The sequence below is a fragment of the Cibotium barometz genome, chromosome 7 (assembly GCF_041138505.1).
Source record: "Cibotium barometz isolate CiBa-2024 chromosome 7, ASM4113850v1, whole genome shotgun sequence".
Taxonomy (NCBI): domain Eukaryota; kingdom Viridiplantae; phylum Streptophyta; class Polypodiopsida; order Cyatheales; family Cibotiaceae; genus Cibotium; species Cibotium barometz.
This window is the reverse complement of record NC_141052.1, coordinates 28,436,321-28,508,409: the sequence shown is the minus strand read 5'-3', so window position 1 is coordinate 28,508,409 and position 72,089 is coordinate 28,436,321. Positions and strand designations below refer to the sequence as shown.

Here is a 72,089-nt window from a genome sequence, read left to right as displayed (position 1 = left end):
GCGCACACAATGCAATCATGGAACCAGGTCTTCTCTGTTCGGGATGAGGAATAGGGAACACAGGGAGAGGTAAGGAACTAATGTTAGGGACTACCTTATCAAATAGAGATCCAGAAGGGCATTCACACATGTCCTCAACCATAATAAGCCTCTAGACCTCAACTCTAGGATGATGGAGAACAATTTCCATTGAAAATTACACAACCTAACCCCATAGGCAAGAGATTCCAACCCCTAAAATGAAGGGTTTCATGCAACCACTTCCTTATACTTCACTATAACATGATTATGTCGAAGGAAATGCTTAGGATGGTGTTTGAAATGGGAAGGGGTTGTGACCAACATAGCACCTATAAGCTCAGAGTTGGGAAAAACCAAGCCATTCCATATCTCAAGGATGATGATCAAATTTGATAAAACTAGAGACCTAGAGAAGTTTGATCAAATTTACAAGGCAATGGAATGAATTGATGATTCCACCAAGATGTGTCCAGGACTTTGCCTTGAAAGCAAAGTAGGCCAATGGTTTAGGTGACTAAACCCACTTGAAAAGGTCAGACCTACAAGGTCTTGAGACACACTTTCATAGTGGGATTCTTCCAGTGGAGCCACATAGAGCCCTATTGCACAGAAGTAATGCATGATTACATTTCTAGGACCAAGTATCTCCGTATGAGTGTAGCACCCACTAGAGACTAGATATCCTCTCTCATCAATCATCTATATATGTCTAGGCACTACATCTTTGATGAGTGCAACTGTGAGGCAATAGACCTAGTAGATAATATATACAAGACAAGGATGTAGAAGTTATCCACCCGAACAAAGAGATAGAAGACACATTATCCAAAGCCTCCATGTCGGCCAAGAGTCCCAACAAACACCAGCTAGAGTCCTAGTCAAGGACATGAGCATAGACAAGTTGGCTGAAAATCTACACAACCCTTTAGGCCAGTAGTGGAAAGGCCAACCTCAAGGGCAACCTCGATTAAGCACCTCAAGTAGGACACCAACATCTATTTCCATGGAGAGACATGGTTTGGTGTGCAATTTACCACTAGAATCATATAAGCATGGAGTGTCCAATGTTGAGGTCTAGAGTGTCCAACAACAATATCATGCTCATTGTGAGCACCACAAGAAATATGACACAACCCATTGTTGGTAATAGGGAAACCCGACACCACAACGTATTCTCTCGATGCCAAAGCAACCACTAGCCCTACCACTCATACCAACAATCGGTTCATAATCATGTGCCCAATTATTAAAACCCTGTACTAAGAGGTATGTACAGATCGCCACCAATGCCACACCCCTCCCAGTGTTACCACCCCAAACCAGTTCCTCTTGGAGCTACACCATTACAACAATACTCAGTGACTTTTCTAGTGGACACTGAGAGTCTAGAATAGGAGAGCTATGAGTCATATGAGCAATATGATTCATATGGGTATAAGCATTATCCCAAAAAAGTGATAGTCACCTCTAGTGGTGTCTACAGTATCAACCACTTTGACGAGCCTTAACTTGTTAAGTGTACAAGGTATAAGAAAGGTGCACGTTAAACTAGAGCCAAAACTTGAGCAAGTGGTTAAGTACAAACCACTGACCTTGCCTGAGCTGATCCTTGAACCCATCCCAAAGCCAATCATAAAAGCAATTAGGGAATCTCATGCCAACCAAACGACTTGATCGAGATCATAACCATTCTCAAGAGGTCGCAAAAAGATCCAATTCTGGAACCACTACCTTGTTGGCATCCAATATGATCACACATGGAGCTATGGAGGATGAAATGTCATCATAGTGGAGTGTGTAAGAGAGAGAGAGAGAGAGAGAGAGAGAGAGAGAGAGAGAGAGAGAGAGAGAGAGAGAGAGAGAGAGAGTTCATCAAATAGAGCTCAAGTATGAGGGACAGATTAGATAACCTGAATGGTACTCATATATATGAATAAAGGACCTAAGTACATGCTTGTATAGGAACCAAGGCCTTTGTTTTTTTACCCTAAAAAAGGCTCGTATATAAAAATATGACTTAATTTGAACCTTAATTGAAAAATATTTTGAAGATACGAGTTAGTTACAGATGGAACCATAAAGTAAACCACTTAGAGGATGGTCAATTGGGACCAACATTGGGTCGTTTAACATATCAAAATATTTTAGGAAGTATCAAAATGGATAATGAGCCTCCAAACTCATCCAAGTAATATTAGGGTAATTAAAAAAAGGTTCTCTAAGGGGTTAGTATGGGACAAAACTTCATGGAAACTTTAATATGAGTTGGTTTATAGACTCCCAAACTCATACAATCATCCACATAAATAATTGGAATCTTTAGTTGCCTTAGGGACACATGAACTTTCATGTACGGTCACCCAAGCCCCATGGAAACATGAAGAAAAAGGGATAAAACTCATCTTAGATCCGAGTCAGATGCCAAAGATTATTATTGAGTTATTAAATAACTCATGTGGATTAAATACAACTATAATTCAAAAAGGGTCATTCCACACGTGACTCCTCCCCCCTCCCAACTAGAATTTATATGTAGTGCCAAGAGTAAGTGATTCTCCAAAAATAGGGAAAGAGGTGTGACCTAGTTTAAATGAGAAATCTTTTAAAAAAGTAAGGAAGTGGGGTAGCTAAAGAAACCTTAGTTATTTTCATAAACTAGACAAACCTAGGTTATTATCCCTAAAGGCTTAAATTAAACCTTAGGAAAATATACTTAAATGGTAAGATATATGTTACGAGGCTTAAACCTTAGGGAAAGTATTTTTTTAAGGTTCAAATAACCTTATGATATCTTAGCACATGCATAAATATAAAATAAACCTAAGTAAAAAGGAGAAAGAAATAGTGATTGATGAGAGATAAGGGGCCTAATAAGCTTGCACTGGTTTTCTCCATGTACCTTATATAGAACTTTTAAAGTGATGTATCAAAGAGGCCCGATGAGCTAGGAGCCTCAAAGAGCCTTATGTGTCAAGTATAGTAAATTTCTAAATCATACATGTGATGCATAAAAGAGGTCCTTCTCCATGTGATGCATAAAAGAGGTCCAATGAAAAAGGACCTTATATGTCAACTAAAAAGAATTTATGAATCATACTTTTTCCTTCTCCATGTAATGCATAAAAGAGGCCCAATGAGCTTAAAGCCTCATTTAAGGACCTTAAGTTAGAACTAAAATAATTTATAAAGTTTACATTGTCATTCTTTACATTCTTTATGTGATGCATAAAAGGGGCCCAATGAGCTTGAAGCCTTAAACAAGGACTTTAAATAAGTTTTTAAAGTGATTAGAAAAAAAGGGACCAATGATCTTGAAGACTCAAAGAATCTTATGTATCAATTTAAAAAAATAGAATACATGGGCTTAATCTATGGATTATGTAAATCGTTAACACTAATGAAGCTCTACTTTTTACTGTAAAATAAATCTCACCTCTCCCTTATTTTGGGTGATTTTCATTCTTATTCTTTTTGCTACATGTGTGGGGCTTCCTTCTCCTCCACCCCAATCAAGAAAATCTCTCTCTTACTCAAGGTTTGCCTCCCCCTTCTATTTCGTACCATTGCTAAGTGGCACAAGCTTGTATGTGAAATTATATGCTATGTTTTAGTTGCTTCCACCTCTCCTTCTCTTTTTCTATGAGTTAACTCCTCTTCTTAAGATTTTTGTGTACATACCATCTACCATTTGCTTACCTATCACTTGGATTTGGTTGTCTCATATGGTAGCTTTGTTATCATATGATAGCTTACATTAATTAAATAAGAGTTATGGATTTCTATTAAAACTATTGATGCTTTATCATATGATAACTTGCATTGATTCATCTACTCATAAAAGAGGATAGATGTCACAAAAAGATAAATGATTAACATGATTTTAATTTATAAATATTATGAGAAGATATAATCTTTCTTTAAATAAATGGGATGGTTTATGATAAAGATGATTAAAGTAGACCCATCTAAAGCTTTAATCTCATATCCATGGACCAAGGCTTGAGAATCAAGTAGATTCAATGATGTTCTTGAAAGGACAAACCTCTTTATTAGTTCATAATCATGATAAATATTAGGTTTCTTAGAAGCATAGTCTTGGGTGAAATCTTGAAGATGGTAGGTCTTATGCTTTAGTAGAAGTATGGACCTCTTTTATGCAATCCTGCTATATCTTATACTTTAGCTTGTAAAGGCATGGCTAGGTCTTATAATTGGTAGAATGTTGATAAAGCTCTCTTATGTGGATTTTAATGGTATGAAAAGGTATATTTCTTATTCGTGGTTCTTAAATTTATGGATTTAAATTGAAGCAAGGAAATGAGGCTAAGTCTCTCGTGTAAGAAGAATTCATGTAGGTCTCTTATATTAGTATCCATGTAAGAAGAATTCATGTAGGTCTCTTATATTAGTATCCATGTAAGAAGAATCTCTTTCATAAAAGTAGAAAAGCTTGGTCTTAATAGCTAGGATTCGCCAAAAGCATAATGATGGTTGTTACATTGGTTGATCTTGTTTGTATACTTTAATGGAAGGATTGTTAGATCTTATGTATGTTAGGACTAATAAGAGAGAATTCCCGGTAGTTGATCTTATAAAAGTTTATCTCAAAGTAGATTCTCCTTACATATGCCAAGTAGATTCTCCTTGCATATGAGTGGTTGGTTTATGAATCTCATAAGGGGAATTTTGGTTAAGTAGGCTTGAACTCTTTTATGTTATAAATAAGAGTCAACCCTTTTTCAGAAAGACTCCTTAGTCCAAATGAGATGAATCAAAGGGTCAAGTTCATATATAGAGAAAGGTAAGAATGAAAGAGGATTCTTAATGTTTCTTATTCATAAAATTTAAGCATAATAAGATATGTAGTTTTAGTCACTTATCATAGGCTTGATTATTAAACTTCTATAAAAAATCAATAAGAAGAATCAGAGGAAAGCTCATTGAATAGGCATGGAATCTCCTAACCTATGTAGACTTAGGAAGGGACTTATGGTCTTGCGCTCCTTCATTGGCCCTAAGTCTTTGAAGATGCCTCTTGTTCACCAAGATTTCCAGCCCCAAATCATGTGCACACCATCTGCATTTGGAGCAAGAGAATCTCTCAAGCTTTGCAACTTTATCGTTAACACCTCAATTTCATCTTGCACACCCACAACAAGTTTATGGTGGACACTTGCATTTTCTTGCCACTTTTCTTTTTCCTCATCCAAGGTAAGCTCATTGAATAGGCATGGAATCTCCTAACCTATGTAGACTTAGGAAGGGACTTATGGTCTTGCGCTCCTTCATTGGCCCTAAGTCTTTGAAGATGCCTCTTGTTCACCAAGATTTCCAGCCCCAGATCATGTGCACACCATCTGCATTTGGAGCAAGAGAATCTCTCAAGCTTTGCAACTTTATCGTTAACACCTCAATTTCATCTTGCACACCCACAACAAGTTTATGGACACTTGCATTTTCTTGCCACTTTTCTTTTTCCTCATCCAAGGTAAGCTTTTACCATATCTACTCCTAGTTGGAGGCTCTCCATCCTATCTCTCCAACTTCTCACCATGTCTCCTACTGGGAGAATGTGCTCTACTAGCAGATGTATCTGCATCTTGTGCTCTACTGAAACCTGTGCTATCAAAGATAGGTTGCCACGATGTAAGCACCTAGATGTCTTATGATTTTCTAATCCATGAAGTAACAAGGAGGATATGCCAAAAAGATGTTTCAAAACCATCTCAATGTTGCTCGAGTCCCTTCAAGGAAGAGGTAGATGCCGGGTCTTCAATGATGTTGTAGGGCCCATTATCCTTTCTCCATCAAGGCTTCTTTCTGTCCAAACCCCCCAGGTTTCTTGGCCACAATATAAAACACTCTCTACAAAAACTGCCCATGTAACTTTGTGATGTGCTTTCTTTATTGGACTCTTAGATGCCACAATATATTTCTCAAAAGCGAATCTTCGTGCAAAAGAGAGATTAACCTCATAATTTGTGGCCACTTCCTGATACTACATATATGTGCAAGAGCATAGTCTGCAAAAATAAATCTAGCCGCCGTCGGCGGGGAGACTTCAAGTGAAGTTTACCATCGCTGGAGTGGCTATGTGTTGAGAACAGTGACAGCTGGCATTGCTTCTCAAAAATGTTATTATTTTTCCCTCCCAAACTGAGGCCATACTCTTCATGCAAGTCCTCAATGGTTACACAGTTACCAAGAAACCCCCCTTGCCTAAAGTAGGGAAAAAACAAGGGTATGATGGAGAGGAGCCTTTTATAGAAATAAGGCATTACAAAATAAAAAAGGATCGTCCCAACTGAGTTAGTGTAGTGGTCAAAGCTTGTGACTTGTAACCTCTAGGTTATGAGTTCAAGTCCCACTAGGCTCTCTCATGTTATAAAGGGACACCTATGCTCGCTTGATGTGTTTGGTTGCTCAGGCTCTTGCCCCTTGAACACTCGAGTGACTCCTCCTCCTCGGGTGGTGGATCACCCGAGATAGGAGGATCCATACGAGACCCCTCCGCTGTTCCAGCACTTGACTCATCTCGCGGTGGTCATGGGGGATGCCTAATTCGTGGCTCTTGCCCGATGGTACGTGGCCCTTGCCCAACCATGATAATTGGCTAATTGTTGTAAGGGGAAATCGGCTCCACCCACTTGAGTGGACCCCGGGTGTGTACGAAAAAAAATAAAAAAGGATCCAAAATAAATAACTCATATTTTGGGAGATTACCTGGGCAAAGAACCCTTCACTCATACAAAATAGGAAACTTAGAAGTAGAGGAAGAAACACCCCTTGATGCCGGTGTAGCTCCTTTTTTGACATCGTTTCCAAGATTTCGACACTTGATGGGTAAGTGTGGGACTATTACTTGCAAAGAGCAAATGCTTCATGATTGTTCTTGTAGTGCTGATGTCTAAAATCATTTTTGGCACGAAGAAGACCAGGGAAGAGGACCCAAGGAGAAGAATGAGATCCTCCATGTCTCTTTACCTCAAAAGGATTTGGATATGATCGATGTAAATTGCACGTGCTAAATATGTGCTGGCTTTTGTTGAGAAGCACGACAGAGTACTTAACAAAATACGAGAAGCTTAAGGGCTATGTACCTTCCTTGTGATGATGTCAGGTTGTTGGTGATGACAAGTGGGAGTTGGCAATGGGGCGGGAGCCACCCAAACAAATCGGCGAAGGAGGCTCAGCACGGGCAGCTGGCGAAGCCCTTGACAACAGTGCCGCCCGGTTTCGGTTGCGTAGGTGGAAAAGCTCAGCTCTCGGGCAGCTGAGCGCGGTGCGACAGCTGGCTAGGTGGTGGAGCTCACAAAGAAAAATGTAGCTTTGTAGGCTATCAGTTGAGACGTTCAGAGCCACCAACATGAAACCACATACAATGTCGATGATGGTTGTATCATTGAAACACAACGCTTCACATGTAGAAAATGCACTGCGATGGTGGGCTACCCAAGCTCTGATACCGTGTTGGCATCCACATGATCACACAAGGAGCTATGGAGGATGAAATATCATCATTATAGTGGAGTGTGTGTGTGTGTGTGTGTGTGTGAGAGAGAGAGAGAGAGAGAGAGAGAGAGAGAAGCAATAGAGCTCAAGTATGAGAGAGAGATTACACAACTTGAATGGTACTCATATATACTAATAAAGGACCCAAGTACATGCTTTTATAGTCTCCAAGGCCTTTGTCTTTTGACCCTAAATAAGGGAGTATTCACACCACAAAAGACACTAGACTCCAAACTAACTCCATAATACCCAACATACTTTTGGACCCGATCCAATTAGATTCCACATTTCTAGATGTGTTAGGTCATGTGGGGAGTGAAAGTTGGCCTACCATGGATCATCATAGTCACCGCAGATTTTCTCCGATGTGATAGGTGTGACAACTTCATTTTGCCCCATCCAAGGTACCACCTTCCAGGGAAGGATCAACATACATCATTATGAGGTCCAAGCCCACCTCCGAGTGAGTATGAACTAAGTGAGCATGAATATCTCAATAGCGAGATAGTAGGCCTCACAAACTCCTTATCCTAACAAATCTAATTCTCAATAAGTTCTCTTTTACAAGGGAATTCTCAATAAGTTCTCTTTTACAAGGGAATTCTCAACTTTGGAGAGACTTATCTCACTGGATGAATGGGAATTTAAGAGGCCGTATAGTTGAACTTGAACCCGAAGAGGAGGATGAGTCGTGCCCAACTGAGCACTCTCCTTCCATACCCAAGATAAAAGGACAACCAAAAGTGAGTGCTCTCCTTCCATACCCCAAGATAAAAGGATAAGTTGTGCCATAGTGAGTGCTCTCCTTCCATTCCCAAGATAATAGGACAGCCAAAAGTTCCCATGAATAAGGCAAGACACTACTTTGAAAGTGATGAAATGAATGTCGTGTCACTTGTCGTTTATAAAGAAACACGATGGTATTTGCAATCTTGGATGGTGGTGCTAATTTGAGACTAATCACCAAGGATTATTGGGAGGCTCAGGGAAGCCCACCACTTGTAGAAGGCAGTACGAAGTAGGAACCAGGCACAAGCCTCATGGTCAAGCTTACCACAACGAGAAGAAAACCAAACCCTTAGGCATCTTGCAAGATGGAAAAATTTTAAGACCCTTGAGCTAAGCTTCCACCACACATTTGTGCTGATGGACTTTCAAAGAGAAAGACCATAGACAAGGATCCTCGGAAGGCCTTACATAAGAGACGTAAGGCTAGTTTAGGATTGGGAAAACCAATCACATTTACATACGCAAGGGTAATCAGTCCTTGAAAATAAACTTGTAAATGTGATTGGGAAAACCAATCACATTTACATATGCAAGGGTAATCAATCCTTGAAAATAAACTTGAAAATAGGGAATCCCATGGATCCAGGCATTCTTGCCAATGAGTCTGACATTTGATATTTGTAGAGCATGCAACACATAATCTCACATCACGTCGATTGATATCTGTAGAGTAACAAGATATTGGATGGTGAAGATGAGAATCAAGCATATGAGCCCCTCCCAAATCCTTCTATTTCTAAGAACTGAATTCATGTTGTAGAAACTCGAGGCACGATTAAATGGTGCCAAAATTACATCCCTATTTGTGATTGACATATTTGAGACAGAACTAGTGGTGGAGCCCTTTTGCCTTGAGCTCAAGTTTCCCCCAAAGGACCACCTAGCTATGTGGCCCACATTGGTTGACACTGGGGCTAGCCATATTGTTGTGTCCTGGGAGACATGGACCTCATTAGGCCACCTACCCCTTAAACCTTTAGCAACAACTGTTACTGGCGGCAAATAACTCTTAATCCATGATCGTACGTTATTTTGAAGAAAAGTCTCTTATTGGATCTAAACTTGCATTATGAAAGTTTTATGTGACCCCCATAGGTATATTGAAAGAGAGCATCATCCTTAGGAGTGTATGGATCCCAAACACGGACTGCATTATTTTAGAATGACAAAGAAGATTCACGACACTCAAGCTCCCCTTTGGAATGGTTACTGTACCCTTAGTGGATAAGGACACCACCCTAAACCTATCAACATCCCAATCCTCATCCACTCCACTTACAAACCACCACCTCAGGTAACCTCTGACACTAAATAACCCTCTCGCCTTGTTGCATAGACCAGCCCTCAAACCATTATGGAGATCCTAAATCTCACCCAAAAAGATGAAGACCACCCCCCAAACCTTAACCTCAGTAACCTTTCAAGGAGGTCACCAAGAAAGAACAAGGAATGTACAATGCCCATCTCAAACCACCATTTGGCCCAAAGCCCAGCCATGAGTGGAGACAAGTGGGAGTCCCATGCAACAGTGTTCTACCAAAACCCCGAGCCCCATTGGATACCCATCAAGTTGCTAGAAGCTGAGGGCTTCCACGAAGGGAACTCATCCATTTGGTTCCCAAAAACCTCGCTACCTACACAATCTTGGAAGGAAGAAGATCCAGGTAAGACTACCTAGTACCACCCCAGAATTCTACGCTTTGTTGGATCCCAACAAAACGGCTAAAAGCACAAGCATTCTACAAAGGAAACCCCCATATTTGGGTGCTAAAATCAAAGAAACCCACACGTGTTGGATCTCAACAAAATATCTAAAAGCACAAGCATTCTATGAAGGATACCCCCATATCTGGTGCTAAAATCAAAGAAACCCACACCTTGGATCCTCCTTGGACCCTTGCAAATGCACCCTCAAATGTTGAATCCAAGTGGGTGTGGAGACCCAAATCAATGCCTCGTGATGCCAATTCCAAATCTTAAGTAGGAATGGAGAGTAACCTCGACTCTTGTGCCAACACCACCTTCAGAAAAATTAAAACAACCTGTAGACTTTGAGCACCAAGAGGCAACACCTTGCCCATGTGCAGTGGCCCTACCTGTCCTTGTTCCCATTGAGACGAAGAGCACCCATGGTGCTGAGAATTATGCACATATTTATGTGGCACTGACAAGTAACCTCATGGATCAAAAAGATCACCACCACCCCACAACACATGTATGCCCCGCCACAACACCAACTTTCAACCTAGAAGTAGAAAGATAACTTAATCAAGCGCACCAGCAAAGTCAACCCACATTGGCATCCAAGATTTCGTCATGGATGGGAAAATGATCCTTCATCCTCGGCTGCTTCTGCTGCTAAGTGTATGCCAGTAAGCTCGAACCTGAGCCCATGTGTACATATGTAACGTAGCCCCCCTTGCCTCATGTCATCACCTTCACCAGAAATGATAAAAATACAAAAATCCAAAAAACATATCAAGAATCATCAAAAACCAATTAAAAGCATGCATATTTACCCATTGCACATGCACGTGCATATATATATTAACACATTTGCCCCATGTACACATACACATTCTTCCCATTCACGTTTGCACTCGCACACTTACATTCATGCGCGTGCACCCACTCTTACACGTCACATTTTCACCCACGCATGTGCACACACCATTGTACTCACACATGTTTGTGTGTGCACACACCATTGTACTCACACATGTTTGTGTGTGCACGTGCCCCCACATTTACATCGACACATAAACATGCCCTCACACCCACACAAATGCACATTCACTTATACTCCTCGCACATGCACGTGCGCACATTCTACGCATGCACATTTACATGCATGTACCTGCATACACCTTACTCACCTTTACATGATGGGAATACTATTATTGAAATCCTGAAAACTATTGAGGTTGATTTACGGGATTTGGGAATATTAGAATTGGTTCTAAAATTTGGTCCTTTTTTCGGGAGCATGTTTTAAATGCAAGGATTTTGGACATATAGCCAAAAACTGTGTAGGACAGTCACATGGTAAACTTGAGGAGGAAAAGGAGACAATTGATAATAATGCTAAAAAGACAGATTCAGTTGCTATAGCTAGGGGAAAGAAGTAAAAGGTAAAGATAAATTGCAGGATGGGGGAGGTGGTCAATTTGAAGGGGAGTGGGTTAGAGTAAAAGGGGAGACTAGTGTTAGGCAAGCCTAAGAGGAAGCTAGAAAAAACCATGCTAGTCCGAGGGGAGAAGGAAAAGAAAATAAACCTCAAGGTAGCTTGAGCCCTTTAACGTACTCAAATCCTTATAGTCCTCTGAGAGATGACTATTCCAAGGTTCAACTATTAGGTTGAGGAAGCTTGGAAGAAGATCCAGAAGGTGGAAGTGTCACCAAGGGAAGGTGAGGAAGTTTATATAGTACTTTGTCATGCATAAGTCAGTAGAATTCTCATGCTATACATGGAATGTCAAAGGGATTAAGGATATAAAAAAGAATGCTTCTTTTTGGAGGTTAGTTAAGAATGGAGGTTATCTATTATGGCTATACAAGAACATAATCTTTTTGGTAATATTCTAAGGCGAGATAGATTTAGGGATTAGGTTGTGATGTATGGGGGGGGTGAAAACTGGGTATAGTGGTGTTATGACTATAGTTAGAAATTATCTTAACCCCATTATTATAGCCAATCATCCTAATGGTAGGATTCTTGTGGTAGAAATCCTAGTTAGGGGGGAAAGAGTTTGGTTTATTAACATCTATGGGGCTCATAATCATAAGATTAGGAGTAAGATGTGGAATTGGATCGCCAATTTGAACATCCAGGTTCCTTGCATCATTTTGGGTGATTTTAATATGGTTGAGAGACTATTAAACAGGTGTGGGGGAAGTACAATTCTAATGAGTCAAGAGAAAGGAAAATGGGAGGAGTTGAGAGGTAAACTGGGATTGGTTGATAGTTGAAATCTAGGGGATTGGAGAGATAACCCTAGGCATACTTGTTTTAGCCGACAATACATCACTTCTTCCTTCAGAATTGACAAAATGTTCCTAAGCCAACAAGCATCATGGGTCCCTCATACTCTGAGGGTTTTCATAGATTCTAGCACTGTCATCTCCGACCATATGCTCTTGAAATGGAGCTGGTATGCAACTGATGGGGAGGAAATGGAACTAACTGAGTTTCCAACTAGGAAATTGAGAGTTAATAACCTTCTACTTAGAGATGATCTTTTTGTTGGATACACTGAGGAAGCCATTGGGAGGCTAAAAAGGAGAGGTATGTCGAATGGATCATGGAGGCAGTTTGCTAATGAAATGCAAGGAATCATTAGAGATGTTGGCAAATTGAGAGCTTACAAGAGGAGGCAAGAGGAGGCAAGTAAGGAAGAAGTGGGCAATGCAATTGGAGAGCATGTAAACGAAATAGTAGGGACTTGGTGGGGAGAATTTTAGATGAGAATGGACAACAAATGAAGAATGTTGAGCAAATGGCAAGAAAATGGGTAGAGTTCTTGGGTTCCACCCTTAGCTTGAAGGAGGACTATTCTCAGAGGAGGTTTCAAGCAGAAGATAAATTACTAGGTCTAATTAAGTAGAGTGTGGACCCTGACAAGGCTAGATGGCTAGAGAGAGATGTTGATATTGAGGAATGGTGGGTAGCTCTCTTGAAACAGGGAAGGGACAAAGTTCCTAGATGGGATGGTTTGTCTGTGGAATTCTTTATTGCTTTTGGCCATCCCTAAAGGATATTATTGTGGAAGTATGTAAAAAGGCCTTCAATTTTGGAAATATGGATAAGTATTTCAAATAAGGTTTAGTGAAGTTAATCCCTATGTAAATTGCCTGTATAGCAGTGAATGGTAGAGCTACCAGAAGAGTTATAGCCTAGTTGGCCTGGGACAAGCTGTCTATTCCAAAAGGGGAAGGGGGCATTAGAATTCTGCATTTGCCAACCCAAACCCTTGTAAGGGTTGCCTTACTTCTTCCCAAATGCCTTCATCAAGAGGATACATGGTCTGTGCTGGTGAGAGAGTTAGTAGAATTGTCACTAGTTCAAGCTAAAGGTAATTGGTGAGAGAGTTAGTAGAATTGTCACTAGTTCAAGCTAAAGGTAATTGGCAGGGATTGGGGTGGAAAGACAAACTATTCTCCTATGCTCCTTTGAAGTTGACAGGTTTCCTTTATGCGAGATGCTGAGCACGAGGTGGAAGGAAGGCTTAAGTCTTATGGCTTGGGATGGGGGATGCAGAGCATCAGGCGACTCTTTAGCTTGGGGCTTTGGTAGACCCATAAATTTAACCCTCCTTTAGGCCCACTTGAAACCTACTCAGCAAGGAAGCTGAATAATAAAGGCTTAAAGAGGCTGAATGATTGTTGGGATTAGACAATTGTAGGGTGGAAGGAGTTGGACCACACCTGACACTGGAATTTCAACGGTGTGTAGGGAGAGGGATTTGATGGCTCAGGTGCTTGTTCATATCCAAATTGGGTGGTTTTCCATTGCTACACATGAGTCATGTTGGATTAAGGACTAGGCTTGGTTTAATGGGGCTAAACTGGCAAAAGGTAACACTAGAGACCTGTACACTGAGTTGAGAAAAGGAGAAAGTAATGTGGAATATTGTAATAAGATTTGGAGGGTGAGCTTGAGTTCTAGCTGTTGGAAAAAGAGATGGAAGTTGATGTGGGAAAGCCAGCTACCTGTTAAATTTTAGGTCTTTTTGTGGTGGGCTTTGCCCATTAGATCTAAAGTGATACAAAAGAACTTCACTAGTGGATGTTGTCCCAGGTGTAGAACTGCATTGGAAGATGGTAAACATGCATTCTGGGATTGTCTAGCCATCAGAGGTGCATGGGGAAAAATTGGAAAGTGGGTCGAGCAGTGCTTAGGAATTCAAGCTCATTGGGGTGATTGGATCTTAGGGAAGTGGGCTTTCAATGCTGAAGCTCCAGAAGTACTTTTCAACATTATGAGAGCATGCTATTTTATGGGAAATCTCGATCACTAGGAATACAATTGTATTTCAGAATAATGGATCTCTTGTTGGACTTGATGTGACAGATGTAATGCATAAATGTGTGTGTATGTGATGGTCTATAACTTGTGTGAATAAGCTTGAAAAAGAGGGGATGAGTCAACTAATGCAGAAACTTTAGATGAGCATCACTTGATTTATGTATCTACTTCGGGGAATCTTCAAGCATACTAGGGTAACCTACCCCACAATTCATATCTTATAGGTTAGAATTGCTGAGGGTTTGAAGACCAAGCTGCCAAGATTTGGACCCAAAACCAACAGATGGTACCTTCAAGAGAAACAAGTGGATCATCCTTTTGTTGCTTTCATAGAAAATCCTGTGGGGACCAAACCTACAATAAAAATCTAGTCCAAAAAGGGGGGACATATTGGAAAAACAAACCCCTAGAGGGTGTACCACTGAGGCTATGATGGAGGCTTGTATCAAGCTGGGATATCAGATCTCATGGGAGCAATCCAATTTTCTTTTAGAGGATGATAGATGGACTTTGTTGTTTAATTTACTAAATGAAGTGAAATGTGGTAAGTAGTGGGTCAATTTGTAGTTTTGGGGTAGTAAGTAGTTTTGATGGATGTGAAAGACATAGCTGTGAACTCAGCTTTCAGTTAATATATATACTTATTATTGATTAAAAAAAAAGAAAACTTCTCACCCTCCTACGCTGCTTGCTCCCTCAGCGGGGCTGAGTGCCTCCTTCGTCAAATTCCCTCTTCTTTCCCACCTGCCCAGCATCGAAGATCGCCCCTCTACCCTCGAATTTATAAGCACCAAGAGCTAGGTAATTATAGTATGTTTTTAATTTAGTATGTTAGGTAATTATAGTATGTTTTTAATTTAGTATGTTTTCAAGTTTGGTATCTTTTATTTTCTGAAAATATACTATAATTAAAACATACTATTTAAAATTTTAAACATACTATTTTTTTGAACCTTATAATTTACAAGCTTAAAATAATTATTCTAAGGATTCAAAAGTTTATTTAATTAATAACCATTCCAAATAACGTTTTGGGTGCTTATTGATTATTAGGTGGTGCATATATTCACTCAAACTTATTAATTATTTTTTAAGGTGGTGAACCTTAGAGTAATAAGGTTAATACATACCCTATACCTTAGGGTGTCCCTCTCTCCCTACCTCTCCCCTAGAAGTGAAAAAGAATGAGCCCTCTTGCCTTTTTAAAGAAAATCATGAGCCCAAAAAAAGAAAGATTATGGAGGACATCATGAGCCTAAAAAACGAAACATTATGGAGGACATCAACCTTTAAAAATAGAAAGTAATGGAGACTAACATAGATAGAAAGAAAGCAAAAATAGAAAGCATGTGGACCCAACACCATTTCCATTTTTGACCTTACAAAAAACTTTAATAAACATACCAAATTTTGGTGTGTTGAACCCACCAAGTAATTAATTAATCACAAAAAAACGTTTTGGGTGCATATTTATTTATTTCCATTGTGTTTTTTTTAAAAAAAAAAAGCTAGAAGTACCTGTAAACGAAAGGCGGCACCAAGTAGGAAAAAATTAAGGAAATTTACCAATGGACGAATTGTCGCTTGAGGAGCAGCAGCACTTGCATGAAGCAGCTATGGATCGGCAGCGGGGGATTGACGACACAGTCGCAGAATCTTCTTCTAGTGATGATGAAGAAAGCAGGTATGGTGTGCTAATCTCAATCTCGCACGAATGAATTGATTGCTTGGCATGGACATCTTAGGTTAAAAACTGATCAAAGCTTAGTTGATGTAACCACACCATCCTCTCTGGCTGATGAAGACCACACTTGAAAGAGCTTCACAGCCCATAATCTCATATGTGTATAAATACTCACTAATGGGCTGTGTGTCTGTAGATCATAGATTGAATCTAACGATCAACATCGAAAGGAGAAAAGCTTTGGCTGATTGAGTGGTGCTGTTTTCATACAAACTGTTTAGTTTTTCAGGGCTCATGTGTTTAATAAATATATGTACTATGAAGCATTAAGAAAGATGACATTTTAACATCATAGACACATGCCCTGTAACTGTTTTAAACATCATGGGCACATGCCCTATGACCTTGTAGATCATCTGTTGGCATGTAGGATTGCTGGATTGATAAAGTTAGCAGGCCAGTCACTTTGCTGCATGTTGGGGCAGCGAAGAGTTAATTTGATTATCAGTACTTAAAGGCTGTCGAAAGATAAAGTAGGAGGCAAGAAAAAAAGGGAATCTATGCTACTCAAGATTGCCAAGACGACCCACGATTGGAGAATATCATGGAGATTGGTGGTGTGATGATGTGGAGCTTGGGCAATTAGCCTGAGGTCAGAACTCTCTTGGTCTAGAGGGTATGTGAAGGCTCCTTGCTGGTCCAGAAGGACAAGAAAAAGCTGTGGGCCTGTGGCATGAGAGGGCTAGGCAGTGACCTAGGTGGCACAAACTGCCATGCATTTTCCACTGGACAGCTTAAACATTTGAACTGTATACAGGGTGAAGCATAGGGCCATGGCCCCATGGAGACTCCCGAGGCTCGCCCTTCCAGCAGCTAGCAGAGCAGATGGGCATGAGTCATGGTATAGCCGAGTATGCACGAGGCAAGGACTCAAGATGGATTGCCTCCCGCCAATCCGGTATGACCTGGACTCCCCATTCATTAGGCGATCTCAGGATGACAAGAACTGGGTGATCAGATATGATTTATTGGGACTCTACATACAGGATACCTGGATCACAACACATGAGCCACTCTCACACAAGCCACAGTACTAAATGGATTCTTTCATGAGGCTTACAGAGGATGGTTTCATACTGAGGGCCATATATGTTGACATATACATGTCACATGCCATGCAGATTGCAGTGGGCCAGTTGTGGGTGTCATCGCACTAGAGACAAGGAGAGCCATGCAGATACCTCATGAGGAAGAGGGGATATGCATTATGTGAGAGGGAGGTTGAGTGAGAGGAGCACTTCATATCCAGGTGCACTGTATATTATGAGAGACTACATGTGATTCAAAAGATCTAGCGACCAAGCTAGAGAAGATGAAGTTAGACTCATCCTGGAATTAACAAGACATATCGTCTGTTATCAGCAACATACTTTTGGCCTCAGATGCAACAGGATGTTATTAAGTTTGTTAAAGCTTGTCACTCTTGTCAAATTATGAAAGCTTCACGACAACTTCCTCAAGGATTGCTTCAGCCTTTGCCAGTTCCTCAGGAAAGATGGGAAAGCATAAGCATGGATTTCATCACTACTTTGCCGCGTTCGCAGAAAGGCAATGCTCAAATTTTAGTAGTGGTTGATCGGTTTTCCAAAATGGCACATTTTATTCCTTGCAAGAAGACAGTTTCTGCTCCAGATCTTGTAGCGTTGTTCGTACAGCATATTTTCAGAATCCATGGATTGCCAAGATCTATTGTTTCTGACAGAGATCCGAAGTTTACTGGACATTTCTGGACTTCCTTATTCAAATCCCTTGGTACGAATCTCTTGTTCAGTTCTGCTTACCATCCTCAGACAGATGGACAGATAGAAAGGGTAAATCAAATTTTGGAAGAAATGCTTAGACATTATATTCAGACAAGATTAGCTTCTTGGGAAGAATATTTGCCTCTTGTGGAGTTTGCTTACAACAATTCTCCGCATTCAGTCACTGGAATGACTCCTTTTCAAGCAGCATATGGTCACACTCCGCTTGTGCCCACAAACTTTGTTCTTCAACACAAGGTGGCATTAGCAGATCAGTTGATTCAAGAAATGCAAGATATTCTTGTACAAGTTCGAGACAGACTGATTCATGTTCAGCAGAAGTATCAGAAGTATGCGAATAAGCACAGAAGGCATACTGAGTTTCAAGAAGGTGACTTGGTTTTGCTTTATGTTGCACCGCATCGATATAAGACAGTAAAGTCAGTCTTTCCGAAGTTGCGACCGCGTCTCTATGGTCCATTTAAAGTTATAAAGAAGATTTCAGTTGTCAGTTATAAGTTGGATCTTCCACCATCTTGGGGAAAAATTCATCCGACATTTCACATCTCTTGGATCAAGGAATACATACAAGGAGATTCATCTATTCCGGAGTTATCTTCTTATGTTCCTGAGATTGAAGATGATCATATTATTCTTGTTCCTGAGAAGATTCTTGACGTTCGTCAGAAAGAAACAAGAAAGAAGCTTACTACAGAATTTCTTGTTAAGTGGATGGACTTGGATGAGTCAGATTCTACTTGGCAGACAGATGAAGAAATGCAACAATATCCTCAACTCCTCCAAGAATTCTTTGGCAGACGATCGACTCTCATTTAATCACATGGGTTTTATTTTAAATGGGAGGGAATGTCACGATTGTGACTTAGTTCATTATACAGTCTCCTTATGATTACAGATACTGAAGTGACATGATTACAGAGGACCCCTACACTTGGATGGTCACGACTATTCGCTCTAGAGACATGCCTCTTCATCAAGAGCCACACTCCTTCGACGACTGGTCACACCCCTTCGCTCTAGGGTTGCAACTCTTCACCCAATGGTTGCAGCTATTCATCCAAAGGATGTGTCTCTTCGCCTAGAGTCATGACTATTGGTCATGGGATGTGTCTTTTCATTCGTGTCTCTTGAACTCCTATATAAGGAGCCTATTGTATCACAATTTCAATCAATCAATCAAACATCTGTGTTCAAGTCTACTTTCAGTTTAAGTCTTAATACACAGATAGTGGATGAAATACTAAGTAATAACAGTAATCCTCACACATGGATTATCCAGATCAGCGGTGCCTCTTCCTACTAGAGCTTCATCGCCATAGAGACTCACTGATTAGAGAGTTGAGTTTTGGAAGATGCGTTTTTGCTATTTGCTTTTGGCTTTTTGGAGAAAAGCGAACTGAATCGCATCTTTAAAAAAAGGCGAATGGTGGCAGAATTGGAGGGGTTGTGTCGGGTGGCGTGTAATGTGTGGCGCTTCTTCTCCATGGATGACTGGTCGTTGGCACACGGCAACTGAGGCACAGCAGTGGCAAGGCAAGGCATTGGTTGGGGGTGCACGACATTAGTCAGTCGTATGGGCTGAGGGTAGGCGGTGCAGGGGATGGGAGCATGGCTGCAGCCAGTCGCTAAAAAGCAAGCCAGCGCAGGCATATCATAGCTTTGGCCGGTCACCAAAGAGCTTAGGCAATTTCAGAGTAGTAGCGCAGGTGGGATGGGATGCAGGAAGCATCAGGCTGTACTATTACAGGGTGGCGCAGGGCTACAAAGAAGGCCGATGTTTGACCGCTTCTCTCTCTTCTGATGATCGATCCCTCTCCTTTGCCTTATAGAACATGGAGCTCTCCAGATCGCAACAACAAGCCTCCAACCTGTGCCACATAGTCTTCGAAGGTGAGCGCATCCACTAGGATCTCAGGCTGCGCGTCCATAACAACAGATTTTCCCCAAACCTTTTTGGTGCAGAAGACTAGAGATAGGCTTTTCTCTTTCTCTCTCTCACCGTGGATTGCAAGCCTTGTTGAAGAGATTTGGATACAGAAGCTACATATACATGGGATGATGTTCATGGAAGAGATGTGTTGTTCCTCTTCGTCTTGAACTTATGTGTATTCAGGGGTTGCTTGACACGTCTTCTATCTTTCTCTCTTTGGGTTATGGAAAAATCACAGGGTGGTGTTGTGGAAAACAACCCTGGTTTTGGCACCGTGCTTGGATGGTGTATATGTGGGTTTCTCATGGAAACAGGACATTGGTTTTTCGAGAGGAAACAAGACTTTGGTTTCGAGGAAACAGGCCTATGGTTTATGGAATACAGGTCTTTGGTTTCATGTGGAAAACATGTCTTTGGATTCATGTGAACAGGTTATAGTTTTCTCGAGGTTACATGCAAGTTGTGGCTATAGGGAAGGACATGTGGTTTGGTACAGCCCTACTTCTGTTTGGGAAAAGGTTTGAGAGAGATGGAGAAGACCTTTTCAAGCAAGGAGGTGTTGTACAAGTGTGCCTTCTCTATGGTATACTGTGCTGTGATAACGAGAGTTCTCTTTTGGAAGTCCTGGGTGAAACTATAAGGGATCCTATTGGTGGAGGATTCTACAAGTTGTACTTTGTACTCAAATTTGATCAAGTAAAGAAATACCACAAGGGATGCCACTGCGTTTTGGGGCGAATCGGTGTCCGTGTAATGTTTGCAGGAACACTCTAGCTCCCCCTGTTTGTTTTCCTTTTCCACCAGTGACAAAGTGTCAAAAGCCAGAGCCTTCAACCCATCTCTTGCACCATAACACTTCAATTGCTTCTTGTACATGGCTGACTACTTCCTGTCCTTGGTGTCTTTTCTCCTGAGCTTCATCTTTAGCTTTTGCTCTTCATCTCATACAAGCAAAGATACACAATCCTGCACTGCCTCCTGTACTTCCTTTTCACTTTCCACATGTTGAAGCTTTTGATGCGACTCTCATGAAACAACCACAGGCTCGCCTCCTTGAGAAAGTCGACGATATCCTGGCGATGGAACCATGAAACTGGCCTTCAGAAATTTGACGGGCGGTGAAACAAACACTCGCACACAAAACACTTCAACACTATTAAAGACTTGGTATCTTCACGGAGGCTCCATGGGGTTCGGAAGGCAGCTTCTTTCTATGTTTAGCAGTGGTGATCTACTATGCTTCATCAGGGACTTGTGCTTACCACTTGGGTGTGAAAGAATGTGCACAAGCGGAAGCAAATAAACATGAGAGAGAGAAAGATTGCAAGCAAGAACTGAGCTTTATTAGCTTGAGGTTACAGAGTACAAGAGCCAGCAAATAGGGCAATGAATGATGTGATAGAATGAATAAAGGGAGCAACTCTTATATACTTGTGCATGAAGTAGTTGGCTGTAGGAAACAGGCCGACAGCTCCACGACAGCATAAATAGAAAGATGCAATATTTTAACACCTCCTCTGCATCTTGAAGTGTGCAAAAAAGTCGGAAGAAAACTGATGACGAAGGTGCGACCATTGACACCTCAGCATGGCCAGTACTGAGTACACCTCGGAAAATGCACATGTCAGCTTGTTGTCTTCAGAAAACATAATGCCACTATAAAGAGCAAAAGAAAATTTGCTTGGCTCCAAACTCAAAGTAGAACTGTGAACACATCACATCCAATAACCTCGAACAAATGAACATGGAACACATCCTGTCCATAGTCTCTGCTAACCAATAGTTCTGGAACTCATCCGAACCATGAAGGAAACTTGGTTGATCTTGGAACTCATCCGGACCATCAAGTGAACTTGCCTGTCTTTAGACTTGGAACTCCGACACACGGGTCCCATGCTCCAGATTTAATATAAGAGAGATTTTGAAAGCCCCCTCTCCCGCCCACAAGCCGTTTCTGGAAGACGGCACGCGGGGGGATGCCCTTAGGATCAGAGCAAGATACCAGTCATGTTCACTGCAGACTGTAAGGCCTTGGGAGAGTTGGGGTTATCACTAGACGAGTCAGTGTCAGTGTCATGTGACTTGTCTTTGCCCTTCTTTGAAGACTTGCCCTTGTCCTAGAATTGCCTTTGTCCTTTGACTAACAATCCTTTGACAGGTGGCCTTTCTTCCCACACTTGTAACTATTCTATCCTCACCAACAAGCTTCCCCCCCGGAGTATGATGTGGTTTCTCGGGCTTTGCGGTGCCAGGTCACAACCACTCAATTGGATTTTGATGACCTTAGCTCCCTTCTCTTGGAAGAAGAGTCCTTTCTCGTTTCTCAGGGTAAGATCAAGGTGTCTCTTAATAGTTCAGATCAGGCACTTACTTCAATACAGTTGAAAGGTTGGAGCCGTTGCTTCTCATGTGGGAAGAGAGGACAGCTGTCTAAGGATTGTTTGTCCAAGAAGAAGGACAAGACCAAGGGCAAGTCTTCATCTTAGAAGCAAGGCAAAGACACAACACAAGACAGTGATACAGATACTTCCAGTGACTCATCTAGGGCTTCCAGGGCGCTTTCTCGGCTCGGGAGGACTAAGATGGTGTTCTTCTCTATTATACATGAAGTTTCCCCTATGTGCTTCTAGGCAGAGGAGGCTTGTAGGCGGGAGAGGGGATTGGTAGCAGCTCCATTTTCTTGTGCATGGGAACTGTGAGTTGGAGCTCCAAGCATTAAAAATTTGGTAGGACAAGGTCAGCTTTGGTGTAGGAGAGACTATGGACAGGATCTGTTTCCGAGTTCATTGTTCGAGGTTTTTGGGACGTGATGTGTCACAGTCCACTGTTTGGGAATAATGGGCACGGTGTGTCCAGAAGCTCATCATTCTATATTCTTGGAGCTCATTGCACACTGGTGTGGGAATTCAGAGCCAAGCAAAGTTCTTTGCTATTTGTGGTGGCGTTGTGTTTCGAGCAAACAGGTTGGCGGGTGCTCTCTCCGAGGTGATTCCGCTATCTGCAAGACTGGAGGGTCCATGGTTGGATCTTCATTAGCTTATCTTCTTCGAACTCTTGCATACTATGAGCTGCAGAGGGGGTGTTAGATTATTCTGCATCTTAGTGTATTGAGGTTGTGCCTTTTTATTGGGCTTTATCCATTTTTCTCTCCTTTTAGTGGGTCGTGGAGCAGTCAGCTAGCTCCTAGGGGTAGTCGGCCAGCTCCTTGTATCACTATAAAAGGGGCCTCCCCATAGGCACTTGTTTCATCCAATCCTAGCACAATTGCAACACTCTTGCTGGCTATCGTAACTCGTGGGGCCCGGGGGACTAGGGCCTTTGACACACTTGTTGATACCATCAATGCATATTAAAACATTTAAACATGGCCACAGCCTTAACACATCCATCATCACTTTGCATAAAACATATAAGCTCGACAAAACATCCACAAATGCTGAAAATGGAGAAAATGGAGCTTGCACATGTGACACCACATAGAGGCCGGAATGGGCCGACCCCCCCCCTTGGAGTATTTTATTACCCAAGGAGAATAATATCATGTACAAAGCTTTGAGGGCCTTACTCTCCGCGCGGGAGATGCCGGATTATCCATATACAAATGCCATAACACAGCCCCCAACACGAGTCTACCAAGCCGGAACACAGGCTGTAGAAATGCCGAACCAACAATATAATCCATATACCTCCGTGTGGGTACTGATTCTTCCCCAAAAACCACGGGTCTTCATGCAATAGAGCTGTTTTACAGCAAGTACAACTCTCCATTCAGCCGGTACAACAAGTACAATGGTTGGTACAACTTGTACAGTCGGCAGAGTGGTTGGTACAGCAAGTACAGTGGCTGGTACAGCAAGTACAACAAGTACAAATGTTGGTGCAAGCAGGTACAACAAGTACAAGGATTGGTACAACAAGTACAAGGGTTGGTACAACAAGTACAATGGCTAGAAATCATAATAAATGATTAAATACCCTTGCCTTCAGTATTTCTTCACGATGGAGGCCTCCAAAACAGTCCCCAACAGCTGGTATTCTTCATGGGCAGCCTTCAAGAGAGAGCAGCCATCATTAGGGCAGCTTGTAACGGTGGTAGAGGCTTGTGTGCAGCAAGAGAGCCTCCATTAATGAAGAGAGAGGGCTCCAATTTATAGATTTGGGCCTCCCATGAGCTAAAATGGCAAAAAAAGGCTATAATGACAAGTGGAGAGCCACACAATAGTTGAAGTGACAAGTGTGACGCCACTTGTCTCACTTTGATCCATTTTCTGACAAGTGTGAGGCCACTTGTCTCACTTTGGTCCACTTTCTTGCCACATGTCCCAATTGAAGAGATGGATCCTTCCATAAACTTTATCTCTAAAAATATCTTAATTGGTAGACATTCTGTCATAGGCACTTTGGCAACTCTTGGTATCTGCTCAATTCCAGATGTAGTGACGTGAACAGAATTTCCATTGGAGTTAGGCCAAAAATAGAAACCCTCCTAGATTTTAGGAGTGTGATCCTTTGTATTCCAGGATAATCCCCCATTCCCAAGCTTGTACTTTCCAAATATTTAGACATCGTGGGGTCCACCAGACCCCTTTCATACTCGGAAATGTCTAGGCTGCTGACAACCATTGCCATTATAAAAGCTTCATGCTATAATAAAGGTGCTCTTGTCAACAAGCTCTCTCTCTCTCTCTCTCTCTCTCTCTCTCTTTCCTTGTCTAAGCTTCCGCCTGTGAATACTTCAACAAAAAGTGCATTGGAGAAATTCAATGGCTCCAACATTGAAAGAAAGTGAAGCAAATAGAAAACACAGATGTAGCCCCAAGAACAAGACCTGTAAATGCTGGAAACTGATGTTTATTTGCTGAAAACTGAGCACGAGGGAAGCCCGTAGGTGTTGTACAATGGTAAGAAGCAGTAGCAGCTGCTAATGACCTCAAGTGAATGCTGAAAAATGATATGAACTAGGGGAAAGGGGGGTCAGCCCTTATACACTCCCCCATATGTTGGTAGACTAGCTGTAGCAGGCTGACATCAGCACAGTAGCATAAAATGCTACATAAATGCTGAAAAATACCTAAAAAATGGTAGAAAAATGCTGAATAATATCTACTATGATATGCCAATGCAGGGTCTCATAAATGGCCAATACAAGCATGAAAATGGTGATGTAGACCATCTGGAGATGATATAATCCAACACCTCCTCTTCAGCGCTAGAGAGACGGTTCAATATCAGCATGCTGAAGTAACAGCTCCATAGTAGCTCTTGGAAGTGGTTTGGTGAAGAGATCAGCCACATTGTCCTTGGTAGAATAGTAGGCTAGTCGAAGAAGTACCAACTCAATCCAGTCGCGTACAAAATGATAATGCACTTCAATATGCTTGGATTGTCCCCGTATCACAGGATTCTGTGCTAGAGCAATAGCACTCTGAGAATCCAAGAAAATAATAATTGGGGAAGTGTCGGCACAGCACATGCTCCAGAATTTGATGAATCCAAAGTGCCTCAATGGAGGAGAAAAGGTAGGATTTATACTCGGCCTCGGTGGAAGAAGCAAAAACAGTCCTCTGCTTTTGAGGCAAGAAACCAATCCAGAACCAAGCATGAAGCAATATCCAGATGTAGACCTCCAAGTATCAATACAGCCTGCCCAATTAAAATCTGTGAAGCACTCAACCTCCATAGGTCCTGCAAGATCTGCATGTATAAGCTCCAGTCTTCGGGTTGCTCGATGAGTGGCCTCCTCTGGAAATGCATCTCGATGATGCTTGCCCATCATGTAGGATGAGCAGATGTGTGAGAGAGACCTGAGCTGAGGCAGTCCGTTGACAACCTGCTTAGAATGGAACTTTTGTAAGGCAGCAATGGGTACATGACCGAAGCGAGAATGCCATAGAGAAGTATCTGTCTCAGAAACCAAAGCCATCAAGGGGGAGAAAAGCTGATGAATATGGGAATCAGTGTGAGGGATCTGGGAAGAAAAAATGGTGATCTTGTAGAGACCCCTGTCATGGACTCCATTGGCAACATCCGAGAGAGTCTTCCTTTCAATTACTTCGAAGACCTCATCATCAAAGTACACACCAAGTCCCTTCTGAGAAGCTTTGTATATTGAAAACAGATTTTTGGAAATCCGTGGTACATGTAGAACATCATGTAACGTGGCAAAAGAACCCAAAGAAACATTACCAACACCGGTGACAGGAAGCGAAGGGCTGTCGCCGATACGAACCGAAGAAGAGAGCCTGGTAGTCCTCCAAGATATGGGCCTGATCGGTCGTGTGGGCAGAAGCATCACTATCACCAACCCATTCCACCGCTTCTGGTGTGTCACTAACCTCTTTAGGAGAAGTCATATTTGTGATCACGAGGAATGAATCCTGTGAAGAAGTGGATGAATCTGTGATTGCCATGTATGCAACTTTGGCAGATCCCTTCTTTGAAACTTTGCCTTTATCTTTGGTGTTTTCCTTGTCAGATGCTTTAGAAGCATCATGGGCTTTATACTTGGCTTTGGCTGCTCGAGAATCATCACGATGAGCAAAGCAGCGACCCTCATTATGACCTGACCTGCTACAGTAATCACATTCATTGCCTTTGTCCTTGGATTCCTTAGAATCCTGTTTACCCTTGCCTTTGCCTTTGTTTTTATTGTTGTTGTTGTTGTTGTTGTTGGAGTTCCCTTTTCGGCCTTTGCCTTTGCCCTTGTCAAAGGCAAACAAAGGCAGACTTTGACTTGCCTTTTCCGCCAAGCATGCACTTGTCGTGGAGATAACTCACGACTTCCTCAAAAGGGGGAGAGGATCACGGAAATAAATATTATCCCTGAAAGAGTCAAAGGAAGCATGCAACTTACCAAGAAGTTTATGGATGGGATTGTTGATGGTGCTCGCGTACTCCTCAAGCTGCAGCTTGATACGGGTGAACTCTCCAATCTTCTCAATCAAGTTATCTGACTCATTGATTGTAAGCTTCTCTAGATTTGACTCCAATTTGGCAATCTTCACTGTCGAAATTCTCCCATACCTTGTCCACATCTGATGAGCATTACTCCGGGAAGAGAGAAATTGTGCGTGTATAGCTGGAGTCATGCAATGGATGATGATAAGATGAGCCCGAGCATCCAATATGCTTCTCACAGCAGGGTCCACCAAGTGAGATGTGGAGATAGCCATCCACACACCGGCTCCTTCGACCAGCTGGAGCAGGCCGACAGCAGCATAGTAGCCTAAAATGCTACATAAATGCTGAAAAATACCTAAAAAATGGTAGAAAAATGCTGAATAATATCTGCTAAGATATGCCAATGCAAGGCCTCATAAATGGCTAATACAAGCATGAAAATGGTGATGTAGACCATCTCGAGATGATATAATCCAACAAACTTTTCTACCTAGTAGACAAAGATCAAGCTTCTTCTAATGAGGGATGGAGTGTGGAATGTCGTCAAGGGCATTGAAAAGCAACCTGCAAACAGGTCAAGGTGCCGAGAAGATTCATGTCTGGCAAGATATGAATGACAAAGCCCTTGAACTCATTGGGCTGAGCCTCGTAGACATCCTCATACATCAGGTGGACTTTGACAAATTGGCCAAGAATGTATGGGACAAGCTAGAGAATCTTTTTGGCAACAAGATTAACAATTCAAAGGTACTTCTCAAGCAAATGTTCATTAATATGAAAATGAATGAGAGTAATACCCTAGGAGAACATTTGAGAAGACATGTGCCAAACTTGTACAAGAAGAAGAAGATGAAGATGAAGCAGAAGCATCCACAACAGTAGAAGACAAAGCATTCATAGTAGTGGAAAATCTCTCTCTCAATGAGGAAGTTTATGATTGGGTCTTCCTATGTGTTTGAGTCGAGGGTTCTCTGCACGGGAAGTCCCCCAAAAACTGATTTAAATGATCCTTGTGTGTGTTTTCCACTTTGTAATGCCTTACTGTTATAAAAGGCTCCATAAATTCTTTTTTTTGGGGTAAATTGATGTAGGTTGTCACGAGTGGTCAAGCTCTTATATCAGGCATGACATGAGAGTTCAGGTATTGTGTCTCTTTTGGGCACATAATACATACCAGAGTCCAAATCACCATGGCTATTGAAGGTTTCTCCAACAAGATCTCATTCACTCCCGGGGGAGTTTGCTGGTGTAATAACACTGGTTAGGTGCCAATCTTACTGGGCACCCTCCCATGAACAAGAAGCTTGCCAACACTCAAAATATGAACCAGCAACAACGCAAGCGATAACTGAAAGTACACAACACTGCACAAGATAACACTGCAAAGATAGAGACTGCACAAGATAACACTACAAAGATAGAGACTACACAGTACACCACCACTGGGGCCACGAACAAGCCGACCCCCCCCCCCATGTCTCAATATTGTTGTATATTATTGGAGTATTTAATCTGTGTACAAAGTTCCAAGGGCTTTCCAGCTAGATATTCCATGCAATGCAAATAATGAATACGTGTCGGTGTAGACTGTCGATGCCAGACTCGTTGAAAAAGAGTAAAAGTGGCCTAACCACCAGCCTCATGAACCTTGAGTTGAGTGAACGCGTAACTGTCGTTTCGAGACCACACACAAACAGACGCTCTCATACTAGAGCGTGGTTCACTCAACTCGCAAAGACTGTGGTACAAGTCTTCGGGGTATGGATATAGGTACTCATACATCACCAAGTACACGAACATGCACTTGGTAAAGAACTGGTACTCAATCGGTACATTGGTGTGTCGATGCAGGTACTCGAATAGGTATATGGGAGTCAATGTAGGTACTCAAACATGTACATGGGAGTTGTAGCAGGTACTCAAACAAGTACTCAAGTGAAGGAGTAAGTACTGGAATAGGTATTGTAAATGCAGTATCGGTACTCACACAAGTACCAATAGATCTAAGTACACCAACAGGTACTCAAGTTGGTGTAGATGCAGTAGGTACAGTAGGTATTGTTGCAAACCAGGCACACTGTAAGAACAAACAGGTGCACGTACGCAACAGGTACAGGTCATCAGCAAAGTGTAGGTACAAACTGGTACAGACCAGTACGGCAGGTCCACAACATGTACAAAGTACGGACAATAGGTACATGTCGGGTATAGCAAAGTATAGGTATGGTAGCTTTTTGAGAGCTTCTCTGATTATGTCGACTTGCATAATGAGAAACGGGAGAGAGATGCTAGAGAGATGCGCTTCCTGGATATGTGAGGAGGAAAGAGAGAGCTGAGAGTCGTGGCAAGGTTAGTGGAAGGAGTCCTATGCCTATAAGGTGTCCCCCTCGTTAAATTGGGCCACGTGAGGGCTAAATGGGCCAAAGGAGATGCCCAAAGCTTGGGTTGGCCATTCATGGGCCTTGGGCCCTGGGCATTGGCCAGTGGATGGTTTTCAACTTTAATGAATGTGAATTGAAAAGGTTATAAAACTTTTACAATAATAAACAAGGGTTATATATACTCAGTACGAAGGCCTGTGTGAATATATGCTCTTATGTGTGTGTGTGGAGTGCGTGTGTGAGAGTATATCTTGATATAGAGTTCTACGCCCACTATTGGGCACTAATGATGTTCGTGGGGATGTCGTAGTATCTAGTCCATACTATGCATAATGGAGTTGATTGTGAATTTTTCGTTCGAGTTGCGGCCAGTTGATATTGTGTTTATTCTTTCTATCTTTAGCGGTGCATTTTCCCTATCAACTACTTATTTGCTGTACTAATTCTTTCTATTTGCTACTTCCCTTAGTGCTAGGCTTCATTATGGCTGAGTCTGCCCTGCATCTCTAGAGGTTTAACAGAAACTCATTACGAAGGCCTTTGTGTGAAGATATGCTCTTATGTGTGTGCGTGTGTGTGTGTGGAGTGTGTGTGTGAGAGCATATCTTGATACAGAGTTCTACACCCACTATTGGGCACTGATGACGTTAGTGGGGATGTCGTAGTATCTAGTCCATACTATGCATAATGGAGTTGATAGTTATATAGTCTTGTGGGTTGACTACCATGAGTATATAACATGCATGTTCCTAAAAGGTGAATTTGGGCATGTTCCTGGATTCATCTAGGTATATAATTCAGCCGTATTAGCGGACATGCAGATTTCACATTGTGAAATTTTCGGTCGGCGAGTTGCGGCCAGTTGATATTGTGCTTATTCTTTCTATCTTTAGCGGTGCATTTTCTCTATCAACTACTTATTTGCTGTACTAATTCTTTCTATTTGCTACTTCCCTTGGTGCTAGGCTTCATTATGGCTGAGTCTGCCCTACATGTCCGGAGGTTTGACAGAAACTCAGTGCGAAGGGCTTTGTGTGAATATATGCTCTTATTTGTGTGTGTGTGTGAAGTGCGTGTGTGAGAGCATATTTTGATACAGAGTTCTACACCCACTATTGGGCACTGATGACGTTAGTGGGGATGTCGTAGTATCTAGTCCATACTATGCATAATGGAGTTGATAGTTATATAGTCTTGTGGGTTGACTACCATGAGTATATAACATGCACGTTCCTAAAAGGTCTCAGCTACACCATTCTGCTGCGGTGAATTTGGGCATGTTCTTGGATTCATCTATATATATATATATATATATATATATATATATATATATATGCACAGGCGGAAGCGTAGACAAAACAAGAGAGAGAAGAGGGAGCAAAGGAGAGAGAGCTTGTGGACAAGATCACCTTTTATAATAGCATGAAGCTTTACAATGGCAATAGCCAGCAAGAAAGTGTTGAACTTGTGCTTGGGATTGAACTACATCAAGTGATTATGTGAGGCCCCTTTTATAGTGAAGGGAGTGAGCTGGCCGACTACCCATATAGCTGGCCGACTGTGTACGACTTCCAGAAAATAGGAGAAATATCTAAAATACCCAAAAAATAGTAAAGCCAATATAACACTAAGATGCACAATTCTAACACCCCTTATGCAGTTCATAGTGTGCAAGAGTCTGAAGAAGATAAGTTGATGAAGATGCAACCATGGACCCTCCAGCACTCGAGATACCGGAATCACCTCGGAGAGAGCACCCGCCAACGTGTTTCCTCGAAACAAAAATGCCACCACGAATAGCAAGGAACTTTGTTTGGCTCCAAATTCCCACACAAGTGTGCAGTGAACTCCAAGAATAAGATGATGAGCTGCTGGACACATCGCGCCCATAATCCCCAACAGTGGACCGTGAACACATCACGTCCCAAAAGCCTCGAACAATGAACTCGGAATAGATCCAGTCCATAATCTTTGCTATACTAAAGATGACCATGTCCTGCCAGATTTTTAATGCTAGGAACTCCAACTCAGTTCCCATGCACCAACAAATGGAGCTGCTACCAGCCCCCTCTCCCGCCCACAAGCCTCCTCTGGTTGGAAGCACATGGGGGAAGTGCATGTATACTTGATAAGTACACCATCTTGGTCCTCCTGAGTCGGAAGCGTCGTGGGAGGCCTAGATGTGTTACTAGAAGTATTTGTATCACTGTCGTGTGTCGTGTCTTTGCCCTTCTTTTGAGATGAAGACTTGCCCTTGGTCTTATCCTTCTTGGACAAACAAGCCTTGGACAGATGTCCTCTCTTCCCACATGAGAAGCAATGACTCTGACCTTTCTTTTGAACTGAAGTAAGTGCCTGATCAGAACTATTAAGAGACACCTTCATCGTATCCTGAGAAACGAGGACGGACTCTTCCTCCAAGAGTAGGGAGCAAAGGTCATCCTTGTTCATACAGGGGGGAGCCATATCCACAGCAACAAAGTACACAAATCTCATCACTCCAAGACTCCTTGCGAGCACTCACCAATGAAGCGAGGCACTAGGACCAATTAGCCTCCTCTCAAATCTGAGAGAGAAAGAGGCTGGACAGCAGCAAAACAGTCCACCAAAACTCACGGAAAACACCCAACCGGAGGGAGGGGAGGCTAGGAAAGAAGTAGAGATGTCGGGGCCGCTTGTTGGGATGCACCACATGCGAGAAAACTCCTTCCACTGCAGTCCACGCTGTAAAAAACAGAGAAAACAACATTTTCACCGCGATCAATGCTGAAAAACAGCACCAAGAAGCTTGCCGATGATGCTTGGCACAAAGTAGCAGCAACAGGGCAGCCCGGGGAGTGAAACGTTGATGAGGAAGAGCACGGGGAGAAGAAAGAAAATGCAGCCACTGTTTGCTGCTCCAGAAAACGCAGTAGATGGAAGGGAAAACAGCCGCCTTCAGTAGCCTGAAATGCAGCCAATTGAGAAGGAGATGCAGCCAGCAGAGAAGAAGCAGAATTGCAGATGTGGGCAGCTAGAATCCTAAGCAATTGATACCATGTTGGAGTATGCACAGGCGGAAGCGTAGACAAAACAAGAGAGAGAAGAGGGAGCAAAGGAGAGAGAGCTTGTGGACAAGATCACCTTTTATAATAGCATGAAGCTTTACAATGGCAATAGCCAGCAAAAAAGTGTTGAACTTGTGCTTGGGATTGAACTACATCAAGTGATTATGTGAGGCCCCTTTTATAGTGAAGGGAGTGAGCTGGCCGACTGCCCATGTAGCTGGCCGGCTGCGCATGACTTCCAGAAAATAGGAGAAATATCTAAAATACCCAAAAAAATAGGTAAAGCCAATATAACATTGAGATGCACAATTCTAACAAATTTGACACGTCATAACACGCAGTCACATGAAAATAAGTCATGCAAAACCAGTTTCAAGCAAGTAGAGATGCATGCACATGCATTATGCAATGGATATGTCTCCTGTTCGTGGAGCCTGTAAATAGCAGGCCTCCCCAAGCACGAAACTGGTTCAGTGGGAAGCGGAAACTAGGATCCGTGACAGTGGGTTCCATGTCCTGGCCACACTACGGTGACACGAGGCCTAGCCTCCTGTAGGTAACACGAATCTTGGCCTCAGTACGGGTGACACGAAGCTCCTTGGCTTCCCGTACCTTGGCATGAAACAGGGAAAGTCCATGTGGGGTGGCCAAATGGGGACAATTAGGATTTGGAACTTAGAAGGTGTGAACGCCCCCTATGTGTGGATAGGATAAGTGTGCCATGTGTCATTAGTTCAGTGTGTGTGTGTGTGTGTGTGCATGATTTCTATGGGTCAAAAGATAAGGCTTCAATCCTACAAAAGCATGTACTTGGTGAAGGTTCAACACATCAATCAAATCATCATTGAGTCATGCAGTCTACCTCACTCTACAGCTTTGTCATCTCTCTCTTTTTCTTTGTCTCTTGCCCATGTAAACCAATAATATGTAGATGAACTTTGGAAGGTACTAGGTTCCCCCAAAAAGGCTATGATGTACACGCTTTGGGAATGGGGGATTATCCAGTAACACAAGGCCAATCATCATTGGTTTTTGTTCACTGTGTCTAGAAGGATGACATGGATTTGTAAGATGGCAGCGAAGCCTAGATGTATGGGAAACTACTCTTGTAGGCCATCGAGAGCAGCCTGGGGACAAGGGTATGATGACCAGTTCACATTCTTTTAAAAACAATGGACAATTCAAATAAAAGGCCAGACAGCTTATAACAACGGCACTATGTATTTTAATACATGTGAAAGGGATTACTCACGAGGGTGCCCAACTTTGCATATTACATGGTAGCGGAAGTATTCGTAATTAAGGATCTTGTCACACAAGTCTCACACCGCTTTTTGTATCGTGAGTTTCGCGAGTTTAGCAATCCAGTTTTATGACTCCAAACTTTAAAGATTTAGAGAGAGAGAGATAGAAACTTTACACCAGATTGGGTCCCAAATTACCCACTGAAGGGGCCCCCTATCCCATTACCGGAATAGTATTTGCTTTATTACTTTGAAGAGAATGACTTTGGACTGACGATAAGCCAAACGTAAGACCTCGGAGGACCAAGAGTTGGGCTGAACTATACATGGTTGTAGAAGCACCAATAATGACTGATCTCAAGCCTATGCACTCTTCCCAAGGGACTGTAGGAAGGTTGCAAATCTGAGGCTGAGGTATGGGCTGATTGGGACTGTTTCTAGGCTGTGAATGAATGCTGAGTTTTACCTTCACCAAAGTGGCTGTAGCAAAATGATGAGTTGTATGCGGGTAGAATGTTGCTAGATGCTAAAAACGCAAGGAGGATGAAGCATGTATGCTGGCCGGCTACTGTATATGCTGAAAAAACCAAGGTTGATGAAACTTTGAGGCTGGTCGGATGCAAGCGATGCTGTGTTTTGCTCGTATGCTCCTAGATGCTCCAGCGTTGATGCTCCAATTGGCTGATGGATAAACGTTGATGCTAGATGGCTGAATATATGAGATCTATGGCTGAATGTCCAATTGTTTTTGCCCCTTGTGCTGAAGGCTCAAACGCTTGAAGATAGATTGCTGAATTATGAGATGATGCATGGAATGGTGCAAAGCAAGCCTATTTATATGCTCATGAGTGGCTGGTCGGTTGGCTGAAGGGCTGGCCGACTGTAGCCGACTTTGCTACACGACTTCCATAAGCTTAATAATGCTGTAAAATATGGGAAAAATGCCAAATAAATGCTGATAAATATCCTAAGGCTTCCGCAATGGTCTATATGCAATGGATGAATGATATGCAATATGCAGAGTGCTTTTTAATGCAAACCCTAAGGTTTCTACTGACTCTACATGCATGAATGATTCTCTTCAAGTGGGTTAAGGGACTTGATTGACTGATTGACTCACTATGGCTGAGGAATGACCTATGTAGCTCGTGCCTGACATATCTTGGACTGAGGATTACAATGGGGTCACGACGTACGACAATTATCATCCTAAAGGGTACTAATACTGTACAATGTCGCACTGATGATGATGAGCCATCTTGTCACCATGCACTACACTGCAGAGTGCATGTGACACTCTACATTTGTTTGGACACTCTTTTTATATGGTTGGGCACACAATTAAGAGGGTGTGAGCACCTCTGTCCATTCACCGTGCCTACTGTGGCGCACACGTCTCTCTACTGTTTGTACTTGCTGAATGGACCATATGGGCTGGTTTGCTGGTTGTACCGGCTGATTTGCTCTTATTCTGCTGTAGGCTGCATTTGCAATTGAACCGTCTATGTACACACGAGCACTTGCGGCTATTTATGATGTTATTGTGCTGTTTATGATGTTATTGTGTTTCTTGATCCAGCTGAGTTTTTATGCTGTTTATGAAGACCTATGCGTATGAGGAAGATTAGTACTGGTTGTACCGGCTGATTTGCTCTTATTCTGCTGTAGGCTGCATTTGCAATTGAACCGTCTATGTACACACGAGCACTTGCGGCTATTTATGATGTTATTGTGTTTCTGATCCAGCTGAGTTTTTATGCTGTTTATGAAGACCTATGCGTATGAGGAAGATTAGTACTTACACAAGAGTTGGATTTTTTTCATCAGTGTATGGTGCTTCGGGCATGTGTCAAAGGCCAGTTATACTTGAAAAAATGGATATTATATATGGATAATCTGGCTGTCTTTGTGCGGAGAAGTGAAAGGGCCCGAGGTTTGTACAAAGTGAATTTCTCCTTGGTTAATGAAATATTTTAAGGGGGCCCACCCCCATACACGTTTTGGCAATTTGGGTGCTTAATGGGGGACCCTAGAGGTGGAAAGGTTCTATTGCAAGGATTGTACTTGGCTCTATTTATGTTCTTGTGGTCATGCTGGTACATCTTTTGTTGATATGTGGAATTCGTGGACATTTATGGAATGTCCTAGTATCATTACATGGCGTGTGCCAATGCCGTACGGTTGAGTTAACGGTCTGTACAATTGATCCCTGCTAGAAAGTTGTTTGGTGCTATAGAACACCTTGGATACTGGCAACCAGCATGACCTCTCTAGGCACCAGTCTCACTTTTGTATTTTTCTTTGATTGATAATTCTCTACTTTTTATGTGTTATAGGGCTTTAGCCTTAGATTATTTCTCATTCAATATGTTCCGTGATTTCTAAGCTGATGATGAACCAACACATGTTATCCATTTGTCTTAATATATATATTCTTTGCCTAAATGCAGTTCCAAACATCAAGGTGATGCCTGTGCGAGACCTCCTGCTTGCACACATTCATACTTGGGTGGTCAGATTCTATCTTTGTATTCAGCTCTTGCTAAAACGTCTCGTTTTTTTTCCCTAGAAAAGCTAGAAAGAGGCTTTTGTTTTTTATTATTGTATTCTCCATTTGTGCAGAAGTGGATGATATTACTTGTAGAAGAGTTCTTTTGGATGGAGGGGCAGTTCTCACCCTGCCAATGTTCTATTTGGAAGGTAAATTTTCGAGCTGGCTCCCTCACTGATTATTTCCGAGTGAGAGGGTTGTCTGTTGTGTGATGCAATAAATCAAGGATTAATCTAGGTGGTTTGCAATAGGGACGGTGCTATTTCCAGGGGCAACACTGCCATTACGAATAATTCAACCTCGTTTCAAGGCTGCTGTGGAGCTTGCCATGCATCATGAAGAAGCACCTTGCACTTTTGGTGTGGTATGCCCTCCTTTCACATGCCTTCTGGGCTTTGACATTGATTGTTCATTATCTCCACATTAGACTGTTATCTCAGCAATACATAGATTTTTCATAACTCAACGATAAACTGTTAGTCTGTGGTGTCTTGCATTTCTACCCTGCGTACCTTTGCTTTTGTATTAAAGGTGTGGGCAATGCCTTTGATGCATCATATTCCCCATGATATGTGTCAAACTTCACAGATTTGTCTCCGGCTTTGAAGTCACGAGACTTTGATGCATGTGTGTGCATCTCAACATGTTTCCCCCCATGTTTGTCCATTGGGACAGCCCCTGTGACTAGCATCATTTTTGGACCAAAAGGTGATGCATTGGCTGGCCCCTCTGTTCTAAGTGTAGAGATAGCTAGTGTTCACGGTGATCGTCTCTCACGATAGAAGTGAATGAGAACCGTATGCTCTGATACCAATGTAACTTGGTTGAACACAATGCTAATCAATACACTTAAATACACTGAGATTTGATGGACACTTGCTCAAAATACAAGAAGTAAATTGCTGAATTGACAAGAGACACACAATGAGCCGGAACGGCTGACCCCTCCCTCAAATAAAGTATATTAATCTTGGGAGAATCAAGTACATAGTGTCATGGGCATTTCTGACCAAATTTCCATACCAATGCATATGAATATAGTATTGCAAACAAGTGGTTGTCGATGTAGACCAAGGTGGAAAGGTACGTAGTGTACGGCACGCTATCAGTACGTACGGAACGTACTTCTGTACGGAACAAATTTTAAGGTACGTAAACAGTACGTACCATTTGTAAGCAGTCCTAGAAACCTGAATATTTTGTAGACATAGCAACCAAAATACTTAAAATAAAGACTGAACCTCATTACTTAAAGTTTAAATCAATTATCAGTTACCAAGCCCATTACACAATACCTCATGTCAACAGTCATAGTGATATAAGCAAGAACCATGAAAGTCATAGATGATAAAAGAGAGTACAAATATCATGTCTACAGCACATGTCCTGGTCCACAAGTGCAAAAAGCAAAACAATGAAACACTACAGTTGTCTAGACTCTAGAGCATAGTCACAAGGGACGGGGGACGGTGACGGGGGACGGGGACGGGACGGGGGACGGCACTCAAAAAATACTCTCTCTAAATTTCTGCCGCCGGGGGGATCCAAGGGGGGCCGGCGGCAGCCATTTAGGCCCCCCTTGGCGGGGGAGTTCGGGGGCAGCGCCCTCGAAGCTTGAAACGAACTCAAAATCGTCTCTCGTACTGTCTCTCTTACTGCTGTCTCCAACAGCCATAAACGGCTAGAAGAGCCAACGCCCAACAGCCATAAACGGCTAGAAACCAGGCAGGCGCAACGGCCAAAAACTCCGTCCCCTCCGTCCCGACGTCCCGACGTTCCAAGCCTCCGTCCCCTCCGTCCCCTGTGACTATGCTCTAGAGTCTAGACGCAAGAGTCTCAAATCTCATCATCAGATGAAGATGATGAGTCTTCTGAAGAGAGCCACACGCCACACATTTTTTATTTTTTTTAAAATGATTCCGTACGGATCCATACAGTATGGTACCGTACCGTACCGTACGGCTGTACCGTACTGTACGGATCCGTACGTACGTACGGAAGCAACCTTGATGTAGACTTGCAACTTACACTACCCTCTCAAGTGTCCATGTTTCCTACCATCTGCTCACTATTGTTCCACCAACACATGGTAGCAACAATCTGCAAGAGAGCACGTAGGACAAGAGAACACTACACAGGGTATGTGATCTTGTAATCCGGTTCCTCCCTCCTGCTACTATATTTAAGCATAAAAGCTTACCAATAGCAAGTAGAGAAGTAGAGTCGATGACAGCGGAAGTCTTGGCGATGGAAGTCCTTGGAGTGTTGAGATCTTTGATTTGTTGCCTTTCTTCGCGACAAAAGTCTTCAAGAGGATGAAGGGAACCTTGGGAAAGCTTTCCCTATGGTTCAACTTGAGAAAGGAAGGCTGAAATTAGGGTTTTCAGTAAAAAGACCAGAAATTATAGCAAAAATGAGAGCTGTTTTGCTGAATTTCACTCATTGGGAGTGAGTAGGAGAGTGATTAGCACTTGAAAACACTCTTGGAAGCTTGGAAAACACCCTAACAAGTTGGGTATGGCTATGGAGAGCTTGGAAATGGAGAGAAATGGTGGAAAAACAGAGTTTTCAGTCTCCAAAAATCTTCATGAAGAGAAAACACGAATTTTCTCTTAATAAGTAAGTGAATTGGGGTCCAATAAGGTGAAGGGACATGGGGAGATGCCCATTTATGAGTAAAAGGGGAGGATCAGGTCCTGGACATAGGTCCTGGACATTGAGTCTTGTCCGCCTTGGGACTTCAGTAAGTGTGAACTTGGAAGCGGTCATAATTTATAAGTGACTTTTGGGCGCCCAAAATTTAATGAAGTGGGAACGCACTCACTTATAAATATTGGCTAAGTCCTAAGGGCTATTTGAGCCTAGATTGGGTAATACTTACCACCTGTTCACATGCCACACAACCATGTCACCAGACAGTTTCACATGCACGGTTCACGGGCGGGCGTCCCCTTACCCGGAACTACACATTGGTCAAGCAAGCATGAAAACAGCATGCAATTTCAATTGCAAGCAAGCACATAAAGATGCTATGCAATGCAGCATTGGTATGGACAATCCTCGTTCATGAGACTATACCAAAATAGACGTGCTCCAGGCAAGTACACGAGGTACCAGACCCAATGGAACACCAATCCACCGAGCATTTCCGGGCATGTACACGGAGGCACAAGTCCCAACGGAAAGCCAAGTCTACAATATCACATGCGTGGGATTAATTCCGGCATAAACAACTGCCATGGACACCAATCCAATGTACATACATGATCAGAAAGCACGGGTGGACCAATTGGGTGGCCAAATGGTGACAGTCACTCTATATCCTTGTATCTTTACATAGTCAAGGTGTCGACAAGTAGGAAATTTTCGAGCTAGACCTAGTAAACTATCTTATGGTTTTTCCCTGTTTCTTTAAAATCAGATCACTCATAGAGTGACTGACCTTAAATGGGGCAACCTCTATTTTGATTCCTAGAAACAACGCTTTTTTCCTCATCTATGCAATGCACAACTGCTGGCCTAGTCCTCTAGAGTAGAGTTTCTCGGGAACCCACTTACCTAACGTAGAACCTCTAATTAATATATTGGAAAGCTACCCGACTAATCGGGTCCACCTGTCCATAGGATGGTGCCGTCAGGGCATTCCATCCTCCCACTTTCCACCTTTGTTTTCTAATTAGTCCTATCACGCTGTGTAACATATATAGACAAGTTTCTTAATTAATAACCTTACACATTGTTCGTTTAAACAACATTTAACAATGATACAACAATGCTTACAAACAAAGGATTTAATAAAAGAAATAGATACAATGTTCAAAATTATCCATAGCCAAATCCAGGCTCTCTTACTCCTTTACTTTATTTTACCGATGATCTAGAATTCGGCCTTCTAGCCCCTCTATAGACTGGGCAATCCCTATGGGACCATACACCTCATCGTTGGTAGCTGGCGAGGACTCAAGCGGGCCTGTCGTCCTCTCAGGCTCCATTGCTTGATCCTCCCGCTCCTCAAAGGGATTTCTACACACTAGGGAAGGCTTATTCATTGCACTAGCTTGGGTCCACAGAACTAGGCGGCATCATATTACTTGCCTAAACCGGCGAATCTCATCTTCCCAATGATACCTTGGGCCAACTCTGGGCCTTGCTAACGTCGTCGCCTGGCTACACAAGCACGGAAACGGGGTTAGCCTCGAGGCAGGGAGAAGATGTACCCGTACTTTTTAAGTTAATCAAAATAACAATTGCTTAAACTAAACCATAGAATACGATAAACAACATCACCTTCTCGAGAAAACAACAATATCACAAGGATTTTGGAAATTTTCAAAGCAAGGACAGCGATATCTTTCTCTTAATTAATTTAATGCTAATATTAAAAATTCAATCAAAAACCCCTTTTTAAACGATGTCCAAGCTAACTTGGCTATTAATTTCTTGTGGGACTCCCAAGGGGAGAGATGGGGTCACATCTAGAGCATTTCCTCTAGGGTGGTTGTTATACACGCTTTCCGAGGCGGTATTTTGGCGTCTTCGTGGAGGAGCCATTTTCTTCACCTTCTCGTAGCCCACGTCGCCGCGAACCCAACGTTTCAGTCGGATCAGGAATCGTAGCTCCTTTGTTCACTTGATGAGCATAAAACTCCTAGGTCGGAACCACCTCTAAGAGCCAAAGAGCCCTTACTAAAGTCACCGCAAATTGGGGGAGGGGGGGGGAAGGTGTCCTTAAACTGGATTTTGGGGCAAAAGGATGCACCTACAGGAGAGAGGGAGGGAGTTCTCTCTTAGGCACACAGGGAGGAAGGGGGGGGAGAGGAGAAAGAAAGAAAGAAAGTTGTATTAACGTCTTCAAAAGGCCAAAATGACCTATGAGACCAAAAGGTTACATCATATCCATGAGGTACATCACCCTGGGTACAAAATAGTAATAAAGAAAGATAACAAAAATCTAGAACTTTAAAATCTGATGTAGGTACATGAGCAGAGAGCTCTCATATCACCCTAATACATCCCTCATGGGCCGCTGTGACATGGTGCTCAAGGTGGTAAAACTGAGCTGGCACGAGAAGGTCCTGCGATGATGGGAGATGATGGCCCGGATCTTCCTGTGGTGGCGTGGCTGTGGGCGAGGGCCATGGGGTCTGGGGCATCGAGCTCTTCATAACTCAGTGGCTCTATCGAGTGTCACACCTCTTGGCCGAGCTCCTACACTAGCCTGTGGTTTGAGTATGATGGGTGGATCGGCCCTCGGAGTGATGGTATGGAAGGAGTTGGTGAGAGCTCTTTGTGCTGGTCCTTGAGCAAGTACAGCTGATCTGGATCTCACTAAGGACTCCCTGTGTCTGTGGAGCTCTAGAAGAAAAAGTGCCAGGCATCTCTGAGCTGGGAAGTCCATGATCCTAGAAAGTGGTCCGAACCCAGCTCGGAAGAGGTAGTGGAACCTCCCGCGAATCTCATAGTATACAGGGCATCGGCATATGTAATGGTCCTCTGTCTCAGGCTCTGTGTGACAGAGCTGGCATATCCTATCCTCTGGTGTGGCCACCCTAGGCCCATATCTGGCAGTCTCTACTCTCAGCTGGTGGGACAAGGTGCGGATCTGGCCGATCGCACATCTCACCCCAAAGGATAGGTGTATGTCCATGTAGCGTGGACGGATGATGAACCCATCCACTGTCAAGCATAGGAGGTGATCTCTGTAGAAGGCCATCTTCGTCCCCAGTGGACGACTAGGTGAACTCCATGTCCTCTGAGTATCCAGTCTGACAATGTCCTTCCTGATAACCCTGTTCCGCTCTGTGCGGGTGAGAGCAAATGACGGGGCCTCTATGTTGTACTGGAAGGGAGGGAATGCCTACATCTGCATACCGTGCATGCTAAACCAAGTGCCTACCTGTGCATACCAGCACTCTGTATCTCCCCCGGAGAGAGAGAGAGAGAGAGAGAGAGAGAGAGAGAGAGAGAGCAGCTAAGGACACCCTCTACTCAACACAAGGGTGAGATGGTGAAAAATTTTCTGCAGAGTTTACTTGGAGATGGGCTAAAAAGCTTTGCTAGGAGAGTGGCTGCAGAGGGCTGTCCTGTACAGTCCGGCACAGAGTGTCGGGTACGGACTGTGGGCCGAGGGCAGCACATGGTGTCGGGGGTACCGGCCATGGGGGTACGGGAGGGTTTATATAGGAACTGGTACGTGGTACGGGTGCAGGGAAAGGGCGAGCAAAGTGGGGTACAAAGGATGGTGTACTATGAATGTACGTCGACCTGTGGCCCCATGAGCATGGGGAAAGGGATGGTACTTGTGCACGGGCAAAAGCTGAGGTACGCATGCACCTTCTGGGTTAGTGGTAGCATGGGCGTCCATGTGTCAGCTAGTGTGCACCGTACATTGGGGTGGTCGGCCTTTGGTTATTACGCGGCTATTGTACGGGTGCTCGAGTATGTGAACACCATCTTTTTGGGACGGGATCCCTAATTTGGGACGTCGGCCACGATATGCGTGCCGGAGCGTCCGGCGGGTGTGAATTTTTTTTCGGCGAAAATGTCCGGGGTATTTCCTTGGTTGTGGGGATGTAGACCGTTTGCCAATCGGACACCCAGACGTGCATTTATTAAGGTTTAAAGTTTACCATATTTTAACTGAAAATAACTAAAATTTGCATATAGGATTAATCCGGTGTCCGTTTTGAGTGTTGTAAAATCCTATATTAGGGTAAAATCACGCGCAAATTCCAAATTTGGACTTAGATTTTTAAGATTCCAATTGGAAATAGCTCGATTATTAAAATTGACGATTTTTACATCATAAAAAGACCATAAATTCATATATCGAATGGGTATATATTATTATTAAAGATGGGCATGTTACATCCTTCCCCCCTTAAAGAAATCAAGATGTCCTTATCTCGTCATGAATTCGGGGTATTCTTTTAAGAGTGTAGCTTCATCTTCCCAAGTTGCATCCTCTTCAGGGTAATCTTTTCACTGTACTAGATGTTCTACAAGAGTTCTATTACGGAGTTGCCTTTCTCTAGAATCTATGATCCTACTAGGCTGCAATTCAAGGACTCCTTGAGTTGGGATTATAACTTGCTCATCATCAAGAATATGATCGAGACTGGGTACATAAGGCTTTAACAAACTTACATGAAATACATTGTGGACCTTAATATGGACTGGATCTGCAGCTTATAGGCACTTCTGCTTGAACATTTGATGACTGTATAGGGTCCACAGTATCTTGGGTTGAGCTTCTTATATTTCCCAAGTGATAGAGAGCTACGCTTGGGTTGTACTTGTAGAAGAACTTTGTCTCCTTCCTTGAAGATTCTTTCAGACTTCCTTGTGTCGGCATAATGCTTTTGCCGATCTTAAGCAGCTTTAATATCTTTCTAGATAGCCTTGGTATGGTCTTCTATCTCCTCGAGCATTTTTTTTGGACGCTTCGACTCTTAAGGTTGGATCAGATAAATTCAGAGGGGATAAGCATTCTTGGCCATAGATGAAGGAGCTAAAGAAGCTCAGCTGAAATAGTTAGGGTTTCATGTGGGAGACACACACAGAGAAGAAGGGAGAGAAAGAAAGAAAGAAAGATTTTATTAACGTCTTCCAAAAGACCGAACTCGGCCTATGAGACAAATCGGAGTACCTGTATGGGGTATCCTCTGTCATCCCAACAAAATGAAAAAGTACTGAATAAAAAAGCTGAATCTGGGTGTGCAGGGGATGGAGCTCTATTACTAGGAGAATGCAAAGCTATATGCATGGAGTATACAATCATGATATGCAACCTAGCTAGCTCCATCCTGTACCATACTGAGGGTATAAAATGGTATACATCAGTGAAGGGGGTGTCCACAGCTTCCTGAAGAACATGTGGGGATGAGTCAACTCACAAAGTACATGAGTGTGTGACTCCCCTATCACACATGTATATTTGCTCTAGTGCACATAGTGCACTTAGTACATTAAAAGTGCAAAGTGTACTATGTACTATAAAACTTATGGGCTTGTACACACTATAAGGGTGGGCATAATGCCTTTACCCCAACAACCTCCCACTTAAAGGCAATGTGCCCTTAAGTGAAGGAAAAGAAAAAATCAGCATGTACATGATAATATACAAGGCCATATCAAGGCTGAAACTGGCCTCATCCAATGCCCATCAAGTGTCTGCAATGAGCAAACCGCTCTGGAAGCAAACTCTTTGTCAACAGATCAGCCGGGTTGTCATCTGTATGAATCTTGACAAGCTGAATCAGCTTGTCCTCTATCACCTCTCTGATGAAGTGATACTTCACATCCACATGCTTCGTCTTTGCATGAAAGACATGGTTCTTTGCCAACTGGATGGCACTCTGACTGTCACAATGCAACAATGGAATATCCCCTGTATAACCCAAATCAACCACTAACCGAGATAGCCATAGCGCCTCCTTGCAAGCCTCTGTGGCTGGCAGTGCACTTTTGCATCCTGGATATCCATGACACAGCACCTCCTGTGAATGTAAACACATAACCGGTAGTAGACTTCCGGTTATCTGGATGACCGGCATAATCCGAATCCGTGTAACCATGCACTAATGCATCCTGTTTGCCAAAGCAGATGCACATATCCTGTGTGCCCTTCAGGTATCTCATGACACCTTTCACTGCTTCCCAATGCTTCTTGCCAGGGTTGGCCATGTATCTAGTAACCACTTCCACTGCAAATGCAATGTCCGGCCTGGTAGCAACCATGGCATACATGAGACTGCCACAAGCTGAAGCATAGGAATCTTGGCCATATCAGCCCTGTCACTATCCGACTGCGGGCTGTCCATAGCACTGAGTTTCACATATGGAGGCAAAGGAGTACTAGTCTTCTTCCCCCCCTCCGTATTAAACCTCTGCAAAACTTTGCCAATGCAGCCTCTTCTTCAAGGCATCCATCTCTTTACGAGATTTCCTGGCAATCAACATATCATCAACATACAAGATGAGGATTAATAGACTGCCATCCAAAGCTTTCTTGGTGTATAAGCAGTGATCTATGTCACTCCTCCTGAAATTGTGGGATTTCATGAATGTATCAAATTTATGATACCATTCCCTTGGTGCCTGTTTGAGCCCATAAAGACTCTTTTTCAGCTTGCATACAAGCTTCTCCTTTCCATTCACTGCATAACCCTCTGGCTGTTGCATATATATCTCCTCATGGAGATCACCGTGAAGAAAAGCAGTCTTCACATCCATTTGAATCAAATCCAGATCATCATGAGCAACCAAAGCTAATACAGCTCCAAGTGTGGTCATTTTGACCACTGGAGAGAAGATCTCATCAAAGTCCACACCATATTCCTGCTTGAAGCCCTTAGCCACTAACCTGGCTTTGTATCTTGGCTTTGCATCAGGTGCAACTTTGAGCGTGTAAACCCACTTGCATGGCAAAACCTTCTTGCCTGTAGGCAAATGCACCAACTCCCATGTTCCATTTTTGTGCAGAGAATCCATCTCTGACTTCATAGCACCCTCCCAAAGAGCCTTGTCTGCCCTCTGTAAAGCCTCCTTATAACAAGAGGGCTCCCCACAGTCAGTGAGCATCAAGTAGTCAACCCCTGGAACAAACCTGTCAGGGGGTCTGGAGGGTCTTGTGGACCTCCGTACCCAATGATCATCATTTGCAGGTTGCTGTCCAGCCTGCATATCACCTATTGGTGGCTCCTGTTCCATGCCATAAGGTTGAAAGATCATGCCCGGTATCTCCTCTAACTGTGGGATATCCATAGGGATATCTTCTGCCATCTCTGCCTGTCCATTTGGACCATTTTCAGCACCATTTAAGGGCTGGTTTTGTTGCTGTAATGGCTGATTTACAGCCCTTGGTTGTTGTCCATGATGTCCATCGTCATCAAAGATGACTCTGCCAGGCTCCTGTTGCCTGGCAGGCCTTTTATACATGCATGTTCATCAAAAATGACATCATTGCTGCGTATAATCTTTCTATTCACTGGATCCCAAAGTCTATACCCCATTTCACCTCTGTCACCATATCCTAGGAATATGCATTTGTGAGACTTAGGATCAAGTTTGGTGCGTATTTCCCTGCGTATGTGCACGTACGCAACGCCACCAAACACTCTCAAGTGCTTGTAGGACGGAGGCTTCCCTGTCCATACTTCCTCTGGCACTTTCCCACCAAGCCTCGTGTTAGGTGACCTGTTTATAAGATGAACGGCTGTCATAACAGCCTTAGCCCAAAAACCATGAGGTAACGCAGCATGTGACAACATAGAACGGACCTTCTCCTGAATGGTCCTGTTCATCCTCTCTGCTGTCCTGTTTTGTGGAGGATCATAAGGAGCAGAGAGCTCCCTCTTGATGCCTTTAGCATCACAAAAGTCCTGAAACTATTTGGACATATACTCTCCACCATTGTCGGAACGCAAAGCCTTCAGTGTTTTGCCAGTTTGATTCTCAACATGAGCAACAAACTTCTCAAACACTGAGAATGTATCACTCGTCAAACGAAGAGGATAAGCCCACACCTTGCGTGTGGCATCATCAATAAAAGAGAAAATATTTTGCCCCTCCCAAAGAAAGCTGAGGCATCTCACATACATCTGTATGCACAAGCTCTAACTGAGCATCTTTCTGTCCAAGAGCTTTCTTGTGGGGGCACTGGAGTTGCCTGCCATATATACAATGCTCACAAAACTGACAACTTGACAACTTTAGAGAAGGCAAGTAACCAAAACGAGACAATTGCTCCATTCCTTTGACACTCATGTGTCCCAACCGGCTATGCCACATAGAGATTTCCGGCAGCTCGGTTGCATTTACATTAGCATGGTGACAAACACCAGCATGCATGAAGTAAAGAGTGTCCACCTTAGAGCCTCTGGCAACAACCAGTGAGCCCTTACTAATCTTCCACTTTCCACTACCAAATGTGGTAACATAACCAGCATCATCAAGCTGTCCAGTAGAAAACAGGTTCTTCTTGATCTCAGGCACATGCCTGACATCATGATTGTGGCCTTCACCCAATCCAACTTACCAATATCCTTGAGTAAGTTGTTGAGACAATGAGCCATGCATGGGCTCCAGAAGATGTGTGGATATCTTTGCTCTAACAAGGCTCCTGCTGCCTTGTTAGTGCTCTCACCATCGGAGACAAATTGGACAACATTTTGAGCATCAACATACTCGACAGCTTCACTCCACATTTCACAAAGGATAGGGGCAGTTTTTTGTCTTACCCCACACGCTGTAGACTTGATGTAGAGAGGCCTTCCTCGACATGAAACAAGGACACCCTCCAGTGAATGGCTTCGTATGTCGCTCCAGCCATCGCCCATCAAAGTGACTCCATAAGAGCTCCATTGTTGCTTCACTTGTGTGAAGGCTTCATGGATAGAAGTAACCTCATTCTCCAACAGTTTCTCTCTCAAAGCAGCATAGGCTAGAGGAGTGTAGGAGGGTCCAAAAGCAGCAATTTCAGCCCTGGAGTATGGAGAATGGGTGACATTGAAAGGGATGCCACAAGAATAGAAGAAGCGTGCAACAACACTATCAACCTGGGCCTTCCTTTGTGGATGCCATGCTATGTGAAGCGTACTTTGCTTGACGTTTGGCCTTCCACTTGCACCTGATGATCCACCACCAACATGAGTAGAAGTAAAGGGTGCTTGCCCAAAGGTTGCACTTACAGGATTCGTTGAGCAAGTTTAAGTGTGTGTTGAAGTGGGACCACTAGTAGGCTTAACGGCCTGGGTTGTGTTCACTGTTGTGTGGATGAGCTTGATGTTTATGCATGTATTTATAGGATTTTTGAGGTATAATATAATTGTTTTTTGGTTTTTTTTTTTGCAGTCTGCAGATGAGTTGGTTGGCAGCTTGCATGAGTTGTGTAATGGTGTGTGTGTGTGTGTGAGAGAGAGAGAGAGAGAGAGAGAGAGAGAGAGAGAGAAAGATGTATTAACGTCTACGAGAGGCCAAAGTCGGCCTATGAGACAAAAAATAATACAACTGTGTTCTTCCGGTCATCGGAAGAAAAGAAAGAAAAGTGTGCATGTGTCTGGATACAACTGTGAATCATCATGGATCGGTGGAGCCCATATACAAACAATATAAGGGGGGGTGGGGATGTGGATGGAGTGCTAAGGCAAGATGCATCTCTATATGCTGAAGGGGTAGTACAAGCATGCTATGCAGATCTATGTCTAACTCCATCCAGTGCCATAAGAGGGATATAAGATATCATACATCGCCGATGATGAGGCTGTGAATGGCGTGAACATGTACCCTGAGTCTGAATGAAAGCGAGCTAGCCTCTCCTGTGTCTCCATCTGGTGTCTCATTCGGATAGCTACTATCTCTCGGTGACGGAGTCGGGGTGCTCTATGTCCAGTCTGTCTAGGTCTCCTCCTGGCTTTCAATTCCTCTGCTCTCTGTGCGGTCACCCCACGTGGTACATCAGCTGGCACTGGCATAGCTCTCTGGAAGAAATCTGTGAGCTGGGACTGTCTCCCACCCCTAGTGGGAGCGGGTGTCTGGAGGAGTCTCTCTCGAGAACTATGAAGCTCTAGTAGTAGCTTGCCAAGCTGTCGCTGGTCCGAGGCCTCCATCAACTGATGTAGTGAAGAGTGCTCCTCAAACAATCCTGCATATCTATCTCGACCCCCTGGTGGGCTCTACATCTACATACAAAGTGATCCTCAGTCTCCACCTCCTCGCGGCACAATCTGCATATCCGCTCAGCTCTGGGAACCCGTGCCGCTCTCCCAGCCTCTATCTCTAGCTGATGTGATGAGACTCGTAGCTGCCCAATAGCAACGTGAGAGCTGTGTGGCATGTATACATCCATGTACCGCGGTTGATGTATAAACCCATCCCCTGAGATGCTCATAAAGTGGTCTCTGTAATATAGCATCTTCGGTGGTAGTGGGCTCTCTGGTGCTGTCCATGTCTCCTGTATGTAGTGCTGCCATATGTCCTGTCTCATCACTCTGTTCCTCTCATTGAGAGAGAGGTAACCCCGTGGAGCAGACTGATCATACTGAAAAGGTGGCAACCGCTCAATGTCTATCCCATGATGTGAGAACCAGTGTAGCATCTGTGCATACCAAGATCCAGTGTGTCCAGCCTCGGCCAGCTGTCTGGATGCCTCAAAAGCTCAGCGGGATAATCTCTCCGTGGGCATCTCCCTCATCCTGTATATAAAGGAGATCGTCTGGAACAATGCCTCCACTGCCATAGGTCTCAGCTCGAACAATGTCGTGCGGGACGGATGGTTTGCTGCGTATCATCCTCGAGAGCATCAAGATCTGTGGTCTCTCGAGCTGTACCCATGTGGAGGCTGCAAGCCCTGGTGCCCAAACCGCTGCTGCATACATCAAGGCTGATTCACTAATGTATCAAAGAGCCACCCCTTCGTGCGGAGAGAGAGAGAGATTTCTGGAATCTGGCTGGCAGCTTGGGAGGTGCATGTGCATGGCCACTAGCTGTAGGCGGTAGAGTTATGCCTTGAATCCATGCTCGTAGCTCATACGCGTAACGCAGCTGTCCACTGGTTAATGTTAGAACTTAGGCGACGTGAGGTGACGTGACTCGTGAGACGGGTAGGCGACGTTAGGCTGCGTGTTTAAACGATAGACGTGGGACGGTGGATGTGGCGTGTCTTTGCTATGTGCCATGGAAATGGGGGCACGTGGCGCCTTGGAGTCGAGAGACGTGGCGCCCTTGGGAGTCGAGAGACATGGCGCCCCGGGGAGTCGAGAGATGTGGCACAATCGACTCCATTTGGGTTGTGATAGGTTGGGCCAAAAAAAGACTTCTTGATAAGCTTTTTAAAAAATCGACATTTACATGGCTTAAAAAAGCCCTCAATTTAAGTGTTGTTGAAGAAACGTTTCTTCGTGGCGTTTATTCATAAGGAAACGCCACGTGTCAGCCGTTTCCCCAACAACGAAATGTTTCATCAACAGAAACGTGTTTCGGAAGCTTCTGCATACGTTTCGGCGTTTCTTGATCCTTCCACTCGTGTTTCTGGCTGTTTCCCGCTTTTATGCCTTGGGGTCTTCCGTAGACGTTAATATAACTCTCTCTCTCTCTCTCTCTCTCTCTCTCTCTCTCTCTCTCTCTCGTTTATCTTTGTTAATCAAATGCCATGATGATGTTTTAGTTCCAGCCCCCATAGCGTGGCTACCTGCAACCCTAGCTTAGGAGTGAACCCTTCCAACACTGACCCATAAAGTTTGGTCAATGTGTGGCCAATCATGATGATGTGGTAATTAATCGACAAAATGGTGTTACTGGTGGAAAACCTTGGCAAAGAGCTATGTTAAACATATCAGCTAGGAAGGGGGACCAAAGTGTCACCGAGGGAAATACACCAAAAACCTATGCCCATGCACTAAGGTTAAAGGGGGCACATTTAATCTTGATTCTACTCATGTAAAAGCTTCAAATTCACTAGAGAAACTCACCATTGATGGCATGAGCATTGTAACATGAGCTTATGTAAGAGGCCTTTTATGAATGAAATCTTAATCATAGCGTGCCATTGTTTTGCCTCCATAATTGTGATTAAGTGTGTTATTAACACCTTGATTATCTTAGTCCCTAATCATGCTATAATGATGATGCTCATCTCCTTTGATCCTCCATAAGTGCATCTTAAATCTCTCTCATGCCAACAATCACAAGCATGAGCGATATGCCCAGCTAGTAAGTCCTCGTGGTCCTTGGCCTTCCCATGCTATGTAGTTAACGTATTGCTTTGGTAACATTATGTATGGTAAATAGGATGGCAGAAGTGGGTCGGGGGGGGGGGGTGAGGCTAGGAATGTGTTAGGCTTTTGTGCCTAAGTGTGTAAAATGGCCGGATCTGTGATGGGGGTGGGTGGCCTGTGCTCAAGAAGTTTCTGCCAAGTCTCACTACTACAATCACTCGAAAAAGGATCGGTAAAAGTCATCCTTACACTTGACCAAAAACGCTGCCTTCATACGATGGACAAGGTGTGGGAACCTCCTTTGCACTTGGCGCTCAATGATTTGTCCCGTTGCTTTATCACGTAAGATGTGGTGTGTTGTCTAGAAACGCGTTTCTCCGTTTCAGGACTCCATCTGTTTCCATGGCCGTTTCTTGTTTCCCAAGTGATATTGTCACAGGAAACGGCCGTTTCCACCCCTAAAAACTCGTTTCCCCATTTCCATTCCTCAAACGTTTCCATTCCCAGGGAAGCGGATTGTATCATGCAAAAAGGTGGTGAGCTGGGCCGTGATGGTGGATAGTGGAGCACAAAGATCAAGAGTGGAGAGTTGGGGCTGGAGATGACCTTGATAAACATTATCTAGGTCATGGTGAAAGTGGATCTTTGTGTAGGCAGAAATGGGTCTTTGAGGGGGCTGTTTGGGAAAGATCTTGTACTTCATTTGTAACTAATTTATAGTGAGCTTTTCGTTGGTTAATTTCTTGCAATTCTCTTGAAATGACAATAGTAAAATTTCTTCTCACATGTAGATTATATTTTTTATTTGCTTATTTTGAAGGATTCTGTCTTTGTCATAGATACCTTAGAATTGTTACTTATGTACCAACATAGAAAAATTTCTCACAGGTTCATATTCGTGCAAGGCAGCCTCTAGGAAACAACCTTCAATTTTCTTTGGTGGGTACAACAGCTGAGGTATGTATTTGATATGAAAAAAGTTAAAATTCTGAAGATCAAGAATAATTTGACAAATCTGGTTTCCTCTCCTTAAATTTGTATTCGCTTGCAGTTAATTTTCCCTGTATATGTAGGTTTATGAAATGTGTGCCTGTCCACAGCAGTGTATATACATGTGATATCAGTATATGACCCTGTGTATGAGGTAAACTAGGCATGATCAATTAATGGTAACCAGGTAATGCCCACCTCAGCCAATACTGATCTGGTGGCCAAGAGAATATCAGGCCTCTGTGATGGAAGCATGTCATGGTATCGAAGAGCCTCCTGGATGTGTATCTGTCAGGTGGGGGGTATGATGCTTTGGGTCAGCTCACCCTCAAAGAAGATTGGAACTCTAGCACTGAGGACCCCTCTAGGGCGTGGGGCTGGACTGCTAGTGCGGGTGGTGATCTCTGATGTGGATGCATGTAGACTAAAGAAATATGTAATGGCCCTCTGAGAAGTATCATGTTTGGTCTGCCTATCAGCATGCTGTCTCAATACTACATCCCGATGACTTCTGAGTGCCAGCAAGTACATGCCCAGGCATCTCTGATCATCATCCATGCGAGTGGACCAAACTCCTCTCAGAAGTGGCAACGGAATCTATCCCGTATTTAATAGTAGTGTAATGTGCCCCATCTTCTTGTGTCCTCTTGTAACTGATCCGTGGGTTCACACACGACTATTAATGCGATTAAACACTTAAAATAAAGGCGCACAGTTTATCCACTTGAAAATTCAGGCACGCTTAAACACTGGACACCACACTGGGCATATCATATTACCAAGGAGTATTTATCTCATACAAGCTTTGAGGGTGCTTCAAGTGTCTAGCACGAGATTATCCATATTACAACACCAAGGTCCCAAAATATATCCAAGTATGCGGGTTTCCTGCAGACCATGGAATCCATAAAACATGGACTACAAGTCCCACACCATTGTTGAGTGACCGATAAATAATGTGGACAATAGTATCCATAACTCGGTCCTCATATCAAATAATCCATGATCTGCAAGTTCATGAAGTCCAACAATAGATCCATGATAACACTTCCCAAACGCATACATGCAAGAGAAACAATCCCATAAGCTATCCACGGTTCCAAACTAGTTTGGAAAGCAGATTAAGCTTGAAAATTGGCTTCTACATTATCGAGGGTGGCTGGAACGAAAGCCTGGCTCAGCCTTTTGAATCTTAGATTTTCTTTTAGAACTCAGTCGAAACATACGACATCAAATTAAGATCTGATAAAACAGGTTTTGAGTTATACATCATCAATCCTAAATAGTATTGAGAATGTTTCTTCACTAGTCTCTTTTTGCCTCATTAGATATCAGCATTTCAATACCCACCTGCCTTGGAAGCCATGGTTTAAGCATTTGGTTTCAAAAACCCGAAACATTCTGTGGAACCTCAGCGACAATGTTTATGGGGGAGAATGTGACACATTTCTTCCCAGTGTGAGTTCACATCATCTAGATGAGCAAAGGATTCATTTACAGCTTATAGACAACAGGAGATTTTGAAGGGTCAAAAAGATGACAGAAGTGAAGGTGGGCAGCAAGCATGGTTTTATTGGCAGGCGTCAGTTGGGTCACAATGCATCCACAGATGTTCACACTAGACATGGCCAGGCCAACCGATGGTCTGCCAGGCTGCCTACTGGTCAACATGGCAACCTTGGAGCTTGCCAACTAAATCCATTCATATTCTTGTGGACACCAGAACTTGTTTTATGCCAAGATAATGTAGGTTTTTAGGAGCTAATTTGTGAAGATGGTTTGAAGTACTAAATTGAGTTGTGAACGATATTTTCCTCTTCCAAATGAAGTGAAAGCTTTGTGAGCTAATGCAGCTATTCTTGTTGTGTACGCTTACTGTATTTTTTCACTTCACTTGGACAGATACGGCAATTGCGACTTTTGGCTGATGGTTCTATCAACATAGTTGCTAGAGGTTGCCAAAGGTTTCGTACAGCTCATGCTTGGACAAACGCGGATGGTGTTGTAAGAAGATATTATGTTTTGGGCCAATCTACGTACCTTATTTAATTGCTTTCTCTTTAATGCCATTTATGTATGCATGCATGCTTGCTTGCTGGCACCATTTCTATAAGATATATCATCTCAAACCTTTTGCAATTGCAGATGTGTGCCCAGGTGCATATAATTTCAGAGGATATGGCTTTGCACATTCCAAGGGATGCATTTGGGGCATTGGCTTCTGTTCCCAACTTTCAAAGTGGCAAAGATCCTACAGCAATCTCAAAATTAGATAATTCTCATGATTATCACTCCAAACATACCTTGAAGCACCCCAAAGACAAAGGTTGTGAAGAGGCGGAGTCTAAGATCTCTACGAGGCAAGGACATGCACAAGATTATTATTTGGAGAGTGTAGGCCAGGAGGAGAGCAGTGGAAGCCATGCCAGGGGTTCGCAAGGGTGGTGGTGGTGTCATAGTAGGACTTCAGGGCAAGAGGAAAGACGTCGAAGAAGAGCACAAGCGAGGCAACTACATGGCGGCAGGGTTGATCCTATATCTGGTCTATGTTCATGTGATGAGAGGCCATCTGTTTCTACGAGAGGAGAAGCTGTCAGATGGGAGGGTTCTCGCAAACGATGGGCTTTGGATGAATCAAAATGGCTCTTTCGGGCACAACGCTCTGCATGGCCTCACTGGGTGTATAGAATGTTTGATGCTTACGACCTTGCTCGCCGGGCTGCAGGTAAGACGCTGTTCCTGACTATGGAGAACCTCATGCCGAGCTTTGTACCTGCCTTTTCTTGTCATTTGGTAATGATTTAGGGGCACTTGCTGCAGACATGTGGAAACAAATTGTGGAGCTTCCAAGTATATACGACATGGTTAGAAAGCCAGAGATGTTGTCATACCATATTGCAAGCAAGATACCTGTGCAAGATGCCACTAGGCAGGAGTTGTTGGAGATTGACGGGGTCGTTGCCCGGCTTCAAAAGGAGATTCAGTTGTTAGAATCTATGAACCACATGAAGTGTAAAACTTGTATGGTATGTTGTGTTCTATAGCAAAATAATATACATGTCTTTCTTTACGCTCGATCTAGCTCATGGATCATCATCTTGATCTTTATGGATGTGTGGACTATCCGTGTGGACAGACTCTCATAGCAAAGCGAAGCGATATTCTTGTGATGTCTCCTGAAGGACCCATGGATGCGTACGTAAACAACTTCGGCATTGTACATGAAACCTTAACTCTTCTTGGGACACACGGTCTTATGCTGGAGGGAGAACCAACCACTCAGCACAGCTGGTTTCCCGGGTATGTATGATATTCCTTAGAAAGTCTGGAGGTAGCGGAGATTATAAGATTTTTTTTTAAAGATCTTTCTCAATGATGGTAATACTTTGAATGTCACCAGATGTAGTTATTATTCTAAGGTGTAATTAAAATTTGGACTGGTTACACCGTCCCCCCTCCAGGGATGTCAGGGGTGGATGGTAATCAGAGTGTGTTGTAAACAGACTCATGTAGAGCTGTGTGATGGCCTTTGAAGTGCACATACAGAATGATCTCATATTGTGCAAGCAGATTTGCTGGTTAGAAAGCTTACTTTTGCAGTGTTAATACAATCTATCCTGATTGGACTTGCAGTTACTCCTGGACCATTGCGTATTGCAGTGTCTGTCAGTCTCACATGGGTTGGCTTTTCAAAGCTGTAAAGAAGGGGATGCATCCGAGGCAGTTTTGGGGAGTAAGGAGGTCTCAGCTTGCAGAGAGCACTTCTTAAAACTACCTCCTTCCCCTATCATGGGAGGGTTAAGAAGAAGCGTCTTTATATAGATGTATGTACAAGTATTATCCAATTGCTGTGATGTCACATTTATTGTAAATCAATAGTCATGTGAATACAATGTAAATAACTTTGTTTAGCGTGTATAGATGCAAACAACTAATGAAAATTGTCCAAGCCCAAAAGCTCTCTTCAAACGGGACCAGGTAAAAAGTAGAAAGGTTTTTTCTAGTGTGCAGCAAAAAGCAATGCAAGTCTACTGCTATTGGGAAATGAGGTCCTGTTCTTTTTGGTCCTTCCTAGGCTGTTAACATATGGGCAAACTTGGGAAAGCAAAATTGCTCCTCAATGGGTGGCTACTAAGCCCATCAAAAAGGGGACCAGTGGCCATTGGACTGGCGAGATTGCTCATCAATTGTCACCGTAGTGCATGTTTTGCCTTGGCAGAAACCCTAACCCTAACCCTAATTTTCAAGATCTTCAGAATGAAGATCTGTTGGCATCATCGCGAAGATCTCGTTGACAGGAGAAACTTTGTCTCTTAAAGCATCTTCAAATTCAAAGTGGTTTGAGAGATTTCTAGGAGGATGACTTTTTTGCATAAACAGTCAATAAAGTTGCTTTTTTATTTCCCGAGAAAAAGATCCTTCTTTTAGTTAATGAAAGACAACCACGAAGGGCTAGATACAAACTCACCTCATATAAGGATAGGAATCAAATGATCATAAGGGGAAGAGACACTTCTCCTCCGGCTGGCCGCTCTGTGAGGAGAAGGCTATCTCATACAGGGAGAGGGGGGGGAACAACCACACAGGTGGTCTGTAATGCCAAGTGGGGTCACCACCTCTAGCTGTGAGAAATGGGCCAAGCCTCCAAAGCCTCAAGAAAGCTTCTCACCGCTTCCGAATGTGGTTAGGATCTCCCTGTGTAACTTCCCTCACTGACCACGGAGGGTGTGAATGATGTTGAGCCAAATGCTCTTGATGGACTCAGCAGGCGGAGTGTGGGTAACCTCGATGGCCTTGCTGCATCTAGCGTGCCAGATGTGTCGGGATGCAATGCTACTGCAAATCTCCCATCTCTGGCATGAGCTTGGTCGCTAGTGGTCTATAGGTGGGGTTGAGATTGATGCTGTCGAAATACGACGGTGAGACCTGAAGGGCTATCCCTCCCCCATCCTCCTCATAAGCCCTGACCACTTTAGCATTTGTGGTCCAAGCGACAGTGTCCCATGTAATGATCCGGGTCGAGGCCCTGTCCATAGTGAAGATGTGGAGAATCTGCTGCCAAATCTGTTGAGCCTTCGGGCAATCCCAAAGACATTGTCGCTGAGACTTCTGAGGGTGGCCACACCGCGGGCAGGCTGTTGACTGACCTCCAACTGCTAGCCAAGTGCCGACCGCCAAGCTCTTGTGTGCCATCAGCCAAAGAAAGAAGCTGTCCCAAAGCTTCTTCCAAAAATCTGAAAGGAAACGTTGTGAGAGACCTTGTGTGACTGCCAATGTGTTGTTGTTGCCAGGGTGCCATCAATCTCTGGCATCTGGATCCTGTTGCCTAGCCATGTTGTATATGCAAAGAAGGGGGCATCCAAAGTGTCCTCCCGGTCCGCAAGGTCATGCCAAGTCCACTCTCCCAAGTCCCGCTGTAGACGCGTGAGAGGTCGGCACTCCCATATCCATAGTCGTCGCCAAAATCTCTCCTTGGCCACCTTGGCCGGTGGTGGGTCGATATGCCACTCCTGTGCCCGAAAATCAATCACCCTCACCCTCTGCAAGGTGTAGCCACTCAAGGGAAGCTTGGATTCTCTAGTTTGCCATGGGATCCAATAGAGAAAGTGAGCAAACCACTGCCCTCATCTGCTCCGTGGATCACCACGAGAATATCATGTAAGGTAAACACTCCTAGCCACACTGGGGGAGTTGGGTATGGGATAGGAGGCAGGCACTCCTAAGGGATAGCTGAGTCAATGTCGATGCCGAGCCTGTCTCTACCCCGGACCCCTGCCAGGCCTCTCCTGCACCTCCGGGGGGTAACTCCCTGTGTGCAATCCAATCTCTAGGGGACCTGGCTTGTCCTTTTCTCAAGGAGCCCCATGATACATGAGGTCGGGCCCCCAACATGTGGCCACTGGGTAAATGGATCAGGGGGTTCCAGACTAAATGCTGCCGAAGCCACTCCTCTGAGATTGCCGGAGCTATTTGTCTAAGGGCCGCGGCCTGAGGTGATTCCAAGCTCGAAGGTCCCTAGAAGAGTGATGGGTCTCCACTGCCTGATCTCCAAATTGCCACCCTCCTTAGGAATCAAGTGTATCAAACCCTCTGAGAGTCTCTCTGGCATGGCACCTCTGATCATAATCTCGTTGAAGGCAGCTCGAAGGCCACCTCCCATGAGGTCCCAATGATGAAGAAAGAAAGAGACCGGAAGCACATCCGCCCCCGGGCATTTGCCCCTGGGTAATGCCACCACCACCTTTGCCAACTCCATATTGAATGGAGTCAATAAGAAGAGAGGGGGGAGCCGCCTCTCGTGTGCCGCTAGACCCTCTCGCGCATGTCCATCACCTGTGGGGATAATGGGGCACCTGTGAGAAGAGATCGGAAGAAATCAGAGGTGATGGCTCTCACATGGGGGGGGGGATTTGAAACAATAGCTCCAGCCTGGCCATGCAGTTGCGAATACCATCTCTCCACCTGTGGGGGCCGGCTATCTCAAAGAAATCCCTTGTGACTGTCTCACCGGCTTGAGTCCATAATGAAGCTCTAGCATGGTATTTGTACTCCACCCTCCTCTCCTCAATTATCTAATCTCCGTGTGGGCGGCAGCAAGCTGACTCTCAATCCATGGGCTATCTGGGGAACGCTCCTCAAGCCGCTGTAAAGAGGCCAAACCCCTCCTCAGACTCTGCTCTTGCTCTCGAAATCCCTCCAATCTGCTCTAGGCTGCCTCCTGCAAGAAACCGATGATCTCCCCTAGGCCAACATCCAATGTGCACGCAGTAGAGCCTGAGGTAAAGTCCAATCCCACCCATATCTGCTCTATCTTGCTGTAGATCTCAGGGTCCTGAATGAGGCTGTCCGGAATCCTAGAGCTCGCGTGTTTGTCATGCCTCCAGGGGTCCTCTAGGGACAGAATAATCGGGGCGTGATTTGAAAAAGTAGTGCCTGCCAAGATACCAATCATGCCCCCTCGGCTGCAAGCCCACTCATCAACGTAAAACCTGTCAAGTCTATAGAGGTTGGGGCTGGTGCTGCTCCTGTCCGATCGCGAGAAGCCAAGGTTCCTAGGGCTGTGCCCAAACTCTGGAAGGTGCCAAGGGTCCCATCCCCTAAGTAACGGTATCATCTCCTCCCAGGCAGAGTACACTGGTCTTGAGACTGTGGCGGTGCCTCCTCCAAGTCTTTCCTCTGCTGCCTCTATAATGTTGAAGTCACCACCCATGCACCAGAAGTCAACCTGGGGAAGGGCCGGCCAAACTGTGCTCCAAAAGAGGGCGCTTACCTCTACAACGACGTTCGGGGCATAAACATTGAGGAAGCCAACGCTATCCAATCAAAATGGTAACCCACTGTACTCGCTTTGGTACTATGACTCCTGAGCCTATCATTGTTGGCAAAAGTAGCTCACTGACAGAAATACAAACTCCTCCCTGCGTCCCTATAGGGCCAAAGGATGGAGACTAGCAAGTACAACTCTTGCTTGGTAAAATCTTCCCGCATCGGCTGGGGCCCCTCCGATAGGTAATGCTCTTGGAGGAAAAGAATGTCGATAGGTCCCCCCACTATGGCTCTCTGAAGCTCTCCTATCAGGACGCCTCGTCTCTGAAAGCACCGAGGCTCCCCCTAAACCCTGTATGTTCGACGAGACTATCTGCATATCAATCTCTGTGTGAGGCAGAACTACCCTCCACTCCAAGGCGCGCCAAGTGGGCGTGGATCTTGTCCTCCATTTGATGCCACTCTGTCTGAGCGCGAGAGTATGCGTACTCCGGGCTCCATCGATCACAATGGAGGTACCAGTATGCATGAACATAAAAAGTAGCACCTCTAGGCTAGAGGCCACCATCTCCCCGTCCTAGTCTCTGTGGCTTGAGCCTCCAAGCTCCATTCTAGCCAATGGCCATAGATGGGTGAGTACGTCGGTGATGCAAAGGTCGTGAAGATGATGGGACAGCTCAACTGCCTGACCTTGGATGGCGGCAGTCACTGACTCTGAGTCCCACTCCATCCCTAGGGCTGCACTCAAAAGGGAAAGAGAAGATCATCGTGCCGTTCTCTGGCGTAGAGCGTATGGAATGGTGAAAAACCACACATCCGAATAGGTGCTACTGTCTCCTAAAAAACACGTGTCCCTTCCGCGCCGGAAGACATCGGAAGAAACTATAATCCACACACTCTCCCAAGATCCTCTTGGGAACTCTGGTGGGAGAGCCCTCATTGGGGAGGCAGCAATGGTCATCTCCACGGGCTCAGAGAAGCGGTGAATCAAGTGGCGGCTCGCCGGCTGCCTCTGCTCCGGGTTGAGGGTTGCTGGGGGTCGACGGGAGTGCTTTGGAGAGGCATGAGGGAGAGGGAGAGGGAGAGGGAGAGGGGGTGGGGGTGGGGGCTCTAATGCGGAGGACGGGGTTGAAGGACCTTCTGCGGATAAAGATGGGGAGAGGATGGAGGAGAGGCCGGAGAGGGGTGCTGTTGGGAGAGATCCATCGGGGAGGAAGGTTGCTGGGGGCACAGTGGGGTCTACCGGCCTCACTGGGCACTGAGAATTAGGGGAGGGATGTCGACAGGGAATCGGCTGCCAAAACGAAGGGGTTGAAGGGGCCCGCTCAGTGACTGGAGGGGGCCCGTTGCCAACGGGTGGGTGCTACGATAAACGCTCATAACGGTTCTCTGACATAACCAAATCCTCTTGTGCTCTGCCAGTGTGGCACGCATAGTGACGACGCTGAAGCCTGGTGGTCGGATGACAGCTTGGGCGCGGGCCAATTGTCCGCTGCCACTGTCCGACAACTATGTCCTCTGCGGCTGGGACCTGATGCTCTGCTGCCTAAGAACCTGCCTCTCTCTCTAACCCTTGGTGAGGATCTGAACGGGATACAGGAGGGAACCACTGGGGTCGAGGGCAAGCTCTGGCTAGATGGCCCATCTACCTGCAAATGAAACATTGCTTGACTACTCCACTCGCGTTGAAGGATGGGGTCTCTCCAGAGGCATGGGATAGATATAACATGTGGCGCTGAATCTGGCGAGGCAACATAGATGTGGAGGGATGGAATCCCAGTTGCCTGTGCAAGGGCCAAGGCAGCAGTGGGGGGGATTCCATCACTCTCTCGGTGGCACCACCAATCACTGGGAGAAGAGGAAGGGATTCCTTCCTAAGGCCTAGGAAGCAAACTGTAACTGGGAAGCCCAACACTCCAACAAGTGGGTCAGACACAACGTCGAAGCCGTGCTGCCACCGCACAAAGAAGGCATGTGCCGTACGCAATGCAAGGGGACTCAGTTGCATGACTCAGTCTGACGCCGCTGGCAATTCGAACTCCACTTGGTAGTAGCCATGCCCCAAAGGGTGAATGTCTGTGATCTTTGCAGGCTCACCAATGAGACTCTTTTGTAAAAGATCTTTGAGCTGTTTGCGTGCGGGGTGGGTACCAACAATTTTGCAAACCAGGGTGGAGGCCTCTAATGCTAGAATAGTCCTGGCGAGGATCTGAAGGTCTGCTTTGGAAAAGGATAAGCAAGCAATGGTGGCCTCGGTCGAGGGGATGACGGAGGTGCTGCCATGGAGTCCTCTTGGGGGCGAAGACCAGAAAATGCCAAAAACTTGTCGAGATGAGAACATCCCGAAGATCCTGAACTCAACCTGCGGGAAGAGAGAGGAACGAGACATGGAGGTGAGATCTCATTAGGGTTGGCTAAGTGCACATCTCCGACTCGATCCTTGCATGGTTGTTTCTCTTCTTTTTTCCATCTTGTGTGCAAGGTTGTATGTTTAGCTCAACAACCACACAAGCACTTGACTTAAACTTGAAGAGAGAAAATAGAGAAAGAATGTAGACAGGGGGAGCTAGATTGCTCCTACACGAGAGAAGTGGCGGCCCCAAACCGCTATGGCGCCCCTGCAAGTATTTCTTTACTCTTCACGAAGCTAGGTTAGAGCTTCAACTATCTTGCTCCAAGAATCCTCGACTACGAGTACTCCCGCACATGCACTAGCATCCAAGGCCCAGAAGTGAAGGCTTCTTTGGCCTCCTCCTCTCAGATCCACGTTGTGGTTATGACTAGAGTCCTCTCCCATGCCTCACTTATATTGAGCCGGCTTAGGCTTTGCTTTAAAGCAAGTTTTTCTTTTAAAAAGCACTTCTAAAAAGTAACCTACTTTTAAAAATTAATTTTATTGGAAGGCAAGTCACATGCGCTCTCTAAGCCACCCCCCCCCCTCTCGCACTGCTTCACTCCCCCTTTGCCCGCCTGTCCATCCCGCCTCCCCTCCCCCTGCATTTATGCGCCCCTTCCTTTCCTCTCCGCGCCAACCACCCCCCCCTCGCGCTTCCTTCCGCCCTTTTTGTTGTCTCTCCTCTCTCTCGCCTTTAGCCTCCTCCCCCCCAACCCCCCTTTTGTCTCCCTTTTTCCCGGCCTGTTAACTTTCCTTTGTGAGGTCGCTAGGGGCTCACTCCACCACTTGTGTCACCCAAGTAGAGATTCAAGAGTTAGGTGAAGAGCAAGGAAGGAGGGAGCTATGGAAAGCTCAACCTTCACTCTGTGCCATCTGCATGCAAGAGGGACCTTGGTAGAGAGACAAGAGGGGAGAGGAGAGGAGAAGCTTGATCATCACCATTCCTAACATGCACACACAACAACAATCAAGTATGCAAGCATCAACAATACAAGCAAGCATCCACAAGCTTAAGAGAGAGAGAGAGAGGCAAAACTCAAATGAGACTAATGGGATTATTCCTTTTCATATTTCATAAAATGTCTTATATACAAGAGCTCTCATTTTACAATGGTCGGCGGTCGTATATTTACAATTTGGGGATCCAAAACTAGCTTCCTAGCTCTATGTACATCACTTTCTTATGACCGGCATTACACAAGTCATAAGCTCGTCCATGTCATCATATCAATGAATGTAGAAAAAGGCAAGAGAAGGAAAAAAAAAGAAATAGTCAAGCATGGTTATGGCTGATGCATAACACCAAGTGCTTGAAAAGGAGGAGTTAGTGAACTATGCACATGATGATTGGGCATCCATTAATTTTTCTCCCTTGAGTCTGCTCCTTAAGGAGGCACAATCACATGTGCAACAACTTCTCATTTCTAGTGTGAAAGGAGTTGGAGAGGTTGTGCTCTGCGAATGAGACGATCACTCTCTCAAAAGTCTTGTTTGTGCTAGGCACTAAAAAGAACTTATTGTTAGTCTCTACCATTGCTAGGGCATGCCTAGCTGTTATATTTACAGGCATGACATATGCACAATTCATAATCAAAGTGATTGTGATACCATCATTGACTCGGGTACATTATGGTGTGGCCTTTATAGGTTGGATAGGTAGCAGAGATTGGTATATAATGCATGTTTAGTTACTACCATGTGTGCTATGAGTGATATGGACTATGGCATGCTCTCTTTAGTCACTCGAATTTTTGCAGTTGATTATGCCTTAAAAGGTAAGAGACGGTGTAAAAATTGCCTCCTTGAGGCCCTTGCCAAACATGTATATGAGGTGCATTTTGTACAAGATGCATAAGGCATCTTTCTCGAAAGATGAATCAGTAAGGCTATCCAAATTATAGCTTATACATAGTGATGTATGTGGTCCTATGAGAACACCATTGATCAAGGGATATCTCTACTTTTTTACTTTTATTGATGAGACTACTCTAAGCATACCTGGTCTATTGAAGGCAAAGTCTGATATGGCAAGCCCATGGTTTTATTGATGATGCATTGAAGCATCTCTTGCTTGAGGACGTGCATGTTGAAATGAGTGATGCTAGAGTGCCAAGTCACCTAGCCAAGATGAGCTATCATAGCTTTGTTGTACTTTCCTCATATAAAAGGAGGACATTTCAAGCATTGGAATACAAGTACATCTCAAGTCTTTTTATGAGTACAAGTTTCCATCTTGTAACCTAACTGAACTTGAGTCTAAACTTAATTAGCACACACTCATCACCATGAGTATTGTTCATTTTTATCCACCTTAGATTAGTGTTGTCATTAGTGTAAGATTAGATTAGGATTAAGATCTAATTAGATAGTTGATTATTATTAGAGAGCTTGATCCATGAATTTTATCATGGTATCAGAGCTTGGTTTAACCTCTCCATTAGCTTAGCCTTAGCTCACACTAGTCTAATTACTTCATTAATCACCTAATTATTCACTAAGCTCAAGCTTATCCTTCTCTTCTACTTGTGGTCCAAACTTGCTCAAGATTGTTCTCCTCAATCTCTCCACCTTTGGCCAAGCCTTTCAAGAGGCATCTCACACAAGCTTAGCCAAATCTCCAACTCAAACCATTCACGCCAATTCGACGCCAGCAACCCGCAAATCGTGAACAAGCGTCGACTGGTTTTCTACACCATTTCTCTACGTGTACTTTGAATTGGGGTAAGCCCCTTTAGGAGCTTGTTAGCAATAGCAAGAGGAGTCTACAACTTAAATTTGGTAGCATGTTATCCATTGAGTTGGTCACGACAAGTAGAAAACCAATCACCGTGTTTAGGACAAATAAGCTTGTTTGTTGGGTTTGACCTAAGGTTTTCTACATAGGCCTCTTCCACACTTCAAGCACAATATCCTCATGCAAAAATCCCCTTCAATGATAGCTTCCACAAGCTCAATTGAAGCCTCCAAAAATTGGGCTACTAATCATCGTGATTAAGCACTAATTACTATCATTAATGTTGCATTATCAGAAATTGAGCTGAATCAAAGGCAAAATTGAAAAATTAGAGTGCTATTCCATTGTGGAAAACTTTTGTTACATCAAAATTCATCGCATCCGCTTACATTACTCAATTTAAGAGAATTTTCTTCATTATCATCCTTGTACTGGGACTAGACACTGATCGTGAATCATTATCACGTGCAAAGTATGAGATTAGACACTGCTAACAAAGCAAAATAAAAGCTTGTTAGTAAGACCTTCTTAGTATGGAGCGTGTTGAAGTTGTTTCAAGATTTAATGGTGATGGTTTTTTCACATGGCAAAGCAAGACCATGTACTACAACGGAAGTTGGTGCAATTCCTTCTTCGGTAGGTGCTTCTACTTTCTCTTTTCCGTCATATCCATTACCTTCTACGGATCCTTTCTCTCTTTCTTCTTTGTCCTTTATGCCTTCCTATCCACATACGTCTATGCCCTCTATGGTATATCCCCCTACATCATCTATGCCTTTTATGGCAACTTCATCTACTATGATTCCTCCTTCTACTACTTCCACTACTACTCCTCTCCCCACTCAATCATATCAGCCCTTTAACCCATTCACTCAATCTTTGAGCCTTCCAAGTCTTTCCGATTCACAAAAGCTTACCCCAAACAACTACCACACTTGGTCCTTGTTTATGCAACTTCTTTTGGAAAGCGTCGGGGTGTGGTCTATAATCACTTCTCCTCATATGGTGCCTTCTTAATATCAAACCTATATGGATGCACGGGCCAAAGCTTTACTTGTGCATTGAATGTCTACATCGGTTGTGTCTCAATTTCTTTCTACAAGGAGTATGGTGGCTCAACAATTATGGCACGCTATACAAATGCAATATGGAAGACTTTCAACGGTTAAGATGGCTAAGTTGGAAGAAGATTTGGATAAGCTTTCTATCTCCGCCGAATCCAACAACATAGTGGAGAAGCTTGGAGAATTCAATCGAATCAAGCGGCAACTTGAAGAGTTTGGTACATTCGGTGGTCCACAAGATACTTAGTAAATTGCCTTCTTCTTTTGAATCGTTCAAAGATAACATCTTTCTTCAAGTTCCTTTGAAGAGACTATGGGTCTTCTCATGATAAGTGCCTTACTCGCAAGCAAAACAAAAAGAACTCGGCTTTTGTAAGCCGAGTTCCTTTCCCTTCCTTTGAAGAGACTATGGGTCTTCTCATGATAAGTGCCTTACTCGCAAGAAAAACAAAAAGAACTCGGCTTTTGTAAGCCAAGGCAAGGGCAAAGGCAAAGGCAAGGGGAATGATCAACGCAAAGGCTCTAATTCCAATGCTAAAGATTCTTCAACCAAAGGCGACAAGGACAAATCAAAGGATTCTTCCAAGGAGTGCACTTTCTGTGGTCGTAGTGGCCATACGGAGGATCGTTGTTTTGCTAAGAAGGCGGAATCCAAGAAGGTCAAAGCTGAACTTGAATCCAAATCTAAGGTTCTTCTACATCAACATCTTCTCACGAACAAAGACAAAGACAAGAAGGAAGACGGTAACGCCAAGGTTGCATATGTTGTTATGTCTTTTACTTCTTCATGTGACACATCACTTGTGGTAATCAAAGATCTTGATTGCCCACAGTGGTGCTACCTCTCACATGACGAATAGTTCTTCTTTATTGGAAAACCATAAGTCTATCTCTTCATCATCAGTACACATTGGTGATGCTTCGTCTCTCCCTGTGATTGGTATTGGTGATGTTTCTTTTGGAGATGCTATCTTACATGATGTTTTGCATGTGCCTAAGATGTCTGCCAACTTATTTTCTATCTCTAAGGCTACTTCTAAAGGTCTTGGGGTTTACTTTAATGATGAAGTGATTGAAATCATTGATAGACAGTCACTTTCTTGTGTGGCACATGGTTATCAAAATGCTGGGCTTTATCATATAAGCTCTTTTACAGCACAGTTGTTGCCACCACATGAGTCTCATCTTCATCAATTATTTGCTTCTCCTAAAGCACTTGTTTCTAATGAAGATAGTGATCTATGGCATTTCCGCTTTGGCCATGTTCCTCTTGCTACTTTGCAACATCTTGTCTCACATGACATGGTTATAGGTCTACCAAAGCTTCAGAAACCTCGCCATCACATTTGTTCTTCTTGTGCTCAAGGAAAGCAACATCGGGCTACTTTTCTAGAGGAGGCTACTCATAGGGCCACATGCATACTTGAGCTTATTCATGCTGATCTTGCAGGACCTATGGAAGTACAATCGCTTGGTGGATCCAAGTATTATATGCTTCTTGTGGATGACTTCTCTCGCAAATCATGGGTTTATTTCTTACCTAAGAAGTCTGATGCTCTTTCTCATTTCAAGGTTTGGCTTGCCCAAATGGAGAATCAAGCAAGTCAAAAGGTATCTTTTCTAAAGATTGACGATGGAGGTGAGTTTACAGCATTTGAGGATTTTCTAGCTTCAAAAGGCATACAACGACAAACCACCATACCCTACACTCCTCAGCAGAATGGTGTGGTTAAACGAAAGAATAGAATAGTTAAGGAAATGGCCCGCTCCCTCTTACATCATGCAACGCTACCTTCCTCCTTTTGGGGTGAGGCTATAACTACTTCAGTTTATCTTCTCAATCGCTCTCTTACGAAAGCAGTGGATGGCATGACTCCACAGGAGGCTTTCACAGGCCACAAGCCTACTGTTTCTCATTTTCATGTCTTTGGTTGTGTTGCTCATGTGCATGTGCCTTCTTCTAAGAGGAGGACTGTTGATGCTAAGTCCAAACCTATGATATTCACAGGATATGCTTCTCGCTCCAAAGGGTTCCATTTTTGGGATCCTTCTCGTGGTGAGGATATTGTTCTTTTTCACGTGATGCCATCTTTGATGAGCATGTTTTTGGACTTGATGAGTTACCACCTTCTACATCTCTCTCAGATCCATTTCCATCTCTTGAGCTTGAGCCTCTCTCATTTCCTACAGTCTCATCCTCATCTACACCATCAGTTCCTATTTCATCCCCTCCATCCATTTCGATTGCGACAGCTACTACTTCATTGGATTCTACACGGACTTTTGGTCCTCCAAGATGGGTTCACTCTCTACTTCAAGATTCAAGTATAACACTTTTAGATGCTCAACAATCTACTACACGTGTCTTACGTACACGCCCTTCAGTAAATATTGCCTTGATGTCTCATATTGGTGATGTGTTTGAGCTTGAAACGGTTAAGGAAGCTCTTTCCTTACCACATTGGTGTGAAGCAATGCAAGCAGAGATTTCTTCTATTGAATCTAATAACACATGGCAGTTAGTTCCACGACCTTCACATAAAAAGGTCATTGGTGTTAAGTGGATTTTCAAAGTCAAGTTTCATTCTGATGGTACTCTTGATAAGTACTACAAGGCACGACTTGTTGCTAAAGGTTCAGACACTGATGGGGTTGTTATTTTGTGACCATTGATGTTAGGAGATAGTCACGGCTGCATACATTAGCTAGACCCAACGATAGTATCTTAATTCAAAGCTAAACTCTAGGCTTGATAAGCTAGAGATTAAGAAAATGGTATTTTTATGATTTTGTGTTAACAAAAATAATGTGTTTATTCTTTTAGATTATTTATAAGTGGTTCAAAACTACTTTGATTGATTCTAAATGAGAAATAGATTATCCTATTAATTTAAGAAAAGAGAAATAATGGAATTAGCTTAATCTAGTGGGATAATCATAATTAAGTTTATGATTATGGTTAAAATTATGATTTAAATTCATAGTTTGATTTTAAACATAAAAGAGAAACTACTATCATATGTTCATTACAAGCTTTTAATCTTTAGAAAAATTTGAGAATTATCAGTAATAGCAACAAAGTTATGGTAAAATTTTTAAAAAATAATACATATCTTATTTTTATGCATAATGCTAAAAGAGGACTTCCTACCATATTCTAGGATTGGACATCCTATGCAAAAAGAATGATTTTCATCATATTCATGAGAAATATTTTTTTGTAATTATGCATAATTAATTGATTATGAGAAAAGAGTAAATTTTGGTAAATTTATTTTTATGCAAAAAGAGGAATTCCCATGATATTTGAGATCCAAGTAATTAAATAGTAAAAGAGGAATTTTTGGCATAATTCAAATTATGAGTATTTATCAAAAGTGAAATTTTGAGTATTATTATTTTTTATTGGAAAATATGGGTAGAAATGATTTTTTGTAAATCCCATGAACCTTTTATTTAAAAAGAAGAATATTGAATATATCTTACTTGATAAATTTGAGAAAGAATATGAAAATATCCTTTGAGAAAACTTGGATAATTCTTATTCAGAAAAAGAGAATCTAGAATCTCCAGAAGAATCGAGGATCCAATGAGTAAATGAAAGTTTAGAATTAGTTCTCATTAATAAAGCTTAAGGAATGAAAATACAATATGTAAATGAATGTGATGAGATGTGATGCGATGTAAATGGATGTGGATATGAATGTGATAAGATGTGAGGAGATGTGAGTGGATGTGATGAGATGTGATGATATGTGAATGGGTGTGATGTGATGTGATGATATGTGAATGGGTGTGATGTGATGTAAATGGATGAGATTGAGATGTGAAGTGATAGATGTGCATGTGAATGAATCGATGGATGTGGATAGATGTGAATGTGAATGAATGGATGGATTTTGGTAGATGTGCATGTGAATGAATGGATGGATGTGGATAGATGTGAATGTGAATGAATGGATGGATATGGATAGATGTGCATGTCAATGAATGGATGGATGTGGATAGATGTGCATGTCAATGAATGGATGGATGTGGATAGATGTGAATGTAATCAATGGATGGATGTAGATAGATGTGAATGTGAATGAATGGATAGATGTGAATGTAATGAATGGATGGATGTAGATATGAATGTGAATGAATGGATGGATGTGGTTGAATGTGATGAGATGTGGATGGATGTGGATGAATGTGATGATATGTGAATGGATGTGATGAGATATGGATATATGTGGACATGATGTAATGTGGATGGAATGAATGAGATGCGATGTGGATAGATGTGGATGTGATGTAATGTGAATGGAATGAATGTGATGTGATATGGATGGAATGAATGTGATGTGATAAGGATAGATGTGGATGGAATGTATGTGATGTGATGTGGATGCAATGAATGTGATGGATGTGAATGGGTGTGATGGATGTGAATGGGTGCGATGAGATATGAATGGATGTGATGAGATGTGAGTGGATGTGATGAGATGTGAGTGGATGTGAATGTGATGTGATGATATCTGAATGGATGCGATGAGATGTAAATGTGATGTGATGATATCTCAATGGTTGTGATGTGATGTGAGTATGATATGATGAGATGTAAATGGATCGAATATGATGTGATGTAAATGGATTGAATATGATGTGATGTGAGTATGATATGATGAGATGTAAATGGATTGAATATGATGTGATGTGAGTATGATATGATGAGATGTAAATGGATTGAATATGATGTGATGAGACATGAATGGATGAGATGTGATGTGGATGGATGTGATGAGACGTGAATGGATGAGATGTGATGTGGATGGATGTGATGAGACGTGAATGGATGAGATGTGATGTGGATGGATGTGATGAGATGTGATGTGGATGGATGTGATGTGATGAGATGTGGATCTGAATGATTATAAATGAATGTGATGTAATGTGAATGGATGGATGAGATGTAAGGTGGATGAATGTGATGTGATGTGGATCTAGGTAGATATGAATGGATGAGATGTGATGTGAATGGATATGTGATGTGATGTGGATATGGGTAGATGTAAATGGATGAGATGTAATGAGGATAGATGTGATGAGATGTAGTATGATGTGGTTGGATGAGAATGGATGCAGACAATGGGAATACATATGACTGGATGTGAAATGTGAATTGATGTAGAAGAATGTGGAATAACGAGAAATGATGTGGAATAATGTGGAAAGATGAGAGTTTGTTAGAAACTATATTTATGAAACCTATTTTTAAATGACTGTTTTATGTCAAGAATGCTTGGAAAGCATTTTGACCATCTTGTGAATGAGGTCGTGGAGACCTAAGTGATAAAGTTGCAAAACAGCTGACGGCGGAGAGTCAATGGAGGACGTCTCGCGTAGCAAGGTCGGCCAAGGTGACCAGCCTCGATTTGATTTAAATGGTGAGCTTCCGGTACGGTGGATGAGGGACCAAGGAAGCAACCTATGCGTGAAGCGCTAGGTGACTTGCGAAGAAGGAGCCTAGAGGGTGCTGACCATACGTTGCTCGGGCTCTGGGTCACCGAAGATACCCACGCGTACGTCGAGGAAGAAAATGGAACAAGGAGTTAGAGTTGTTTTCTGAACTCGAGCATGGATCTGGTTGATTGTCCTTGTTGGTCCTCAATGGATGAGTCCATGGCTCTTTTTTATGGATTTTTTGGTGGTTGATCTTGCTGATCTTCGGAGAGTCCATCTGGATTTTCTTAAGAGAATATATTTCCGGGTACTATGAGCTAGGAACTATTGAAAAGGCCCCTGAGTGAACAGGTGGTGAGTGCTCTGGTTGCCAATGATGCCATAGGTACACCGATGAAGGAATGATTGGAAACTAGAATTCAAGCTAGATATTTTGGAGGATTATTATCAGTGATACTATGGTTTCATTAAAGATTGTTTTAAAGATAGCTGAATCTGTGAAACAGGCAATTTCATATTAGGTGTGTAAGTGGTGTGACTATCTTGTAATTTGCTTGAAGTGACGGCTAGGGGGCCTAGGAACTCTTTTCCCTAGTACCCGAGGCAAAACATAACCAAATTTCTAAATGGATCCTATCACCACGGTGGTTGGGCAAGTGGCTAACCCATGGGATTGGATGGGGTTAGGCTAGACTGATGGATCCCTAAAATGAGACTCAATTCTATTAAGTTACGATAGTTGTAGTAAATCCTAGATTATTAAAAGACTAAGGTCATGTAAAAGGGTAGGAGAAGGGTGTGTGTGTGAATGGACTTATGGTCCACTAGCTCACCTTTTTAAAGGTGAAGCGAGAAGGCATTAGGCATGGCGTGCAAAAGCCAAGTTGTATTTCTAAGCAACTTAATAAGCAAGATCTCTTCTTGTATTTTGTGATCTCTCTCCTCCACATGTTTGAATCTAGCATGAGCACCACGAATTCTAACATGGTATCTAGAGCTTGGGTAGATTTGGTCACAATTTGGCTGGTGTAGACTAGGTTATCTTGTCAAGTACAAGATGATGTCCAAAGGTTTTTGGCCATTCATCTCCGATACTAAGGTTATAGCTGAAGATATTGAAGATGATGAGAGGGCACAAGCCATCATCATGCTTCATCTTGATGAGGCTCTTATTCACCATGTGGACCAGCTTCCGAAAGGAGAAATGGGATGAGCTTGATAAGCTCTATGGAGCTCGTGGTAAGAATTCCAAGATCTCACTTAAAATTGAATTTTTTAGCTTGGAGCTCAAAGAGGGAGACGGCATTGGAGCCTTTATCTCTCACTTGAAGGGCCTTATGGCTCAACTTGCATCAGTGAATGCGATAATGGATGAAGATGATGTAGGCTATTTTGCTAAAAGCAATCAAGAAGGTGTACCCTACCTGTCACCACCCTGAAGAACATACCTAATCCCACCCTTGAAGGAGTCATTAAATCTTGCCTTGATGAAGAAAAGATGCCAAAGGGAGGAGCTGAATCTTCAAATGCATCGACTTCATTGAATATCGAACAAGCTTTGTCACATCAAGTGA

At 43.5% G+C, this 72,089-nt stretch overlaps 1 protein-coding gene across 1 annotated transcript; it reads left to right on the top strand.

Annotated features, from left to right (window-relative positions):
* The first annotated feature begins 15,765 nt into the window (after positions 1-15,765).
* Positions 15,766-55,568, top strand: LOC147636854 (uncharacterized). Its single transcript, XM_086800415.1, has 10 exons — positions 15,766-16,031; positions 35,807-35,868; positions 35,979-36,056; positions 36,159-36,271; positions 51,510-51,578; positions 53,514-53,615; positions 53,757-54,336; positions 54,432-54,637; positions 54,748-54,911; positions 55,245-55,568. Exons 1-10 carry the CDS (start codon positions 15,916-15,918, stop codon positions 55,378-55,380), a joined length of 1,626 nt encoding a protein of 541 aa, XP_086656541.1. The 5' UTR covers positions 15,766-15,915; the 3' UTR covers positions 55,381-55,568.
* The last annotated feature ends 16,521 nt before the right edge of the window (positions 55,569-72,089 follow it).

What these genes read in the sequence shown, in the direction of transcription:
- LOC147636854 (XM_086800415.1), top strand. Translation starts at nt 15,916, where the DNA reads ATGGACGAATTGTCGCTTGAGGAGCAGCAGCACTTGCATGAAGCAGCT. An exon ending in GCCAATGTTCTATTTGGAAG is followed by an intron (nt 36,057 to 36,158) that starts GTAAATTTTCGA and finishes GGTTTGCAATAG; the next exon opens with GGACGGTGCTATTTCCAGGG. An exon ending in TGGTGGGTACAACAGCTGAG is followed by an intron (nt 51,579 to 53,513) that starts GTATGTATTTGA and finishes TCACTTGGACAG; the next exon opens with ATACGGCAATTGCGACTTTT.